The sequence below is a fragment of the Liolophura sinensis genome, chromosome 3 (genome assembly GCF_032854445.1).
Source record: "Liolophura sinensis isolate JHLJ2023 chromosome 3, CUHK_Ljap_v2, whole genome shotgun sequence".
In the NCBI taxonomy this organism is placed as follows: domain Eukaryota; kingdom Metazoa; phylum Mollusca; class Polyplacophora; order Chitonida; family Chitonidae; genus Liolophura; species Liolophura sinensis.
Window position 1 is genome coordinate 16,068,765 of NC_088297.1, and position 72,089 is coordinate 16,140,853.

The following is a 72,089-nucleotide window of genomic DNA, read 5'->3' on the forward strand; positions in this document are numbered from 1 at the left end:
GTTCCGGATTAATTCATACTTTAAGCCCTTTTTAAATTCTTTGTTAGTTTGTCTTACACGTTGTTTTGCGAATTGGTTCTTGCGATTATTGGCCTACAGTACCCTTTTTGGTTCACGGCTGGAATACGAATGTCTGTTTCGACGTATATATTCACTCTCTTAAATTCTACAGCTAGCATAATACTCTTCTTGGCAAATATGTACAGAGCGTTCAGGACCTCTGGCGAGCTAAGTCACGGATCTATCCAATTTCGCTTAACCCGATGCTTTAAGGGCTTTATAAGCATTCATGTTTATGATGCTTTTATGAACAGTTGCAATCACAGCGTGACTAAGATACCTATATTTGCATTCGATCTAGAAGTTATCCACGGACTATGAGTTTGAAACCTAAATGGGGGAGGCAGCACATTTTTAATCCCTTGGGGCGGCAGTAATGTGAAGCTGGACCTTGAACCATCGTTACGTTAAGAATGGATTGTAGCGTAAACTGTAGACGGTTACAATCTGTCATTTTCTACTGTAATGTCGTACTGTTTTTAGTGTGACGTCATCATGATGAAATGATAAAGGAATATTTGACGTCAATAAAATGATGACACGGTCTTGCTGTCGGTCGTTCGACAGGTCCCCATTAGATGTCAAGTCCAGAACATATGCTGTCTTTCCTGAATACCACGTAGAAGTGATGACTGCTTTTCATGTACACGTTACATTGTTATATAAAATACTTATTTATTTCTTTGGTAACTGGGAGCTATTTCACAAAGCGTACGTAATCTCATACCGACAGTACTGGGGCCAATTTCATAAAGCTGCGTACGCAAAATTTACACCGTAAATTTTGCGTACCGGTACGGAAAAATTTACACCAGCGTCCGTTTTCCTAAAAATTCTTACGTATCCATTATGCGTAAATTTCCGTGTAAAACTACGGCACCTTCTGGGCTACCGTAAAGCCTAATAAACGTGCGTTTTGGCGTAAATTCAACAAGGCGAATGTTCTCTTGGCCGGCCTCGCTGAAAGACGAACCATTCGAAGAGGGCGTGTTTTTCGTGATCGTACTCACCCTCTGGATGTTTTAAATGACGGCGATGTCGTCGCTCGGTATAGACTTGACAGGCGGTCAATTTTGCAAGTTGTGGACTTCTTAACACCGGCTTTGGAGAGACCTACTAACCGGAACGATGCAATTCATGTCGTCCTGCAAGTCCTCACAGCTCTGAGATACTATGCCTCAGGGTTTAGTGAGCGATCTTCATGGGATAAGTGTTCCAAGCACGTCCAGAATAGTCAGAAGTGTCACTACCGCCATCGTTAATTTAAATACATATCCCCTTTCAATTTCATTTCCCTCAAATCCGAGGGAAATTGCAGAGGCCCAGCAGGCCTTCTACGAGATTGCAAATTTCCCACACGTAGTCAGTTGCATAGATGGCACGCAAATTGCCATAAAGTCCCCAACAAAAGATGAACATGTGTTTATGTGTCGCAGGAACTACCATTCACTCAACGTGCAGGCCACAACAGATGCGAGACTTAGGTGGGTATTAGGTCATTCGCCGACATCAACGCCTTCTACAACTAGGTCAAAATTTCAAGGGGAATAACTTTAATGGCTATCCCAGAGCGAACACCTGCATAAATCACATAGTTATTAGACTATTGAGCCTTTTCTTGTACAAAGCAGTATTCAATCATTCGGGAGATATTAAGTTTTTAAATTTTAAAACCTTTAAATATTACAGCAAATGTTGTGTGACGTCATACTGTTCCAATTTGAAAAATTTTTGTGTGCAGCATCACTTTTTAAAAATATTAAGTGGATTGATTACAGAAAGCTGTCAAATACGTGCATGCTGAATTTCAACATTTTTAGTGATTTCCTGTGTTCTAAGTGATGGATGGTTTTAGGGCTACAATTAACTGTTTCAGACACTGTCCAGTTTTGATCAAATTAGTACAGATACATTTTGTAGCACCTCATAGCCTTTCAAGTTCGAAAACTAGTTTGGTTCGTGCATAAGTTTTGCATAGATTAATAGCATGCATGGGATAACAGTATTCTCAGAATCTCCAGATTAAAATTGATTGTGGCCCTGCATGCTTTCTTGTTACTTCCTGCAGATTCACCAGTGTAGTATCTAGGTATCCAGGGTCAGCACATGGCAGTTTCATACTGAAGCAAAGCGGCATTTGGAGGAAGTACCAGAATGGTGAATTTGATGGTACCATTATCCTTGGGGACAGTGGTTATCCTCTGAAACCATGGTTAATGGTACCCTTCATACAGACACATAATGATGCACAGGCCAAGTACAACAAGAGCCACAAAACTACAAGGTGCACAATTGAGAGGGCTTTTGGAGTAGCTGAGTCGAGGTTTAGGTACGAATAACGTCTGCTTTATCATGATTTTCACAGATTATATAAAGCTTCTGCCCATAACACATTTCTTACATATATAGATATAGGTCTACACAATGGACCGTCTTTAACACCATTAATCTTGATGTTGGTTCAGCCATGGTTCCACTGGTTTACACTGTGCACTCCCGTTTTCAGCATGCAAGAGTAAACCGGTCATAAGTGACACAAAGCACTTTAATCAAATAAATAAACCACCATTATAAAACTTCCTGCTATATATATATTGAAATTGGCCGTTCATTAGTTGCGAGAGTACTTTTCATTCCCTGACCGTTTCATTAAATTTTGAGAGGTACTCCATCTGTCTGTCATTCAGATGTATTCACCACAAATCTGGCGGGTTCCTGATGCATTCGCCAGAAGTGAGTGCACAGGTTGTTGTAGCTGTCTTTAAGCTACACAACCTGTGCATCAACAACCAGCTACCTAACCCCGAGATAGATCCGGACGATGCGGAAGAAGGGGATGATGATGATGACCATACCACAGGTGTTACCCTGCTTGCAGATGGGGCACGAGCCAGAGATGAACTTGTTAGGTTCTGATTTAGCTAGTAACCTGTACTACAAGTTGGAATTTTTGCTGTTTAGATAAATATAGTATTTCACTTAAAACTCCGCCCACAACAGAGCTGCAGCCTGACTGGAAAGCCATGTCGAAGTTACTATGCATGATGTCCTACATAGTTCGATTACACAAACACCTCGCTGACCAGTACTTATTCACAGCCTTATGCTGAGGGCCAAACGTACCAAGAAAGTGCCCTAACACCATTGTTAGTCTTATATATGAACTAGTACTGCGTGCAGTTTTAAGGCTTTCAAGCTGTTTCATACGCAATTTTCAGCTTTTGCATCAGTGTACAGCAGTTGCAGGGTACTGCAGAGTTTGTACCGATAGTCCAGAACAACTAATACTGTCTAATACACATATAATGCACATATAGCCTTTGCACTCACCAGTTTTCATCTTCTCACCTTCAAGTATGTATCATTTTGCACTTTAGCATTTTGTCACAATACTACACATCACAGAGAATAAAGAAGACATGTTACATAATCAGAACGTCAAACATTGTCAGGCAGCAGACTTTTAATATCCCTGTTAGCCATCAGTGTGCATGTAGCATGAAAGTGCACACATACAGTACATATATAGACGTCTTAGTACAAAAATAATATTTTATGACATTCGTTTGTCTCTAAAAATATAATTTTTTTTGGATAAAATTTTAAAAGAGAAGACCGAGGAAATACAATGTAAATTGTTGTAAAAAGAGTACGGTTTGAATCGGGTTTTAAAGTCTTGCTTTCTGATTTATCAAAATTATTTTCACAGTTACCTCCCCTTTCACATGAAGGTATTTATTATTTGCGATTAAGTGTGTTATGACCTTCCATTAAATTTTGTTACCTCTACGTAAATCTAACAAAAAAATTGTTCACCATTTTCAAATCTTCAAACCATAATCTTTTCACACAAACTTTCCAATACTTCCCCGCCCTTCTGCATTAAGTCATTTACAGTAACCTGCGGATGGTTGTAGGTTTTCCCCAGGCTATGCCTAGTTTCCTCCCACCATAATGCTGGCCGCTGTCGTATAAGTGAAACATTCTTGAGTACGGCTTAAAACACCGATCAAATAAATAAATGAGAGTAACATATCAGTTGGTGTGGATCTGTTGAAGCAAAATAGTGGTCAAATCTGGCCATTCGCTAATTCCACTCTGGGCAACAGCAAAGTTAAACCTGTGTTGCTCCAGAGTGAAACGTGCCTTCTCGATCTGAAGCCTTTCCCTCTCGACCGCCAGCCTTTGTTTCTCGAGTTCTTCCAGCCTGTCCATCTGTGTAGGTGGAACTTTTTTTGCTGTGGGAACATTCAGCTTGTTTCGCAGAACTATTAACATAACAAAAAATCATGCAAAATCTGTACAATGCTGCTTTAGCTACGAATCAGTAATGTTAGTATATGATACGCTGGTAAAAGTTACACTGGGAAACAAAAAGATTAATGTATGTCCCGTGATCTGCCATTCACTGATTAAGTAATCAGTCAAGGAACTACTAAAATCCAAGAAATGAAGCTTATCATAGATATTCCTGAGTATTAAAAACAGATAACATCTTAACCAAATAGGCAAAACCAAACAGTTCAAATGGAATCACTCTCCATGCACCTTTGTTTTCCAGACAACACTTCAAATGATCAGGACAGCACCAAACAGTGGACAGACAATTGACATTACCGTTTGCATTTTGGGGTTCCACATCCAAGTCTGCCAGGCTTTGGATAACATTTACATTGCTTGTCTTGTACTAGAATTTTTCTGGACCTTGTGAATAAGGCATCAAGGTCTCAACCCAAGAACTCACAGCATAGGGTGACAGGTGTTCTAAACGTATGCTCATTAAAAATCTAGTGACACAGTCATTCTTTTTTTGTTTTTTTGTCTGGTAGCATTTTGTTATGAAAATAACAGTATTACTATCACCTTCATGTGTGTATATGTGAGTTATTTTATAGAATCGTTGCAATAGTCATTACCTTGCACAGCAGATGGCGTTTCACTAGGCTGGATAGCATAATCTTCAAAGGCATGGGGGGAGGTTGATGGTTCTGTAGGCATATTTCAAAAACAGGAATCCGTTGCAAATCAAATGTGTCTAGTACAGGAGCTATGTTGATTAAGAGTAGAAAGTGGATTTCTCGCTTAATTGTGTACCTGACATCTCTTTATTTTATCGACTGTAATTGTTTGCCCAGCGAAACTGGTCATTAACTTTGTATAAACTGAGTAGAATAACAAAATCTGTAATGCAAATAAGCGGTCTGATGGAGGATTTGTAAACATATCAGTGTACTGTACATAACATTAGCACATTTTTGAACCAATATTGTGAATATACTTATATATAATGACAATGTACCTGGTTCAGATGGTGTTGTATGGGGGGCCTTCACCCATGGCAGGTTCATCTTCACAAGTCATCTACAAATAAACCTTTGGCAAGTCATTTGCATTTGTTCAACTAAACTTGTTTTAGTCCATTCATCAGCATTCTAATGGCAGACAGTTCATATGGAAAAGCATCTGAACACTGATTGTAACAAAGACTTCCCTATGTGTGAGTTAGAGAGACACTAACTTGACCAGCCCAAAACACTGTGATTGATACCTAACCACGCCACATGCTTATTTCATTTATTACTTCCATATTATTTCATGCCATACTCAGGAATTTTTTACTTATATGATGCCGATTAGTTTTATGGGTGAAGCAAACTGGAGTGTCTAGGTAAAGCACCCATCTTTGGCAAAATTTTCATTTTTTCCATAACTTTTCCATACTGAAACTTACAGTAAATTATTGGTATATCATAGTGATGGAAGACAAGTCAAGTGGCCTTCTGCGAAAAATTAAAGAGACGGTACAAGCAGCCACACTAGCGATATCAACCACTTAATATTTTTGCCAGGGCCACACTGACAGTAATGGACAATATTATACCGTTATCTAAACTACCTTGTAAAGTGTCAACTCCCTGAGACACCTCCTCTATTGCAGTGTCACCCAGTAAAGCTATTATCTGCAAATGAAACCAATAAAATTTCATTGTAACTTTCCTTTGAGACACATGGAAAATATATTTTAGGAGCTGTCAAATGTTTTTGTTTAAGCCTAAAACAGCTTGAATACATATATGCATTTTACTAACATGCATTTATCTGTACTAAATTGTTTAATATGTCATAATCATTAAAGGAGTATTAAGCTAAAATAGTGCTGAAGTCTGTAGGGGAGAAAAATATGCATACCCTGAAGGAAATCACCAGAAAGCCCTCACTGACAAGAGTAACAAGGCCTTTGCTGTGTAAAAACTTTTAGTTTGACACTATTATAGTGACAACAGGGATTTATTTATTACGAATCTCGGAGTTTGTGTGACACCTTTAATTCCGTATCAGATGACTCCTCCATGGGAGCCCCTCCTCCAGTCTTTCTGGCATCCGCCCTCCTCCTAGCCTCTTTGTGCTTAACCTGACTTGACAGGTCACTCCACTTTTTCTCAATTTCCTCCACTGTCCTCTCAACTTTCGCCACACTGTTCACTCTATGAAACAATAATATTGCACAATGCATTCTAAATAGAAACATAATATCCAGATTTGATTGTACTTGTCACCAAAACTAGGTAAATCAAAGAAAAGGACAAACTGAAATAGTATTCACAAATGTTCATTTATTTATTTATTTGATTGCTGTTTTAAACGGTACTCAAGGATATTACCCCCATACGATGGCAACCAGCGTTAAGGTGGGAGGAAGCCAGGCTTAGCCCAGGGGAAACCCATGACCATCCACAGGATGCTGACAGACCTTTGCAAGGACGGCCAGAGAGGAAGCCGTATTCACATATGTACTATGAAGATATAAGTATGTGAATTAAAATGAAAACACAGTTTCCAAAGGTGAATCCTGATTTATCAATTCACTTAACCAAAACATCGATATCAGAAGTTCTTAGTTTAGAAATAATAACAGATATGTATTGTAGATAGTTTTTACTTCTGCCAGGGCAGGAAATACCATGCCAGATGTAAAAACAACATTTTTAAAACAATCTTGTATCTCTTAGAATATTTTAATTTTAATGTTGTTTTCACATGACACTGTGTGGATGTGAGTAGCCTTCAGTTTAAAAGGCCACAAGAGGACAGACAATCCTTTTCAATTCCAAAGCACACTAAGAATGTGATATCATAATTATTTACTCCCTTTTTTCAGCCTATTTTTGCCCTCATAAATCCACTTTTAGGTCAAAATTAGGAATGGCAGCACCAAGGTACTGATATGTTTGAAGATTCTGAATGAACACAGATTAAGCTAGGGGAACTTCAAAACACTGAAACAGCCCATTGCAGCATTAATACTTGGGCTTAAGGTACCTTTGGTATATCTCATTCCAAGCCCTGTTCTTCTCAGATTTGGTCACATGTTTACCAAACTTTGCCTTAATAAGGTGGTCATGATCCTCAAGGGCCATGACCAAGGCCTTGGTCGCCCTGGACTCCCAATTAGGCTTCTTTGCCTCCTTTACAACATTCAATGCCATGATGACTGAAGTAACAAACGACAGCTGTCAATGTCAATTTCCCATAATTCATAGCAACCAGTTAATCAGCTGATTTATTATCATGTCACAAGGCAATGTAAAGCAATTTCTTGTGCCCCCCCCCCCCAAAAAAAATGAAACCACATCAACTAAACACTATGCGGTACACTGGTATTTGTAGAGTAGAATATTTGCATGGTTAACAAGCAGAGTGCAATCATAAAGATAAAATCTGATATGTCATTGCACGACTCCTTGAAAACCTTTTCGTTTTCCAACTGAAGTCTTGCGTAACCGGTGTACCCTGAGGAAATAAACATGTGTCAGTTCATAAAATACACGGATACAAGCAGTAACTTACCTCAACGATCTGTTTTACCTAATCCAGTTGTAAATAATACCTTATACTCCTCCATATCTGAGTATTTCTAACCTCTTGGTCATCAATTCGTGTTGTCAACTTCGGACCGCCATTTTCTTCCCGCCTGACGTCACACCCGAGTATGTTATCTATCGGCTGCACTACAAAAACTCACTGAATTTCCAACGCTATCACATTAAACTTCATCAAAACCAGCTGGGCAAAAGTAATTACAAAAGTAATGATTTGAAATGAATATCCCAACAGGTGACAATGAAAGTAAGCCGGCGTACCTCTGGCATACAAGCGCCTTGCGCATGCAGCGGCGGGATCTACCCGCCTGCATAAGCACTCACTCATTTCTGATTGTCGTAACACGTCTATCCATAACGACATCCAAAAATGGACCTGCTTTTACGGAGAAAAGTACGGAGAAATTTACGCTAATTTATACGGAGAGGTTTATGAAATTGTAAATCACTATGGTCACAATCGTAGCCTTAGCTAACAATCGGCGCCCCCTTGCACGAAGGGATTGTAAGCTACGATAGTTGTTATTTGCAATCGGAAATTACTATCGGGTGTAAATATACAGTTCTAAATATTTACAATCGCCTCAAATTTAACGTTAAGTACAAATACTTAGGTGCACTATTGATTAGTACTTCTCCACTCGGTGTACAAAGATGTGCAATGTAATTGTGTGAAAAAGATGCTAAGAGCATTTTTTGTTCATACCTGAAGGAACTGAAAAAAGTTATAATCAATCTTTATAATTAAGTTAAATCAAAAATGCAAAATATTTGATCTGATAACATGATGTACAAGCGACTAGGCCTATATCTGTCATAAGGGCGCGTTTGTTCGTCTAAAGTAGGTGATTTTACAACTTTATCAATGAAACCCACGAACAAATGGAAAGCAACAATGTTCTTTCATGACGTCACGAGTGGTCAGTCGTCAGCTGTCTCGTTATTGCTTGAACACAAAGGAAATTTAATTATTCTTCATGGAGTTTACCATAATGATAAAAGCTGTGCTGCCTTATCTGCAGTCAACTGAATGTCAGTGTTACAAAACTGCATGGTGTGATGAACGTTTTGTGAACATTGTAAATCTTTACAATCCCTGCAATAGGACTGAACCAAGTGACCTGAGCAAAGTACTTGTGTCTTCTGTAATATTATGCAGAGATTTTAACGCTTATAACGAACTATGGGGAAGTGACAACACAGATATTAATGATCGTACAGTTGCTGTGTTTATAGATGAAAATAAATAATAGATGAAAAAAGTTCTCCGAAATGATGGCTCCGGTACTAGGCTCGATATCCGTACTGGCAAAGTATCGGCACTTGATCTTACCATCTGTACTGCAGATCTATGTCCTGCCTTCACTTGGAACGTTGACAATGTCTCCCTTTGCCAGAGCGATCATTATCCGATAATGATTAACCTTGGTTTGTTACCGCATTGCAGCTCTGGAGTAGGTCTCCCTAAATGGAAATTGAAGAAGGCAGACTGGTACAAATATCGTAAGGAATGGGAGACGAGCTTTTCTGAATTTTTTTCAATTATATTGATACTTTTAATTCAAACGCTGATGCCATCAACTTTGCAGCTGAGAAATCTATTCCTCAGTCGAAGCCTAGTCTAGGAAAGACACCAGTCCCATGGTGGAATGAGGAATGCAGCTCAGCTATAAGGGACAGGAAACGGACAAAGAATAGGGCATGTCTTTCGCGTCTCTATGAAGATACCATTGAACATAAACGCTGCAAGGCTGTTGCACAGTGTGTTATTAAGCAAACACAGAAAGCCCATTGGCGTAAATATTTCTCAAATCTCACAAATCGCACTTCTCGTAAGACCGTGTGGTCCCAGGTGAAAGCAGTCAGCGGAAATCGTAAGCACTCAACTATTCCTATACTGAGTACTGATACGACATGCTCCGTTACAGATAAAGAAAAATGCAATGTTTTAGCAGATAACTTTGCATATGTATCAAGTTCAGATTACTACCATCCGGAATTTCTGGAACACAAGGAAAACATGGCAAAAACTCCAATTCTTTGGAGAATGTATTATTGGATGATTTGGCAATAAATGAAGAGTTTTCACTCCCTGAGTTAAAACAAGCTCTTTCAGCTAAGAAGGACTGTTCTCCCGGAGAAGGCAAGTTACTGAATGATTAAGAACTTGCCAGAAAAATGTTTAAACGTTTCGTTTAGTTCTGTACAATTCTGTGTGGGTTAAAATGTATCCCCCCCCACCCCCTTAGCATGTTAGAGGGCAACAGTAGTCTCATTTGCCAAACCTGGAAAAAACGCATCGCTTCCGTAATCATACCGACCAACTGCACTGACGTCTTTTCTTTGTAAAATCATGGAGACTACATATGGTGAATTCTAGGTTGGTTTGGTTTCTGACTAAAAACAACATTTATTTGCCCACCCAAAGCGGATTTTGAGCTAACAGAAACACCACCGATCATACTGTAACACTTGAGTCAACCATTCTTAGGTCTGTGGTCAACAAAGAGTCCCTCTTTACAGTTTTCTTTGACATCGAGAGAGCTTATGATATGCCATGGAAACACGCCCTGTAGATGAGGATGAAAGACCTTGGTATTGGTGGTAACTTATTTGGTTGGGTTCAAAGTTTTGTGTCTGACCGGCTAATTCAGGTACGTATTGGCAAAACCTATTCCCACCCTGTTCTTGTTGAAAACGGGGTGCGCCAGGGAAGCGTAATATCGCCAACTCTCTTCAACATTGCCATAAATGACCTCCCTGAAGGGTTGAATCCTAATTTAAGCCGTTCGCTATTAGCAGACGATAAAGTCATATGGTATGGTACAAGAAATCTTCTGCTTACTAGAAAGTACACACAAGAAGGTTTAGATGATATCTCAGCCTGGAGTAAAGCGTGGGGGTTCAAGTTTTCAACAGCGGAGTTACTACCTTCCATGTCGGTATATCTGAATGGTGGTGAGGTTAAGATTGTACAATTATTTCGTTATTTGCGTGTTTTGTTTGACTCTAAACTTACTTGGAATGCTCATGAAAATCCCATTATAGCAAAATGTCAGAAAGCTCTCAATCTGATGAGAGCTGTATCTGCGAAATGTTGGGGCGCTGACACTTATTGTCATTTGTTAATGTATCGAGCGCTTATTCGTCCACGGTTAGATTATGGATGTGAAGCCTACGATTCTGCCTGTGCTTCAGTTAAAGCTAAGCTTGACAGTATTAAATGTTCAGCGCTCCATATTGCAACAGGTACGCTTAAAACAACTCCCTTAAATATACTTCAACATATATGTAATGAATTGCCTCTTTTTTGTTCGAAGACAGTTTCTATCTCTGCCATTTGGAGTGAAGTTGATGGCTTCACATGGGAACTCAGCGACTGACATTTTCAGACCATCCTATTATTATATTCTGTTTGAAGGTACAAGCAGAAAAAGATAGCCCTTTGGCGTACGAGTGAAATGTTTGTGCGACACAATGCAGATCGCCGGCATTCAAATCTGGTACAATATTATCCCTGCGTTTCCTCCATGGAAGTTACGTCTACCGAACATTTCACAAGCGCTACACAGAGAAGTGAAAAAGTCAGATAACTCAGAGTTTATTTCCCTTTTCTCTAGGGTTTATATAGCCAGAACGTGGAGCCATTATCTACAGGTTTTTACAGATGCCTCAAAGTGCCCGGATACTGAAAAAACCGGCTGTGCATTTTGTGTCCCAGAAATTCACCATAGTAACGCGTTTAGACTTTCGGATGCAGTATCGTTATTTACTGCTGAATTGACTGGGATTCTGTGTGCGCTGCATTTTTTAGCCGATTTTAAGCCAGCAAAAGCCGTTATCTTAACGGATTCGATACTTGCTTTACAGAATTTTACGCCAAGGAAAGGGTCTCCAAAAATTTTTAATATACTTCATTTATGTACCTCTCTATTCTACCAAGGTGTGGAAATCTGTTTTCAGTGGGTCCCAGGTCAGTCTAGTATTGCAGGTAATGAATTGGGCGGTCAAGCTAGCGAAACAAGCGCTGTCTTATTTACATATTGTTCAACATGTGTCTGCGTCTGTTTCAGAAGCAATGTAATAAATTTAAGCGGAATTTTATTTCAATTTGACGGAAAGAACGAGACACCTCCACTAAAGGGAGATATTTTTATAATTTTAATAACAGTGTTTCTAATTCTCACCTTGTTAGTCTTTCTTCCATGCGAGCAGAAATCCTATGCAACAGATTGAGGACCGGGCACATTCAAACGAATTCTTATTTAAACAGATTTCATTTACATGATACGGGTGTTTGTGATCATTGCCAGGTTGAGGAAACAATTGGGCATATGTTGTTCCGATGCCCACAATGTACTCTCCAGAGACATCGCTATTATGCGGAACTACTCTGGGAATTACACCAATCATCAGTCACGATCGTTAAAAAAAATTAGCCAAAGTAAAGAATTCAAATTTTGTTCATTTCTCATTATAGTAAGATTTGTAGTATTTTTTTTATGAACTTCAGTTGAAAGCGTTTATGAGAGTCAAGCGCTGTACAGAAATCGTAAATGTCAGTTGGCAGATGCGTTTACTTTTTGTCACAGTTTTAGTTCTTTTTCAAACGGTCTCAAAAGTGGGAATTACATTTATAATAAAAACAGGAAATACCGTAGTAGATGTATGTCGTGTGTCGTTTTAGTCATTTGTGTCGATCTTAAGTTTGTAGGTCTAAATTTTTATCCATGTGGCGCGCGGCCTTATATTGAGTGCATTGGCTGTTCATAACCTCGCCTTTCTCTGATGGGCCATGTGTGTATTTATTTATTTTATTTTTTTTTTTTTCAGTGGTGTTTTACACCTTACTCAAGAATACCACAACGATTTATCTAAATAGGGCAGAGCGTGGAGAAAAACCACTACCATCCGCAGGTTGCTTGTAGACCTCTCCACGCACCTCCAGAGAGCAATCCTGCATAAGCTGGAGTTGATCGCATGGTGAGAGACATCTGGGTTTTTTTTCTGCGCCAGAATGCTACCTATTCGGCCACGGAGGACCCCGTAATGTGTACCTCTAGGTAAACATGGGCCACACAATACAGAACCAATCAAGGTCTTACATGTAATTAGCGACGTCATTCAGGAATTTGTCAGGCTAATGTGGAAATAAGCAAGCGTAATCGGCTTTTTATGATGAATCCCAAAATTTACAAAAAGAAAGTTAAAAACAACAAACTGAAAAAAAAATCTTATTCTTACAAAAAGTGCAAAATAGCAAATGACTAAATTAAATAAGACGTATGTATTGGTTTCATTGGCGACTTACTGGTTGCGTTTGTTTAACGGTGAACAAAATATTTAACAAATCTTAATGACAATACTTACCTTAATCGTCTATAACAACTGGACTTCACTGCAGCAGTGCAGTGTGGAGCTGGAAACCGGGATCCAAAGATTCTTACAGCGTCTGCTTATTTATTCTTGAACTGCAAAAAGGGCTCACCCGGTCAATACGACTAATGATTTCTCCGCCCAGCTAAATAAAAAGACAAATGTTGTTCTTTATAACGTATCGAGTGACCAATTGTACAGTGTTATGTTCTTTTGATGGAGTTTCATCCATCAGAAGGATGTGCGCATTAATCCGACGGGTCGCTGTGAGTTCAACGCCAGTTCATGCTGGTTTCCTCTCCAGTCATACGTCGGAAGGTCTGCTAGCAGTCCACGGATGGTCGTGGGTTTCGTCCCACCATAATGCTGGCCGCCGTCGTATAAGTGAAGTAGTCTTGAATACGACGTAAACCACCAATCAAATAAATAAATAAATACAATATGAGTATATTGATTTATTGATTTATTTGACGCCATACTCAAAAGTTTTTCACTTCTACGATGGTGATCAGTGATGATCGGCGGAAGATACTGGAGTTCCTGTTGAAAACCACCGACCTTTGCCAAGTCCCTGACGAGTTTTGTGACGTATAACCTATACACATTAGCAATGCATATTCATCGATATACTACGCCAACGGCCACACCAGCGTCGCGGACAACTTATTTTCAACGGAACCCTTAGATCTGAAATGTGTGTCATTCTTCCCAGCTTATCTTTCAGAAATACAAATCTGTATTTTTCCATTTATTAACCTGAAACTCGGTCTTTTCGTGTGTACTGTCCTTAACATGTCAAATCTGTACGCTACAAAAACTTGTTTCCTGTAATACTTCAGTAACTTTTACTTCATATCATCTACTTATTCGTGAATAATAAAGATAGTAATTTCACAATTAACACAAATGTACCTGTTACATCAGCAGCAGGCCAACTTCGCTAATGCCCATTTAACATTTCTAACGCTGTCCAAGTGGATGCATCGGTTACATTTGTGTTATTTGCGACATTATGGGCTTTATTCTGGCGTAATGATGTGATATGAATTCTCTAAAGTTAAACAGGTTCTGAAGGATCTCACTGTGCAAGAAACACTCGCTGACCTTCATAGTGAATTTGTCATCACTGTATCAGACAAGGCTCCTAATAATGTCATCTTTATTTGCAAGAATTATTATTATCAAATTCTTGTTCAAGAGCTATGTGCATAACTATAGTATAATATAATATAAACTTACGGCCCAAAGAAACTTTACAAAGAGTTCAAATCAATTTATTTTGCCAGAGCAAAAAACAGGATGACTGAAGTTTAATATATTGAAAAGACTAATGACTTTAGATATTGAAAGTCTTGAGTAAGAACGGACAAAGTAGCCCTCAAATCATTTTAGAAGTAAACAAACAGAGCAGGGGTAGAAAAATAGCCATTCCATCTTGGTTAACAATGGGAAGAGTATGCAAAAAGTTGATTATTTTTAAAATATCAAAAACCAATCAATATCGCTTGTGGCCACCCCTTTTTTCAATGCATGCAAAAACTCTCCAACGCATAAAAAACGTCAGTCGACTGATGAGATGACGTGGGATTCGTTGCCATTCATCTTGGAGAGCGAACGCCAGTTCTTGTCGGCTGGCTGCAAGGTATGGCCGTTATCTTACTCGACGACCCATGCTATCCCAAAGGTGTTCTGTGGGGACATATCTGGGGAACGTGCAGGCCACGGCAAGACGTTGACGTCGTTGGCTTCCAGGAAGTTCTGCACAACTCAAGCTGTATGGGGTCTGGCGTTGTCATGTTGGTACAGGACACCACGTGGTTGCTGTTGAAGGAATGGCACGACAACAGGACGTAGAATTTCATCCACGTAACGTCGAGGTGTTAAGTTCCCGTAGATGATGACCAGTGGCGTCCGTTCCTCTCCACAAATCCCACCCCACGCCATCACGCTGCCGTCACCAAACGGCACCACCTCCTGGATGCATGATGAAGCCGTTCGTTCGCCTCTTCGACGGTAAACTCGCTGTCTGCCATCGTCTCGGAACATGCAGAAGCGGCTTTCATCCGTGAAAATAACACGTAGCCAATCCCGTCGCTGCCAACGGTGTACAATTCCTACCCATCGCAACTTCAGCAACTGCCCTCTGAATGGTCGATAGGCCCTAATTTCGTGAGCCCTGGGTCTCCTGGACACGGTCTGCCGATTGACCCGGTCACCTAAGGTACTGATTGATGATGACGTCACTGTCAGGAAGCCGTTCTTCAGGATGTAAGGTGCGCAGGCACCCGTCTTCTCTGGGCGTACTTACCCTAGGCCAGCCTGTTCTTGGCCTGTCCGATGTCTGCCCTGTCTTTCTGTAACGTTGCATCAAGTTTGACACAGTTACACGAGAGCAGCCGAAGGTCCTTGCAATGTGGGTATGGGTGGCTCCCATGGATACCATGCCCAGGGCCCTCTGGCGTCGTTGCGGTGTCAATCGAGGCATTACTTTGGTGGTAAACGCCCTCGTGCATGTATCGCGCGTGTACTTTCTTCCGCGCGAGGTATGCGTTCGCTGATGGCCGGGGCAGATGTCCCATCGGGAGAATGTCCTGGCGCAGACTGGGCAATCGAAGTCACCCCTCTCCGAGGACTCTCCGGGTACTCGACGTTCATGCCGCAGTAAATCCGCCCCGCGAGAAAACTCTCCCTGGCACTGTGCTCATGTGTGGACCATGATTGTTGGACGAAAGATGGCATTTAAAAGCTCTCGAGCGGTTTTGAACACACCCAAGCAAGCTGCACTTGGATGGGTCCACTACAGTCCGTGTGATGGGGTTGCTTTCTCTTCCTTTGGTCGTCAGCAAACGGTGCGGTGCGGTGAGGTGAAGTATAGTAAAGTGTGGTGCGGTGCGATGCGGTGCCGTGTGGAGAAGTATAGTAAAGTGTGGTGTGGTGCGGTGCGGTGCGGTGCATTGTGGGATATCTGAAGTTTGCACGGCATGATTTTAACTCACAGCTGAAACAGTTTTATTGATGAATGCTGATTATAAGATATTGGTGGTGAGGATAAGCCTACGTTCGTCGCACAGGTTCTAAAGGTCAAGCTTGTCTAGTGGTGGCAGTGATGTGCCGTAAGGAATATTGCCTAAAATGCCTGGTGCCAGATATTTTGTTAGCAGACAGTGGCCATGCCTCAGGTTCTTATCACCACCCCCCCCCCCCCCCCCCACTCCCTTATGCAAAATGTTTTTACTGTTAAGATCGGGTTCAGTTTTATAGGTAGTGCAAACTATAGAGGCCGGGGTTATCTTTTGACATTTGGCAAATTAATGACTTCCCCACATGTAATAATAGCATATAGCAGATGGATAAACGACCAGTGAAGGCGACCCCAGCAATCATCATTAGCAGAGATGAGATCGATATATTTATATATGGATTGGATTAGAAACGGATTTAATCCGTACATCTTTTATTTTCTTATCTGAACGGTTTTCATTAAAACCAGTGGTTGTTTTGCTGGTGTTGACTTTTAACGGTCTTGCATTTTCCCGCTGTGATTCATGTTAGCTCACTCACACACTAAAGCTCCACCTGTGTTGAAATCTAACACAACAACTTTTGAGTAGCTATGTAGCGTATGTTTATGCTATGGGCCACATCGGTATAGGCCTATGTCTCAAATCGAGCGCTTCGTCGTAATTTGCTACCCTTTGAAATTACAGGATGTTAGTAGTGAATATCCTGCTCGCAATATTCATTACATCAGTCCTAAATATGTTGTTCAGATTTTCAGTGACAACGCAAGCAGACCCGCTAAAAAATGAAACAACACATGTCACTGAACCCACTATTTTCTAAAATCCAGTTCCTGGTGTACGCATTCTCAGCCGCAATCATACCAATCCCATTATTAACTGCGTTGACAGTCATGATTTTGTTCAAACTAAAGCAAGTCAGTAAAGCACGCAAAGTGAATTTAAGAACATCAACAAACGGCAAAACAGGCAAATAAAGCAGGACTACCAGCAACCTGCGGATTGTCGTGGGTTTCCTCCGGGCTCTGCCCGGTTTCCTCCTACCATAAGGCTGGCCGCCGTTGTTTAAATGAAATATTCTTGAGTACGGCGTAAAACACCAATCAAATAAATAAATAAGAAGAGCAAATTCTGCTCGCCAGTCTTTTGGTGTTTTTGATTTGTCACATTCTATAAGCATCCATAACGTTTATATGGCGGCTCTTCGTGGATGCGCTGTAATCGCTCAATTCCCATTTGAACTTAAAATGCGTGTTTCGTTAGCGATCAGCTTGCATGTTCTTTATCCTACCTTGAATTTTATCTTTTGTATTTGCTGCAGTAAAATAATGTGCAAAGCCATCAAGGACTTGTTTCACATTTAGACCCATCAAAAGCGATTCCAGGTTATATTTTATCATTTTTAGCTCGCATTTTTCAGTTCCAACGCTACTGATAGAAGTTGTTTGAACGAACGCTAGACAGCGCAAACAGTTCTATTAGGGCTTCTAGTCAACAAGCTTCCCACGAACAGCCAGAGTACGGGAATTTACAGATTATGTGTCCATGGCCGGAATAAAAATATAGATTTAAATTGTTTGCGGGCATGTGAAGTTATGACTTTAAATCTCAAATATTGCCAATTTTGTTATTTGTTGTATTGCAGTTCGGAACAGTGAAGATCTTGTCGTAACGAAGCATCTGTATTTACAATTGGTTGTGGCTGCGTATTTGCTGCAAGGCGGTCCCAATGCGAGCATATTAAACCTATTCCTCACTGGAAGGATTAACCTCACCCAAGTTACTATGACATGGTCATTTGCTTTTGTTTATGCTTAAGGAAATTCCATTCCCGTATAATGGACATTCCAAGGTCCCTGATCGCTCTTGTTACAAATTAACTATGACGCGCTTGAGATACGTCATGTTATGACGTGCCTTGACAGTGATGTATGATGGGCTGGATACGCGGTGTACTTCCTCCTGTGTTTTCTTTCTGATGGAACTAGTGAATAAATATACACGTGAAGATCTCACCACCAGAAATCGGTTGTGCTTCATTCCATCATTTGCTCACGTCACATTACATCAGTGAATGGCATTCTCCTGCTGTGGTGGCATAGTGGAAAGAGCGTTTGCTTCGTAAACGGTAGAACCGGGGTTCAATCCCGAATCTCGAGAAACATCGGTCATCTCGCTTGGCGTTCAACAAAACAGGAATAGGTCAAGTACTGTCAGTGTCAGCCCGATGTCAGTGTAATGCACACGAAAAACACTTATACTGAAATTTAACACAACGATCTGTGTTCTTTTCATTCAACAAAGAAATGTGTTACCCCCGAACAAACATTTGTTATATAATTGTGAAGTACACATGTGTGTGATACAAAATAATGAAACACAGACAAGACCATGTGTTAGTTCAGCACGAGATAGAGTTGTTCAAATCTGACACAAGACTTATATTCAAAATAACAGGTGTTGTGTTCATTCAACACAAGTGGTTTTTGTGTCCTCAAAGTTTTGTGCGCAAGTCAGGCCCGTGACCAATGAGGTCGCGTGTTCGAATCCAGCTCTCGCTGGTTCCGCTGTAAGTCGGGAATTTTCAGGTGCATGTTGAAGGGTGTCTGAAGTGGACATGACTTGTTTAATTTTTCTTAGCTCGGCTTTATACATTCAAGCATGAATAGTTGGATAAATATTGTAGGGACAAAATCATTACCGGCGTGTTAAGAAGGTATATGGAGATTTAAATCCTGGTTGTGAAATTTTAACTCCCACATTGGATATACATCATAATAATACACAAAGTGATATCCACGTTTAACTTTATACAAGACCACAAAAAAGAGTTCCGTCGACCATTTATTGCCATTTATTGATAACAACAGAAGCGCGAAAAATCTCTTGCCCGAAAGTGGGATTGAACCCATAGTGTGAATTTGCGATAGAAGGGCAACTAGTTTAAACCTTCGGCCACAGCGCACTCCTATAAATGCTCACAAGTTACTATCAAAACAAGTTCAGTCACATCCGAAAGTAGCAAATCTAGTGCGTTACGGAAAAGAACATGTTACGGTAATAGAAATTATTTTGGTACAACTACCTGTAAAAGGACCAACTGACATAATTGACCAGGGCTTTGCAAGGGATTAACAGATTCTCTGGATTTGTATAGAACACAAATTAAGAGATTTACGGATTATATTCACAAGAGTGAATAACACGCTCATGTTGAGTAATCCGTCCGATAGTGCCATTATGCTAATCTCGAACTCTTGCTGGCCAAAGATTTAATCTTCTTGTGGAGTCATAGGCTACCAAAATGCATAAGGCGCGCAGAATGTGTAGTGGGCAGAAGAGTGTGTGTTGGATTAGCTATAGTAACCACGGTCTTGTCAAGGAAACAGAACCGTTGTGCACACTGGGCGGCGAGACAGTCCTCATGTTTGCTCCCCACCGGAGCGAGTATCGTGTATCACACACCCCAGGGTAAGGCAAAATAAGGTAAGAAGTTTAAATCTTGTATACAATGTCGATATTTCATGCATTTGAATCACAAAACTAAGAAAGTATCGCCCCTGTGGTTTCCAAACATTCATTACACTCACAAAATTATTCTGTTAATTTTAACCGAAAGTCTGGGGACCGAGTGTTGCTAAAATATATTATTTTATTTCAGCTGATTGCCCTGTTAAATATAACACACATATTCTATTAATTCAACGTAAAATATATACATGCTGAACATGAAAGACTATTGTGTCGATAGAATACATTCAAGCATCACTCAGACAGCACACTTTCTGTTGAAATTAGCAGATTAATTCTTTAAGTATAGGGGTCCACGCCGTCCTGGTGGGACATCAATTGAAATTGTTAGGATTATTATTCTTTGCATTTTCAAAGTTCCTTTATGTTCAAAACTACTAGATATAGAAACCAAACATAGCAGTAACAATACTGAGCACATCTGAAAACTTTTGGCGGCCATTTTTAAATTTTATAGAAAAGTTTTCAAAAATATTCAGCCCTATCAGTCAAAACTTCTTGAGTATGCCGTTAACTAGCAATTGACTTTTACCAAAAAACATTCAGTTCAAATATTTATCCATTAACTTAACATAAATGTGCGTAATGTTGTAAAAATGTATCATGCGGAAGACACCAGATGTGACCGTCGCTGCATCTACAATGACTGTATATTACAAAAAAGGTCAGATCAATCATTTTGCTTTCCATAAAAAGTGTACATAAACAATAAGACGAAGTACTATTCCAATTAAGCCCCATGCAGGGCCTTCGTGTCCTAGTGGTTAGCGTGCTGGCGCAGGACTATGATCCAGCAGCCTCTCACCAATGTGATCTATGTGAGTTCAACTAATTTTGGCTTCCTATCCAATCGTACATAGGTAGGTCTGCCAAGAAATGGTCGTGGATTTCCTCCCACTAATATACATTTTCATATAAATTTAAAAAAATTGTGTTCGGCATAAAAAGCATTCACAACTGTTTAAGACAATGTGAGAAATCTTTGAAACATATTGTCCAAAAATCCACATGATAAAGTAATGACGTACGTCCCTTTTCGTTCTTTGAAAAGAAAAATTAAAAACAAACCGTTTCAATACCAGCAAAGTTATGACTCGTCATTATTTTGGGTACACGTTAGTTTTACTTCATGTGCACTCTAAATGCTGCTGTTCAGTTCAAAACCTATTGTGTATGTGTCAGTGTCTAAACTTTGTCTTATTGTCTCTTTTCAGAGTTCAAACAGGAGGCTTTATCGCGGATTGGTTGTTCCGCGACGTAGGATCGACCAATCATGATGGGGACCAGCAGGGTAGTCATCCTGATTCTGACTGGATGGCTGTCTTACCCTCTGTGCCAATCACAGCTTGTTAGATGTCCAGATGGTTGTCTCTGCACTACAGTTCCGAACAGCGCTACAGCCCTGGTGACTAACAGTTTTCTTCGTCTCCAAGTCTCGTGTGGCACGAATAATCCGAACCCGTCTATCCCAACCCTAAACGTCAAAACAGACTACCTGAGGGAGTTCGAGTTTACAGGGAGCGACCTACAGAAAATGCCGCCAAATTTGTGCACCTACAATTACATCCAGTATCTTGATCTCAGCAACAACAACATGTCGTACTCATCGACAGAAGTGTTCGGTTGTCTTCCCTATCTGGTTCGCCTCCAGATGTCGCATAATGCCTTCACAGAGCTTCACGGGGGAATTTTCGATGGACTGGCTGTCATGACAACCGTAGATTTTTCATCCAATCAGATTGAGTACATCCATCCGTTTGCGTTCCACGTGGGGCTTTCCCAGCTCGAGACCGTCGACCTTAGCAACAACAGACTGACGTCGTTCGAGCCCTGGCCATTTCTTCTGCCTAATCTTATCGTTTTTGATCTCACACGAAACGAAATCGACCATTTCAGCAACAACATGAGTTGGACAGTTCAACAGTCCCCTTCTTCGATTGCAGCATACATTGGTCTCCAGAGTAATCAATTTTCCACCCTGTCACTTTCTGACTTTGCGATCTTTGGATTTTCCAGTATTGCTGAACTTTGGTACATGAGGCCCGTTTTTGGCTATTTCGACCTCAGAAACAACCCGTTTGTCTGCGACTGTCACATCTACCAGTTTGTCTACTATATGTCTCACATATCCAAGACCTACCCTCTCAAGACAAGTTTTGATTATCAGTACTATGACGTTACATGTAAATCTCCGCCCCGTCTGCAGGGAAGCGTCATGCTTGACCTTAACTACACGGAATTCATTTGCACTGACGTTACGTTGTGTCCTCCTGGTTGTCAGTGTACGTTCACGCCGCACACGGACGTCAGTGACGTCGACTGCCGATCAGCGCGTCTCAAAGAAATGCCTAGAGATCTTCCACAAGGGAAACTCATACTCCATTTTCAAGACAATGACATTCTCGGGCTGTCACATCGGAACTACTTGTCTAGAATTACTCACCTTTCTCTCAGCAATAATAAACTGGGACACATCGAAGAGGCGGCTATACGTGATCTTGCCAATATTAAAGCTCTTCACCTGAACAACAACAACTTGACGACCGTGCCAAGAGTCCTGAAAGATGTCATTGGGCCCTCGGACTTAAGTCTGGGCGGAAATGCGATTGTTTGTGACTGCACGACAACGTGGCTTGCTGACTGGCTTCGAGATTCCTCCTTTGCTGGAATGGACAAGGAACTCTGCTCGAACTCCAGTGGTGTGTTTTTCTTGGACATTAGCGACCAAAGCCTCGGCTGCAATCCCGAAAGTAGTCCTCTGACCCTGTATATTACAATCGCCGTGATGTGCGCTGCCATCCTTCTCTTCGTTATCTTGCTGATCGTTCTGCGCAAGTACGTAAAACTCTTCTGTTTCCGGTATCTCAGCCTACATCCCTTTGACAGGATGGAAGACGAACGTCCCTCCGAAAGCAGGGAAAAGGATATCTATCTCTCTGTTTACTCTCAAAGAGACGACGTACGGCAATGGGTTAAAGGGGAGCTCACGAAGCGTTTGGAGACACATGCTTTGGACTTTAAGGTTTTCCTGCCGAATCGGGATGGAGGCAAGGCCACTTCCCGAGAGGTCATTGCCGACCGTTTACGAGACAGCAAGCGGCACCTGTTCGTGTTTACCTCGGATTTCGCTCAGGCCGACTGGCCTATGTTTGAGCTGAGAGAAGCGTGCCTTCAGGAGGAGGTCGGAGAGGGGAAGAGGATGGTCATCATTCTATACGACGAGGATGCTTTGGATCACCTTGACGACGATACGAAAAAGCTCGTCAACCATCAAGTGATACTACGGCCTTCCAACCGGTGGTTCTGGGTGGAGCTGTTCTACTGGATGCCCGTGAAACACCTTGGGCCGTTATGCTGTAGGTGCTCGTGTAGATGCTGCCGAAAACCGCCACCGCAGACAACCGTCGGGCAGTCAAAACTGAAACTGTCGCTTCATGGACCAGACATAGATCGGTCCAGTATGGCAACACCGGTGCACAGATTCAACGTGGACGAAGACCTAGCCTGGCAAGATCACGAGGAATCAGACTTTTCAGCTAACCGAGACATACGTCGAGCAAAATATCCCCGGTTATCCCCCCTGCCCTTAACGTCTTCAGCGTCACAAGAAGCCATAAGGAGTGACCTGGATGTGATCCATGAGGGAAGCGTGCCGCCGTCTTCAGGCAATCTTTGACTGCCTGGACACAATGTGTTACTCAAGAACACATGCAGTGTTACAAATTATACGCTCCCTGGAAATGCCCAGGAGTCAATCACACTAGAGTGGAGCACGCAGGGCAACACGCGGTTAAAGAAATAATGACAATTTAATAAGTACCTAAAAAAAACTTGAAAGCTGACTAAACAGTTTCGCGCAAGGATTCCACTGGTAAGGCTAAGTAAGTACCTAAAAAACTTGAAAGCTGATTTAACAGTTCCGCGCATGGACACCAGTGGTAAGGCTAACCCTAAGAAAGCCTACGTGCGTTGCAGTCTTCAAAGATCAAGCTTTTCTAGTTGTGGTAGTGATGTAAAGCGAGCTTAAGGAGCAATACATGCGCTGTAAGGAGTGTCCAATAGACATATTTATTCATTTGATTGGTGTTTAAGGCCGTACTCCTGAATATTTCCACTTATACACGGCGGCCAGCATTATGGTGGGAGGAAACCGGGCTCAACCCGGGGGAAACCCACGACCACCTGCAGGTTGCTGGCAGGCCTTCCCACGTACGGCCGGAGAGGAAGCCAGCATGAGCTGGACTTGAACTCCTAGCGACCGCATTGGTGAGAGGCTCCTGGTTATTACGCTGCACTAGAGCCCCCCCAGAATCCAACAGAAGCTGATAATTAGATTCCATATCAGAAATGACGTAATGATGGGTGGGTTGTTTGGGAAATCAGCGCTAACATGTGGTCAGCTTTTTTAAGCTATAAACAAAGTGCCAGTTCCAGTAGAATTTTCTCTTCACACTTAACACCGTGGCTTCAATTACAGAATCAACATAGGTAACAAAATGGGACTAGTGAACTTGAAAATGAATACTGTCGAAGCGTATTCACCGTCACTATAAAATACGTTTATTAAAGCATATAGCTCTTGGACATTTGTGGCAAATTACGTTTTCACAACAACCTACATGTTTATGGATACTAATACTATTTTCCATGCGTATTTTGATGGTAGGAGCTTTATTCATCTGAAAACTATCTAGGTACATTTCTTTTCGTTTGTGGGCAACAACATATACAGCAACATTCTGTTAGCATTCTGTAAAACCAGAGAGAAATCTATGATGACAGCACAACGTAGAGTAGTTTATAGAATAAACCGTCATTACACCTGGGCCTGACCAATCAACTGCAAGATCACAGGATTTAAATTTGTAACTGCGGATTATATAATGTGACACTCCAACGGGACTCCTCAAGGAAACGTTTGTTAAAATCCCAGCCTCACAGAAGACGTCGACTTCGCGAAATGAGTGGATATTAGTGTGCTAAATGTACAAATTTAAATGTACAAACTTAAGTGTACAAATTTAAATGTGTATATGTATATATATTGAAAAAAATCTGTAAATACCTGTATAGTTAAATAAAATATATTAACGTCCTTTCAGGTGACTTATGCATGGTTTCCTTGCGGTTCATTCTTTGAATGGTGTTCAACGCCCTACTCAAGAATTTTTCACTTTTATGAATATGATCAGGTTTACGGGTGTTGGAAATCGGAGTGAACGGAATATTCCACCGCCTTTCGTCTGGTACCGAAGAAATCTCCTGACTTTATAACGCAGTATAAGCTAATTTTTTTTTCATTGTGCAGGCTGAATTTGGTTGGGTACCATTCCAATTGGAGTATCTTTCCTGTGCAATAGCGATTCGGGTTCCAGACAGTTTGACTTGTAAAACACGTATAGACCAGAATACTTGAACAACGTTGCCAGTTTGCCTCGAAGTGTCATCGCGAAGGTAGAAATATTTATTTATTTGTTTATCATAGTGCTTTACGCCGTTTTCAAGAATATTTCTGTTAACGACGGCGGCCAGCATTATGGCAGAAGGAAGCCGAGCAAAGCTCGAGGGAAACCCACGACCGTCCGCGACTTGATGGCAGACAGTTCCACGCGCGACCGGTGAGGAAGCCAGGGTGAGCTGGATTTGAACTCACATCGACCGTATTGTAGAAAGGATACCGAGTCATTCTTCTGGGCTAGAACGCTGACCACTCGACCAAAGATGCCCTCAAAAGACTAACACTAAACAGTTTTGGCCAGAATGAATGTAAGTTCGAATTTTTCTGTTTGTTTTCAGTTGGTTGTGGCTTGTACACTATTTAAGATATTCTGATACCTGTTCATTTAACTGATTAATGCATTGTACAAGACGGCTGTCAGGTTTAATAGTCGGGGAAATCGAGTAATTCAAAGGAGATAACCGCGCTTGGCCAAGTGCCTGATGAACTAAGTCTCTCACAGACAGGGAAGAGCCGGGCACTTCCCCGGAAGATTCACAGAGACAACCGTTATGTGACTGCTTGTTTGATTGATTGATTAATGCCATACTCTCAGTCAAGAGATTTTCACTTACAAGATGGCAGTCAGATTTATGAGCGGAGAAAACACAAGGGCCGTTCCCAACTTGTTGCCACCAACGCCGCTACCAACAATGACCAGGGAGAAATCCACAAAACTTTAAAAGGTTGGCGTATCTTGAAACACTTAGACGATAGTAATATAAAATCACTTTGGTAAGTTTGAGATGTTCGGGACGTGCCGTGATCTATGATAACTCGGTACAAACTGCTTTGATCTCGACAAAAGTCAACAGCAGTCGTTCTGTGGCGGTTTTGAATCGTTACTCATTTCGATTTTGCTGGACAGCCCAGACCCGGATCTTAGACCTGCTGACCGTCGCTCGGACCGGCTTTTAGGCCTAGCCTTTCTGTGTCACTTAAATACGTCAGTCTGTTGTGAGTTTTTCTCGGTAAAAATGTATTTTCTGACTGAGAGATTGACTGGTGCTTAACACCTTGCTCAAGGTGGTAAGATAAACCGTATCGTCTGATTTCGATGCAAACCAGCCATTGATCTTCGCCAGGTAGCCTATCGACAAACCTACTAACTTTAAGTAGCCGCCCAAACAGTCAGATCTTATGTGACCTCGTGGGTCAAGGGCTTTACAGTCACAGAGAGAAAAAAAACTGTTTTCAGGCCAGCAACCCCAACACATCAATGTCTTTAAGACGGCCCGGAAGTTAGATCACATGAACATCCTAGCGTGGCGAAAACAAAATGGCCGGCCATGTTGAAGTATAGGGGAAAAGGCCATCTCTCCCACTCCGCCTGCGATCAGTTTGGCCTGGTTGTACGAAAAAACATCACGCACGCTCTACTGAAATACTCAAACTATCCGAAAAGCTGAAAATTATACAAATCCAACGAATACACTATCGCTGACAGCGATTCAGAAAGCGTCATTTACCTGTAACATAAGGCTGGGAGATAATTTTCCTCACCAACCCCGACTGTTACTATGGAGATCACGTGGTCTCAAACTTCCTTGCCGTCTTACAGAATCACATCTTTCCAAGGCCAAATTATATACAGGGCTCAAATAAATAAAAACACATTTTGAAGCTGACGATTAATGTAATAAAAACACCCCAAAACAATCACAAAGTCTTCAAGAAGTCATTAAAATGTGACACACTGGATTTCGCCACGTGAAAACAAAAATCACGGTCTTTCCCGCTGACCAGCGCTTTAAGAGCGACGTAGTTTGGCTGTTGCGGGTCGTACTGAGCACGTTGGAGATGCTGCAGGTATAGGTGGCGCTGCTTAATCACGTGGAGACGCGTTCGAAATACCTGCGGCCATGTGACCAAGGCTTTGTGCGTCAGTTTCATGTCATTGTACAGGTAATCAAACCTCTTCCCAATCTGGTGTCGATCTGAATTAAGGCAGAAAAAAATCTGATGAAAATATACAAAGACATCAATGCTGGGATTCAACGTGGAAGTAGAAGATTTTTCTCAAAAGTTTCAGTTATTTCAAGTCACACTTATTCCACTTATTATTTTTATAATTTGACTGGTGTTTTTATACAAAACATATGTTTAAAAATGTTATGAAGTGTTATGATGACAGAAAGTCATGTTGGTAAATGGAGGAAATCATGAAGATCAAAGGGGCCTCCGTGGCTCAGTTGGTTAGCGCGCTAGCGCAGCATAATGAGACAGGAGTCTCTCGCCAATGCGGTGGCTGTGAGGTCATGCTGGCTTCCTCTCCGGTCTTATGTGGGAAGGTCTGACAGCAACCTGAGGATGGTCGTGGATTTACCCCGGGCTCTGCCCAGTTTCCTCCCACCATCATGCTGACCGCCGTTCTGTAACTGAAATATTCTTAAATACGGCGTAAAACACCAATCAAATAAATCAATAAATCAAAGTGATCAAAGATCAAAGTGATTAGCCACATAATAGGGGAAACAACTGCACCTAGAATATTTATGTGATGCCCCCTCCTTTGTCAAGCGACATACACGTAGCTAAGCATTGTTTCCCATCACTGAGTTAACAACAAAACTTGCCTGTTGTGAGAATATACGACTGCGCATGCTTACCTGAGAGTAATACCCTGGGGGACGACAAGAAAATCTGCTTCACTTCTGCCTCGGAGAAACCCAGAAAAGTCCGCATGTAAAACTTCACGCTCTGAAAACAGAGCTTCAACTATTAGATAACTTCTCCAATATAATCTAGTTTCTCTAATATATTATTTATCATTTTTCATTAATGATCATTTATTATAATTATCACTGCAGTTTGACATACCATAGATAAATAAAGTAGGCAATGTATAATCAGTCTCATATTGGCACTTCTGATTTTGGGGTAATTCTGTACTTTAAAAGTGTCTTTTTTCCCTGCCAGCCTGCTACTTTTGGTATACAGGTACATGCTTGGTATCAATATGATGGAGCTTGTCTAAGCTTTGGGCAGGTATGAGTTTAAGTACCTGTTAAGAGGACACAAGGAGATAGATGCTAATGAGGCTGCAAGCAATGTCCCCTTGGTGTCCCCAACACTCCCAGCTGCCAGCATAGAAAAGTCCAGATTTTGACAGTCAACCTATGTCAAAATTTTAATGGCTGCTTTCTCACAGACTGGGCCAGGTATGTACCGAAGCATATTGGCCACGGAATGTTTGAGACTGAGTTTAAGCACTAAACGTTAACACTGTCGCTTACAGAAAATTAAATCTGAAATTATATTCAAACTCAAGGAAATGGGAAATGGTATGGTCCTTGATCAGATAAAGTCTGCTTGATAGGAGCTAACTAAGCAGAGTCTCTGTGGTTAATATTAAAGTAGAGAATTGTGTATCAGAGATGCATAAGGTCACCTCATACCAATGTCTCTCAACTCTGCACATACCTTGACTTTGGATGGATCCCAGGTTAACAGTTTAGGGAGTCTGGTAACAACATGTCTCACTTCATCACCTAAAAACCAAGTCAGATAGCCCATAGTGAAGGAAAACCAAGACTTTATTTATTTATTTGATTGGTGTGTTATGCTGTAGGCCTAGTCAAGTATATTTCACTTATACGATGGCAGCCCGCATAATGGTGAAAGGAAACCCAGTAGAGCTCGAAAGAAACAGATGACCATCTGCTGGTTGCTGCCAGGCCTTTCCATGTACAGCCAGAGAAGAAGCCAGCATGATCTGGACTTGAACTCACAGTGACAGCATTGATGAGAGGCTCCTGGATCACTGCACTAGGCTGGCGACGAAAGAAAACCAAGAAATCTATCATACCATTCAAGTATATCCAAATAGCAAGGTTTTCGTTATATTTTTGAGCAGAAAGCTACTTCCGAAAAGTGGCCAGCCACCTGGCAGAAAATTTAGCGAAGTATAAAAATAGGAGCACAAAATAAGTAAATAGGGAAAATAAGTAAATAGGGGAAATAAGCAGACGGCTACCTGCTCAAAATATTGAAAAGTAGCAGGCTGCTGGTAGCTGGTAACTACCTTATTATAAACCCCTGACATAGGTATATATTTATTTATTTTGGAAAAAAAACTGTATTTACTGTATAAAAATGCTTGAATTCTGAGGGTGTCATTTATTGATTAAGTTGATGATGTTGGATGCCAGTTGTGGGAAACTGGATTTTTGGCCTTCTAACAGAGAGTGTGTACTTTACAATTTTTGAGCCCTTTGAGTGCATGTACATGTAATGTGCCTCCTTGTTGCAGGACATATTTCAACTGCTCTTTTATCTAGTGCTGCTTCACTGAGACGACTTACCGAAGGCAAGTAATACGCCCTGCCCTAAGCATTATACTGATATGGGTCAACCAGTCGTTGCACTATCCCCTTCATGCTGAACGCCAAGCGAGGAAGCTACAACTTCCTCTTTTAAGGTTTCAGGTGTGACGCGACCCATGTTTTAATAATAGAAGAAATTAACTTCACACTCATGCAGAAAAAGAGCTATTCCAACACAGAACTTTTGTATTTGAGATCAAGAAGAAACATTTGTGACAACACTGACATCTTACATGTAACTGGCCCCATTGGTTCATCATAGAATTCAAACATTACAAGACAGCATTAACTGATGCTGAAGCAATTGCGGTCTTCCAGCAACCTGAGGATGGTCGTGGATTTCCCCTGGTTTCTTCCCAACATAATGCTGGTCGCTGTTGTATAAATGAAATATTCTTGAGTACGGCGTAAAACACCAAACAAATAAATAAATAAATAAATCAAACAATCGCGAAAAAGAAGATAGGAATGGCACTCCGCTTTTTAATGGCATTTCCAATGAGGCTGACTGGATTTTGGTATGTCTGAGAGTATTCTGTCACTTTGTGTTATAACTTATGAATTCTATTACACATGACATAATGGCAACGCATTAAAAAAAAAACACGTGTCAAATCCAAAAGGGGATATTTTTGTTACACATACATGCAGCAGATAGCAGACTATTTACCTTCTCAGAGAATGTGTACATTATAGTATGTACTGGGGAGGACCCAAATGCACTCACAGTGTCTCAACCGCAATAACCATAATGCAATGATCAATGGCCATGTTCTGGACAAGGGAAGACAATGCATTCTAACACAAAGCATTTGCTTTTCTTAAAAGTTCAGTTTTTGTTTCTCTATATGCAAGTTAAATTATTTCTTAACATATAAAAGTACAATAGGCTTCCCAACCTTCCTCTTGGCACATAAAACTGGCTTAAAGGATTAGTCTCCAGTTTTAGTCAGTGGTGCACTTCATGTGCTTATCTTAGAATATTTATTTTCCTCTCCGGCCGTATGTGGGAATTTCTGCCAGCAGCTTGCGGATGGTCGTGGGTTCACCCAGGCTCTGCCCGATTTCCTCCAACCATAATGCTGGCCGCTGTCATATAAGAGAAATATCCTTGAGTACGGCGTAAAACACCAATGAAATAAATAAATAATATTTATTTACTATTTTTTCCCTCTGTTCGCTTCACAGTATATATATCATTCTATTCCCCCAAGGTATTCTAAATTCATACCTATATGAGAAGACAACCGCATGTTATTGTCTGCATTACTAATAGCCTACGCCTATATAGTAGTGTACCGCGGTCCAAATGGCAGGGCACAAAGCTGGTCCTGGATCAGTCATTACCAGGAAGTTCATTAATGAAATCGCTTCCCAATATCTCTGACCTGTAATATCATAACCACGTCTCTCTAAAATGGGTGGAATTCATTTATTTATTTATCTCATTGGCGTCTCTCTAAAATGGGTGGAATTCATTTATTTATTTATCTCATTGCTGCATTCAAAAATATTTCACTTACGTGATGGCAGTCAGCATTATGATATGAAGAAACCAGGCAGGGCCAGGACCAAACCCACGACCATCCGCAGGTTGCTGGCAGACCATCCCACATACGACTGGGGAGAAAGCTAGCCTTAGCTGGAAATGAACTCAGAAAGATCGCATTGGCAAGAGGCTCCCTAGTCTTTGTGCCGCACTACCACACTAACCCTTACTTTTTACTTACCAGTTAGTTTAAATTTCCTTTGATACACTCCTAAAGTTGCATCAATGTCTTCGATGGACTCGGAAAACATTTTTGGACATTTGGTCACGATTCGCACCACTGAGTCCTCCAGAAAATTCTTCGATCTCAGATAATTGACATGGTTTTGTAAATCTTCCACACAGTTCTTCAGAATCATTGGATTGCGGGTAAGAATTTCTCCAAGGTCAGAGCTAGGTATTCCGATGTCATGAAGATAAAGGAGCACTGGTTGAACATCCCTCTCAAAATCCAAATGTATTAACAAATTTGACCCACTGTGATCTTGCTCGACCACTGACAAGTCTACACCGAGTTTCACCAGATTTGACAACACCTCTGACTTATTCACTAAAGCAGCCAAATTATAAACAGGCTTGACAATGCGCTTGGATGGAAGAGAGTCAGTATCGATTAACTCCCCTTCCTCTGGAAGAGTTATCCCCCCTCTATGGTTAGCTGCAGACCCCTGGGTTTTCGTTTCAAGAGATTTCTGGAACAGTTCCACTTGAGATTTAAATTCTTTTTCAGTCTCATCATTCTCTGATTTTTGATCATGTTGCATTTTCAAATATGAAGCATCACTTCCCAATTTTGGACTGCCCACTTCCATCTCTTTTCCACCTTCTTCTTCATGCTTTTTAACAGCATGGTTCACTGTGCCGTCAGTTGACAGCAACCTTAAAAATTGACCAGAAACAGATGTCCGCAAAGCAACATGGCACGTTTCACCTCTGAGATCAAACACACTCACAGACGTACTAACCAGTGGAAGTCGACTGCTGTCATGGTAACTAGATTGAAACTTCACGAATTTGGGAATCTGTCTCAGGTTTCCAGCGGTCAATCGGCGACACCCTCCGATAAACATATTTTACCTGTAATGAAATTAGATTTATTTGTTTAATGACACATTAATTGCCAATACAAAATTGTGCGCGGCAATTGGAAGAGCGATTTGGTCAGCTAGATGTAAGTGATTTGCATATTCAGGCCGCTATATGTTCTCCAACATTTAGACAATGTCATGCGTCTCTGACTGTAGCTCTAGCAGCCACCATCAGTCAACGTATGCTTGCACTAGGGTATGTTAAGAAATGGAGAAATCATTCATCTTTCATCAAGTACCTGCAAAAGTCCTTTACCTAGAAGTATGCGACTTCCCCATAGCTAGTCTCCACAGCACTTTACACTTTTCTTCCATCTCTAACACATTACGTGACGTATCTGCTCTGCCATGCATTTTTCTTTCGCTCTATGACGCAACAAACATTTCTGAAACGGCTGATGCAGGATGGCGTTCACAAGCGGTTGTGTTGAAATAGACTTTAAAAAAGTAAGACAACGGAAAGTTTAATAAAAGGACAAGAATGTCTTTGATGGGAATTGTTTTGCAGTTGCTTGGAAATATAAAAATTATCAATGCGTTCTTCACAGAACAGCAACACTGATCAGCGAAATTGCAGTTTTCAAATGCGAAGTTTCAGTTTCAAGGTGTGGCCAGTTCTTGTAGCAGCCATTTACAATTAGATTTCCCATGATTCAGTTCACAATATTGGCAGGTGGCGCAAGCTTCTGCAGATGAAACAGCTGCATATTTCCAGATAATGGGACTACTGAAAGCTGGCTTACTCTATGCTGCAATCTGTTCCTCATCAATTCATGAATGGTGGGGTCTCTGACAAGACGTTGAGCAACAATAAATATGGGTGTCACAATATTTCTCAACCAACACTCACTGTACCTGCACTTATTATACAGAGCCTCACTGTTTAAAACTGGTTCAAGACTTTTGCCAGATTTAACCTCTAGCCAAGTCTTCAATTTTATACTTATCATAAAAAAAATGGTGTACCAGTGTATTAAACATGCACTAAAAGTTTTGCTGTTAAACTGTGACTTTGGAGAACCGCATTGGCTGCTGAGTTTCGCTAACCTTTTTAATATAAAATAAGACTCAACACCAGTATTACTTGTCATTGACAAATAGATGTACCAGGTCACTGCTTGTTGTAACGCATTTCCGAAGCTTTATGGCAAGAAACAAGTTTCTTGGCTTCCAACCCCGTCAATTTCATCTGAGAACTGGGTGAAGCTGACCTGCTCGGTACGTTAGTACATTGTTAAATTTAAAGGACAAGACCAAAAATTTTTGACTTGGTTTCAGTTGTCTTTAGACGTTACTTCATAAAGACAAGACCCAGGCACACTTAAATCAGATTTAATTTATGAGATTAATTAAATAATTTCTAAAACGAAAGTAACGCACATGGTGCAAGTAGGGAGAGCAATAACACCACAAAGCTAATGTCCGCATACACTGTGTGGCGATAAAGCGGAGGTGTGCAGCTGGTATGTGCAAAGATATATACACACCCATCATATCAAAGACATTTAATTGGTGAGTGTGTGCTTGGGGTTTAACGTTGTACTTAAAAATTTTTCAGTCATATGATGACAAAGGAATCCTTAGGGTGCATGTAATGTGCCTCCTTGCTGCAGGACGGATTTCCACCGCTCTTTTATCTACTGCTGCTTCACTGAAACACCTTACCAAAGGCAAGTAAGTTGCCCTGCCAGAGCCATTATGCTGATACTAGTCAACCAGTCGTTGCACTATCCCCATCATGCTGAACGCCAAGCGAGGAAATTACAACTTCCTCTTTTAAGATCTTAGGTGTAACTCGACCCAGGACTGACCCTGGATCTACCGCTCCCAAAGCAGACACTCTACCAACTGTGCTATTGGGCTGGTCAAAGACATTTAAGCAACACTTATTCCATCACGTGGACAAGTTGATTGTTGTTACACAGACCTACACCAGGACACAAATCCCATCTTCCTCAGACATGACAGACTCCGTAGCTCACCTGCACTATATAGGCCTTATGTGGACTGGCCGTGTTTTGCCTTCCACATTTTAGCCAGCAATCATTACCCTTGGCATCAGAGTTTTACTAGACATTCAGGTTATTTATTTATTTATTTATTTGATTGGTGTTTTACGCCGTACCCAAGAATATTTCACTTATACGACGGCAGCCAGCATTATGGTGGGTGGAAACCGGGCAGAGCCCGGGGGGAAGCCCACGACCATCCGCAGGTTGCTGGCAGACCTTCCCACGTACGGCCGAGAGGAAGCCAGCATGAGCTGGATTTGAACTCACAGGGACCGCATTGGTGAGAGAATCCTGGGTCATTACGCTGCGCTAGCGCGCTAACCAACTGAGCCATTCAGGTTAAACATACTCAGACTGACATCACTGAACTCCATCACTGTCTCTTTACATTTATATAAACCTCACAGTGTACAGCACAGCGAGGCCCTATTTCATCAGGTCTACTTTCTAGAAGGCCTGACCTGATCGACTTGTATGGATCTGATTTTTTGTCAGCTATATTTTCATGTACATGTGTATCAAGCTTAATATACAGGTTTATAAACAACAATCAACTACATATGTACACCACATGATGTACGTGAGTGATGTGAAAAAGCCTCTGATATAAGAGGCAAAATGCTACAGCACACATCTGCCTCATCGCCACATAGCGTAGCCTACATGCTAACATAGTACTATGTTGTTGTTGCACTGCCTACATGCACCACGTGCGTCATTTCCATTTTATATATTAGTTCAATAATCGGTTATATTAAAACCGATTCAAGTATGCGAGGGTTTCATGTTTACGAAAGAGGATCCAGAAACAAGTGAAACGAAGTCAAAAAATCGTTGGTCTTGTCCCTTAAATCAGGTGTCAGCTTCACTCGGTTAGCTAGCTATTACATGAGACACTTGACTGATAACTGCACCCAAACATCTAAAATTACCCAAGTTTTATCCCAATTACTCGCCCCGGCTCATCAACGCAAGTACATAGTTAAAACCAACACTCCAACAGCATCATTCGCTGACCCAAATACAGAACTATGAATATGACATGTACAACAACAACAAGACACTGACAGTCATAATATCGCCTTAAACTTACACAAAGAGGTGAAAATCTGGAACAAACAAGGGAATAAGCATAGAGATGAATAACGAGTCTGTCACTTCCTCAGTGTGCCATTTCACTTCTAATTGCGAACTCGACAGTGCGACGTTTATCATCTGTTTCCCACGAGGTGAATGTGCGCCAGAAAACATGACCCTGTCAGGAGATTGTCGTGTTAAAAAGTTATACCCTGAAAGGAGTTGATCGTGTTAGCGGCCTGCTGTCGGGTCCCTCTCGTCAGTTTTAGGGATGTACTACTGCAATATTGTAGAGGGGAAAAATATACTTACAGTGGGAACATTTTCAGATTTAGCAGATACTGTTGAAGTTCGTCATCCCACAAACTCATTGCTCCGTGATATGATGCCAATCGCCACAGATATTACAACCGACAGCAAGAGTTGTGTCCCTTTCTCGTCATGTCCCTTAGTTCAGATGTATAGACGATACAGTGTTTACATTAAGAGCTCAACGTGGCCGAGTGGTTATGGTGCTGGCGCAGAATAAAGGCACAGGAGACTAATGCTATCGCTGTGAGTTCAAGTCCAGTTCGTGCTGGCTTCCTCTATGGTCGTCTGTTGGAACAGACGGCTTTGTACTGGGCAGTAATTGTCTCATCTACACTCAAAAGATTAATCTGTTAAATTTAGCAGAAAGTCTGTTATCTCGGTGATGCTAAAATGTATTCTGGTATTGCACGTGTGTTATATTCTGTTAAATATAACACACATATTCTGTTAATGCCACATAATCATTCTATAAGACCAACAGGATATTATGTTGAGTGTGACACAATATTGTGTTTCGATAACACAATAGGCCTACATTCTAGCATCACTCAGACAACAGACATTCTTTTCAATTTAACAGACTTTTTATTTGAGTGTAATTGTTGTTGACAAAGCCACGGATTGATCTGGTTAGTATGATCAACAGTTAGAATTGGTCATAAACGCCGAGTAATGCGTGTAGCTGCGCTCATCACTGCAGGGGATTTCGTGTTGTATTATTCGGTGTACATATTCCGTGTTAAAAGATAGAGTGTGGAAAATTTAATCGACATACTGGTCGGCCAACTCATAAACAGATATCACGTGCGCCGGTCTTAACAAAGCCACGTATAAGTTGTGTAACGAGATGGTGCATATGTTTAATTCATGAGTGTTCAAAGCAATACTAGTTCAATTGTATATATAGTCCTATAGTAGTCACCACTGAGTCAATGCCATACACATAGCACTATAGTTAACACAGGGTTGAATTAACAATATGAGAAAGGTGTAACTACTGGGTGAATGTTGAATACATGACGCCATAGTTAACACAGGATTGAACTCGCAATTTGAGAATAGCGTAACCACTGAGTCAGTGCCAAATACATAGCACTATAGTTAACACAGGGTTGAATTCACAATTTGAGAAAGGTGTAACCACTGCGTCTATGCTGAATACATAACACTATAGTTAACACAGGGTTGAATTCAAAATATGAGAAAGGTGTAACTACTGAGCCAATGCCGAATACATAACACTATAGTTAATACAGGGCTGAATTCACAATTTGAGAAAGGTGTAACCACTGAGGAAAGTTGAATACATGACGCCATAGTTAACACAAGGTTGAATTTAGATTTTGAGTAGTGTAACTAGTGAGTAAATGTGGAAAATCGTTTAAGTAGAGCTGAAATGTGTTCACATTTTTTCTTTTTCTACTAAAAGTATACACAAATAATAACAGGAATATATTTGTGCAAAACTTGCAATATGCATGATGTTTCGAAAAAACGTGCGTTCACCAGTACGATCGGGTTTACATGCATGCAATATGATCAATATTATCAGCAAATATAAACACTCTCAAAGATCTCTTAGGGCACAACCGATCTACCAAGGAGTAGATTCGAACTCGCAAGAGTATAAGTTCAAGGAGTGATTGGTTGATTGGTATTTTACGTTGTAGTCAAGAATATTTGACTTATACGACGGCGGCCAGCTTATGGTTGGAAGAAACCGGACAGAGCCCGAGGGACACCCACGACCATCCGTAAGTTGCTGAAAAAACCTTCCCACGTAGGCCCTACGGCCGGAGAGGGAGCCAGTTTGAGTTGGACTTGAACTCACAGCGAACGCGTTGGTGAGAGGCTCATGAGTCATTGTGTCGCGCTGCCAAGCTAACTTGTCGACCACGGAGGTCCCCGACTTAGGAATATATAGTTTCTCTCTACTTAAAGGCTTTAATTCTGCAGAACTTCTCTTCCATTCGATCAAACCAAATGTCTTACTAAATTCAGTAGGGGTGGGGGGGTGGGGGGGGGGGGTCCCACTTAGCGACTCTATATGAGTGGTCAAGATGAAAGCACTTATAAGACATCACCGTACAGTCCGATATTTTAAAACGTTTTACTCTGATAAAATTGGAACAAAAGATGATCTGTGTTGCAGGACAGTCTTTAATTCGTTTTCATGTGATGGTTACTTCATTTGTAATGTTTTTTTACCCTTAATCCAAATGCTGCGTGACAAATGTACACGTATCAGATTCAGGATATCCGTATTAAAAGCGAATAAACGAATCATAATTAAGTAACTGAATGATTGATTGAGTGGTTCATAGATGATTGACTAACACTATACACAACAACTCCTCACTTACCTTCAGACGGAGCAACCTGCTGGTGATTGTGGGTTTCCCCCAGGCTCTGTCCGGTCTCCTCCCACCATAATTCGGAGATCTGGAGGAAAACACTGCTGTTCGCCAGAACACTGACTCAAGGCCTCAGCCGAGTGTTCGAACATGCCACTTCACTGGTCATAGACTTCGTCGGTGGTAATAAGTGTCGTCGGTGGTAATAATTGTCGTCGGAGTTAATAAGTGTCGTCGGTGGTAATAAGTGTCCTTGGAGATAATCAGCGTTATTATTGGTAATAAGTGGTTGACACATCTCCTTAATTCTAGGAGAATTATATTACACTGAATTCGCTTTGTGGGTAAAATACGCCCGTTTGAATGGAATGCAAAGTGCGGTTATTGTAGTTTCAAAAGCAAACAAAAGCATTAACGAACCAAAAAAAAAAAAAGACTCAGACAGCCGACCAGACAGAGACGAGAACAAAACCGATTTTTGTTGCTCATGGTAGCTTTAGGGCACCATACTTATACCACTAGCCGTGAGTGGGAAGGTCTGGCACCAACCTGCGGATGGTCGTGGGTTTCCACCTGGCTCTGCCCAACTTCCTCCCACCATAATGCTGGCCGCCGTCGTATAAGTGAAATATTCTTGAGTACGGCCTAAAACACCAATCAAACAAATAAATACTGGTAAATTATACCACTAGCGCTTTTTTCCCTTAATCAGGAAACCCAGAAATAAGTCGTTATGACTTGTGTGTGGATAACAATGTTACTGGTTTACTGGCGTTTGTGGGAGCGGGATATAGCTCAGTTAAAGATTGACCAAAGATTGCTTTCGTGCAAAAAAAGACAAGCCTACATGAATGCTTTTAACGAAACCTATACCGATCTATCAGCAAATTGCACATTACGGAATAAAGTATAAACTTTAACATCGAAAACTTTCAGCAAAAGAAGGTTTGTACCCTCTGTAAAATTGTTTTATTTAAGAAGTCAATCACAACGGTGGCTATCAAGACTACGCTCTATATATTTATTTATTTGGGGTTTACGCCGTCCTCAAGAAAATTTCACTTATGGCGACGCCGACCAGCATTTTCGTGACGCTCTATATAGGAAGGAGACAATGGGTGACCTTCCCCGCATGACTTGAAGTAAAGGTGTGTCGTATTTATTTATTTGATTGGTGTTTTACGCCGTACTCAAGAGTATTCTCACTCCCATTAGGCGGAGGCGGAACTAGGCGGAGCCCTGAGGAAAACCACAACCGCCCGCAGTCTGATGCCAGACTTTCTCACGCACGTATGACAGGAGAGCAAGCCTGCATGATCTGGACTTGAACTCACTGCTATTGCCTTCTTCTTATTGTTCTCTTTCACAAAAAATCCAAAAATATGGAAGATCACATTTCAACTGACTTTTGGCACTCTTTCATCTGAACTTTAAATAATTTTTACGTTTTCTCCACCTTTAAGCAGTGACCGGGTCACCATCAGGCTGAAATATTTATAGTTTATATTCATTTTTTTTATTGGATCGCGCATGCTCAGGGAACTTATCATGATATTTTGGCGCCGGACTTAATCAATAACTGGTTTATCAATTCATGCTGAATGCCGAGCGAGTATTGACTACTTATTTATTTATCTATTTGATTAGTGTTTTGCGACGTAGTCAAGAATATTTCACTTATACCACAGCGGTCAGCACTATGGTGGAAGGATACTGAAAAGAGCCCAGGGGAAATGCAGGACCATCCGCAGGTGGTTGCAAGACCTTCCCACATACGGCGGGAGGGGAACTGACGGCAACCGCATTGGTGGGAAGCTGCAGGGCCATTGCCCCGCACTGGCGTGCTAACCCTCTCGGCCACGTAGGCCCCAGGATTGACTATTGTCTGATTGACTATATTAGCGTAATATACATATATTATTGTCAATTTTGAAGACCTAAGGATGACCCAACTTCGTTTAAACCCCGGTTTCTTTCACTAAGCAATCGTCTACAGGTTGAATTGATGATTGAGCCGATTTTTGGTTTTTAAGAAGAAAACTATAATACGAAAAGCAAAATCGCATGCAGCTTTAGCAATCGTTAGATTTCGAATCTCATCAAAAGACGTTAAAGGACGAGGATACATATAATCATTAAATAAATTAATTGAGTAATAATTATAAGGCTATGATAACATTGTTTTTATGTTATCCTGTGTATAGCTAAAATTATGTCCTTAAATCCATAAGCGTGATCGTTAAAAAACTACAATAAACACTTCTGGTGTAACAGATTGTCTTAATGTTACAAGAAAAAATGTCGATATATCTATCGGTGTACTCATTTTCGAGGTCAGCTTGTTCGGTCGTATTACCCCAACTTGAATGCATCAAGACCTCCCTTTTCTTTTTCAAAGAACCAGAAATACGCAACCGCGTATGCAGAGACCTATAGCTATTCAAAAAAGAAGACATGTCCCACAATTGAGGTCAGAGTCCAGGCAAAGTACACAATGGTCATTGAGAATCAAGTACCAAACAGGAACGGGTTCTTGAAACAGCTGATTTCTTTAACAAAGATATGGGCGTCGTAACTGACACAGATTCTTCAGGGCTAAACTGGCTTCAGCCGGGGGCTGCTGGGGGCTGCCGGGGGTAATGAAAAGAAAGTTTCGCATTACTGACCCAGAGGACTATTTTAAGGTGCAAGCCGGTGTAACGGTCGCACTAGGAGTCCGAGGGTCACGTAACCTAGAGTTCTTTTGAGCATATGATTTTTCTTACCATACTCAGTCATTTTTTGTTAAGCTTAACTAAAAAGATCGTATCAAGAACGACTGAAACGGTATTCTGCATTGCCAACACGAACCTTCCTATACAACACGTCAATGAAATTCAATCTAGTATATATAATGATTTAACATTTTGTTACTGAAGGAAGAGTATAGTTCAATAGATGAGAATCTAAGGAGACTTGAAAAACTGCTTCTTTCACTACAGCTCCGCAGCACTCAAGAAAAAAATAGAAACAAATTATCTCGGAAATCGAGCGAAAGAAAAAGGGAAGAAAACCTAAAACATAATATATCGGTGGGATGTAATTAAAATATAATTAACATTTTGACTCCGTTCTTACATGAATAAGTTATGATAACTGAAAACAAGCCATCAAAATGTTATAAAAACTGTCCATAAACCACATTACTAGATATCGTTCTCAGGCTTTTTCGATTTTCTACGCTTGCGCGAACTGTGATATTTAAGTGGCATGGATAAGCCGCTTCGGTATTCATTCTGTAATTATACCTATAAACTTAATTATAGGCCTATAAACTTGCACTTTGTGGACAAATGTTTGTGCATATATCTATATGTTTCAGTTTATTTGTAAGTAAACAAGCAATTCTTTTACATATATTTGTATAATCTTTTGTTGTATAGACTATTTCTTTCGCCCATATTCAGCTCTCTGTAAAATCAGGCATACTCGCTACCATATTTGTCTTTTTGTCAGCGACTCGTAACAACACAAGCTCTACACATGGATGTGTTGGGAGTCTATAATATTGCAAGGAAAGTAAATTTAGAACGTAAGCTCGGTTTAGACGGCAACAACCAGTTGCCTCGGGTGACGTAATAAGTAATAAAAAAACAGTGGGATACTGGATATTGGGTAGAGTTCAACATGTTTTGATGTAGGGCGACAGTTACCGAAACTGCTATCGATTTAACTGACCGGCCCGGATAGCACAGTTGGTAGAGCGTCCGCTTCGGGACCGGTAAATCCAGGATCAATCCTTGATCGAGTCACACCTAAGACTTTAAAAGAGGAAGTTGTAACTTCCTCGCTTGGCGTTCAGCATGAAGGGGATAGTGCAACGACTGGTTGACCCGTATCAGTATAATGGCTCGGGCGGGGCGGCTTACTTGCCTTCGGTAAGTCGTCTCAGTGAAGCAGCACTAAATAAAAGAGCGGTGGAAATCCGTCCTGCAACAAGGAGGCACATTATACGTACATGCACCCTAATGATTCCTTCGTCGTCATATGACTGAAAAATTGTTGAGTACGACGTTAAACCCCAAGCACTCACTCACTCGATTTAACTGTAAACCCTGTTACTGACACTACCGTTGCTCTTTCCCCTTCATGCTGAACGCCAATCGAGGAAGGTACTTCCTCTTTTAAAGTCTTAGGTGTCTCGACCCAGGATTGATCCTTGATCTACCGCTCCCGAAGCGGACTCTCTACCAACTGTGCTATCTGAACCTGTCGTTTAGTACGAAATAGCCTTAATAAATGAATGAGCAGAGCCAAGGGGAAACTCATAACCATCCGCAGGTTGTTGGAAGACCTTAATACGTACGACCAGCATGAGCATCATCGTTTTCATCATCCAGTTCAACGACAACTCGATTCAGTACTAGTCGATATTTGGTTGGCCACACCAGCAAAAAAACGTTTCACAGTTATACAAATAATACTCCAATCACAAAACACATAACAGATATTCCCATCACGAAAACGCATTAAACTCATTCATAATTACAGCATGATTTCTAACCAAGCCGAAAAACATGCTCGTGTCGCGTTTTGATACTATATGTATATCGTCCAGGACGGTCTTATTAAAACTGGAACTAAAGTACATAAAGTTTCAAATGGCTACTACTTCACCGACTGACCCAGTTATTAGCCTAGTTTTTCACGTTGTCCCCACTGCTTCAGTCCAACTCCACTGACTATATGTGCTTCAGTTGTATTTCTGAATAAGTCTGATCTCAATGATATCGATTGATATATACGGCCCTATAAATGCGCTATCAAAGGAAATAACCAAATATTTTCACATTTGAATTGGGAAAGATCACAAGGTATCTTAATTTACTTTTTCTTCGTAGCTAACAAGATGCGCGTGAAATCATAATTTTTTTTGTTATGTATGTTTCAGGGAGCACCGTTGATTACGCATGATAATCAAAATATTTATTTCAGTTGTGCTTTGATTGTAATTGTTCATATATCCATGCCCAGTGGCGATGCAATCGGCCAAACAAGTATTTCACAGTTCAAAGCCCAATATATACTGTCCCTTAGGTGTATGTTACTATGTGACGGTAGGGACCAGTTTAACACAAACCGTTGTCGTAATTACTGGGCTGCGCATGTTTCTGGCAGCGCTGCTCCCTATAATTTCATGTGAACCTACCGCACTCTTCCAAAAATGTATTATCAAATCCATTAATCCATATTTCACTTATACGACGGCGGCCAGCATTATGGTGGGTGGAAACCGGGCACAGCCCGGGGGGAAACCCACGACCATCCGCAGGTTGCTGGCAGACCTTCCCACTTAAGAGATGCTGGACGCTCTGTCCATGTTTACTTACAAGAGAATTACACTCATTGTAAAAACTCGTATATAGCTTTTTCCTGAAAATATTGACAGATTGTCAGACATCTGGAAATGAAGACTCGCTAAAGGGAGTTTCCAGATGTGGATTCAAACCAGAATCAGACCAGTATTGAACGGATAGTAATTGTATCCATTGCACACTAATATGTACTTAATAAAACGAAAATTAAACACAATTAACGGTCATAATAAAACGAAAATTAAGTACAATTAACGGTCATAATAAAACGAAAATTAAGTACAGTTAACGGTCATGATAAAAAGAAAATTAAGTATACAATTATCGGTCATAATTTTTCACGAAGTTCACGAATAGGTACTATATGAAGGCAAGGGCAACATTAAAAATAACCCGTTGTGGTAATCGCTACGCTGTCCAAGGCCATGATGTGCATAGAGTTTGATCCAAATTCATTCGTAGGTATTTCCATGAAGTTACGTAAACACAGACAGAAAGAAAGCCGAACAGGTAGGCAGGCAGACAAAACAGAAACATAAATAATAAATAAAACGGGAAAAAACACAACCACCTTTGACGGTTTTGTGAGTAAGGCGATAAATATCAGCAAGATAGATCGATAAATAATAGACTCAATACAATTATAAACACATAAAGCAATATTATATTGTTTTCTCTGAGTATTAAATCAACAATTAGGTTGAGTATTCAGTATGAATTTACACCATGTTTTCATATGGCACGCCTTTTTCACTTTTTTTTATTCAGTAAAATACGTCTGTGTGTTGCACTGGCCCAGTCCTTTAGTACTAAATCAGTTGTCTATGCTCGGTACTGGGCTTAGTCACCTATGCTGAACTGAGAGGCGTGTACCACAATAGTTGACCTGGATCTCGTTTCCACGAACCCTTGAAACACAAACCTAAGACGCCTTTATTAAATTGGATCAACCCTCTCTCTCCTCTTTGGTCTGTCTATCCACTAAAGTGCGTACAAGTAGGTAGATTGTACTACCATCCTCGAGGGGACGAGCTTTATGCATGTGTCTTGGTGAAACTGGAATAGATTATGTGTAACTCAATTCCTTGAGCTAAAAAGACATGCGCGTGTGGCGAGGTACATGTGAACGGCTCTGCATACGGCACGGGGTAGAAACAAGATCTATTGAAAACCTAACTCAGGTTTTTCTGTTTTCTTTTTAATAACTCGGACACTTGACCATGAAAGGATAGCTCAGGGCTTTTCCTAATCCATTTGGATTTATTTCCTTTCGTTCTGTGGGCTATTTTCAACCCGTTAAACCTCACCGGTTCAATGCCACCAAATTTTGTGCGTGGGTTATATTGTATTTTAAGAAATTCTTGAAATGAATTTGCTATCTTTAAAACTAGTAGAAAATTTAAATACTAAACAAATTATCATTGAAAACAGTATGCATTTCCCTGCAGGTGGATGCCCTAAAAAATTCTAATATGTACCTCAAACTGATAAATTATAAATAAAGTCAGCGCCAAAATCCGTTGTGGGCGACACTATTTTGCCTAAGAACCAGTCCTGAAGGCTTCTGTGTTAGGACGAGAATTGCCGTCGGAAATCGTCGAAGTTCAGTTCGTACATTTACGGTAGAACTCTTACTCCCAGAAGGTAGCGAACAGTACAGTACTCGGAGTGTTGTCCGAGTTTACACGAACAAGCGGGCAGTTTAGCGATTCTCACTGGCTGACTGGCTGAGATGCACCCCCCTCCCCCCAAGAGCATAAATTACAGGGTGTTAAAGATGGAGGACGAGATGGACTCAGTGATTTATGCCAGCTTTGCCGTTTTTCTCACGTGTATGGTGAGGAAAAATCGCAAAATTATGCAACAGGCGCCACCAAATAGAAAAAATGTGCCCTTTTCAACCTAAAGTATCATGTTTTTAGTTTTCCTCTGCTTTAAGCTCCTGTGTATGTTGAGATTTTTTTCGGCCCTTGCACTTACTGCGGAAATGATGGATTAAGATTTGCTACCACATTTATGGATATGATTGGCGAATAATGAACAAACGGCGAAGGGTTAATTCCGAAAATAATTGAAATCAAAAATATTTTTTTAGCTGCAATGGTAGCTAAAACGTTGTATTTTAAAAACCCAGGCGTACTCATTACTTATCAGCTGGTTGTACGATCATTTGAGAATGTCTTAATATTGCGCTGATCAGATTTGCCTCGTGGCTATGATAAAATTTGATCTAATTTCCACAAAGTACCAAGGCTTAGGTGATCTAAAGCATAATCTTGAGACAGACATACGGACAATGGTAAAGCACGTGTGACATAGCTGGTTTAATACTGACAGCAGTATCTTTTCTTATCAATCGATGAAATGCGGTTTTCTGACTGGTAGGGCAGGGATGGAGGGTTGGGGATGGGGGTTTATAAACATGAAGTGTCTGTTCGAACAGAGTATGATTAATCTAATATAAGAGGGCACTCTTCATAATTATTGCAACGTGGATTATCTCACAATATAATATTACATCATCTGAGATACAAAAATGTAATTCTATAATATTTTCATGAATTATTTCTTTTCAGAACTGTCCACGACCTAATTTCTGTGGTACATTTTATATTTAAATAAACTTGGTTACATGTATAACAAATGTTGGTATTCCATTTTATATTCAATTAAACTTAGCTTCTGACTTACATTTCACGTTACATTAAACTTAGTTATTCCAAATTTCTGTCGCACATTTCCGTCTCGCCGTTATGGGTACACCCGACCCGATATGCTTGACTGACCGATCTTAATTCGTAATAAGTTAATCATGCGTAAAAATGCCACAGTCCCATGCAACGACCGCACCGACCACCAGTGCATTATTATCTACTCGACTGTATTTAACCACGTGAAGACTACAGGCTACAGGCCTACCTAGGATAATATTAGGTGGATGAGCTATCATTGATACGCTATAAATGTATACAGGGATTATCATATCTATTTTTGTGAAATAAACTGATTCAAATTAAACTCTATATACAAATAAGGGCGGACGTGAAGGGCGGACGTGTGGGAGCATAAATGTAGGGCACTGTTATAGCTGTGGGTCGATTGTCACTATACCTGAAAGCCGGGAGGGGGTCGTGACCACGTGGTCTTTCAGTCGTTAGGTCATCCAAACCCCTAACAGGGAAGATCGGATGCCTAATTTCTCCAGAGCCCTTACTGCAGATTTAAGCAGATATGCTTAAATTATTTGATGTGTTAAACTAGCATTTTATAGATGCTCCACGACCATGAGAGGGCATAATAGTTTACGCCGTTTTGTAGGGGTAAAAAGGTGAGGTATGGGGACTAAAGTTTGCTTAAACCATGCATGGTGTCAGGGGATATATAAGTTGCTACGTGTTAAGTATTTGCACGAACAGTCAGAATAAACCTTAACATAGATAAAAGTGAATTCAAGGTTAGATGTGACCATTTGCAAATTATCGCACTGTCTTCGCTGCTCTGGTTCTACTCATTGTGCGGTCATCTTTTACACTGTGGTGTATTTCAAGTGCGTACAAACGAGCGTTATGTGGTGATGGAATCTGGCCTTGTTCTACTCTCCCTGCTGTCGTCTTTTACACTGTGGTGTATTTCAAGTGCGAGCAAACGAGCGTTATGTGGTGATGGAATCTGGTCTGGTTCTACTCTCCCTGCGGTCGTCTTTACACTGTGGTGTATTTCAAGAGGGAAAAACGAGCGTTATGTGGTGATGGAATATGGTCTGGTTCTACTGTCCCACACCAATCTGTTGCAAGACTGAAACCACAGCAGCGACGACGGTCAGCAGCTGACAAATGGTCACACATAACCCGTGAAATACAGCCTCTTACCAATTTATCTCAGTTAGGGTTTTGTTCTAACTGTTCATGAACGTGCATAAATAGTAGCAATTTACACGCTTCCTACCATCGTGGGTTAAGCAGAATTAGGTTAAAAAAAACAATGCAGTGATGTTAGAGGCAGTTTATTAGACGTTACTTGCCTAAAATTACTCAAAATGTTGAGTTTTCATCCCGTTTTAACATACAATCACATTAAAACAAAAGCCCAACTGATATTTTCAGCACATGTTTTGCACTAACAACTTGTAAACTTAAAACAATTGCCTGCTTCTCTTCACGCGATTCCGTCCTAAATGTCTCACATTACATACATTTTCTTAGATATGTGGTGCTTTGTGTTTAACGTTGCCTCGCAAATTGCCCTTGTGGATATTGACCAAGAAGGTTCATTATGAAACATTAGTATCCGCCACAAACAGCTGTCCTTCCTCAGATGCTTGACAAACATCTTGATTCCATTTCACAGAAAAGCCAACAAAAGTTGGATTTGAACCTACAATCTCGTGGTTCGATGGCTGAACATCTTGGTATATTTTCAGACAGCGTCAATCGTTTCATGTAAATATTTATTAAATATGACGACAACACATACAGTACACATGAGTAGTTCTACAACAGTGAATTGTATTTAGCATCGTTGCATTTCATTTCTCTGATTCTACTTAAGCCATTGTGCTATTTTTAAACATTTACATGAACAGTTAGAATAAAACCCTAACTGATGTTAACCGACAAGAATCCAGATTTCACCGGTTACGTGTGACCATTTGCAAACGTCCACACTGTCGTCGATTGTCATCTAGTGCATGTTGACAAGAGCTTTTAATTTATTTACTTATCATGTTTTTTTCTTTATTTAATTTCTTTTTTTTATTAATTATTTAGTAATTCATTTATTTTTTCAAGGTTTAACGTCGATTTCAGCTTTATATATTGGGTCACAACGATGTTTATTTGCGACAAGGCAGAGTTAACTCGGAGGGACGCCGTGTTCCAGAATATGGCGTAGACATTGACCTGATCTATAGATGAAAGCCATTGGTCACATTTTGCTCCCATTCATTTCTGTTGTTATATTAACCCTCTGTTTCCGACTCAACCTGAGCTATAGTTTATTTAGGTCTTCCTCTGATCACCATTGTAATACTAAATCCAAAGCCAGTTGCGAAAAAATATGCATATATTTTAGTACCACCAAACTTGAAGTTAAGGTTGAGGAGTGGCCTTACTAAAACATTAGGCCGAGGTTCAGGCACCCTCCAAGACCTAGGAAGCTCCGAAAAACCATATTGCTTTAGATGGGATTCGTGTCCGTTAATTCTGAAGACTTCACACTGCGAGTTTGGGGGTCAAGCATATCAAGCACCAAAGCTTGGACAATGAAAATCTCGTGTCGACTGACCTCCCCCCCCCCCCCCCCCACTCCTCACACACACACATTTGTCTTCAGGACACTATTATGTAAGCTCCAGAGGATTGTAGAAGATTCTACAATTATTTGGCTAAGGAGATACCCAGTAACCGTAGAGATTATATTCATAGAGATAATAGATATCACACTGTCGCTCTGCTTCAAGATTGTGTCTAACTGCACTTAACCCGGTCTTGGGGCTGTACAGTTGTCGTGTTTAATTAGATCACGCCGTGGGATATATGAACAGTTGCAATGAAAGCGCAAATGAGATACATATTTTGTTATCGAGAAGTCACATTTTAGCATGTTACACGATTTGAATACTGATTTCACTCAGTCACCTAGAACATGCCTTGCGTCTTTCCTACATCATTAAGAATTGTTCACAGCTTCTCTTTGTATGATTCAGTCCTACTTTTGTACTTCAAATACTTTCTTTTTTGGTAAAATTTGTGTTAAACATCGTTTTGGGAATGGGTCTCGCGATTACTGACCCGGAACGTCCTTATTGGTTACGTCTGGTATACAAATGTCTGTTTGGACGCATAGATTGGTAATTTTGATCAACTCATGGGGTGAATATTTACCTGTCCTAACTGGACTTGGATACAAGCCGGATTGATAACGGTCCTGTTGTAACGCGTAAGAACCACATTACAGTTTGCCCACATGCAAAGCTTGGAATAAACAGAGGCCTAAATAACTTAGGAGAGAACTGCTTTAAGAGATTGAGCTATTTACTTAAATCGTACTTCAAACTTGAAAAAGTACGTGGGCATTTGTTACTTGAATCGTACGTGGGCATTTGTTACTTGAATCGTACGTGGGCATTTTGGTATTTGAATCGTAGGTGGCCATTTGGTATTTGAATCGTACATGGGTAGGTCATTCACTAATCTGCGGTTGATCATGGGTTCCCCAGGCTCTGCCCTGTTTTCTCCCATCATAATACTAGCAGCCCGTCGTATAAATATTCTTGACTACGGCGCAAAACACCAATAAAATAAATAAGTAAATATTTATTTATTTATATTATGGAGCCATTCTCCATATTTTTAAAAGTGTAAAAAATGCATTCTTAAAAGAGCTCAATATTAGACGTTGAATGGCTAATTAAGTAGTTAAATACATGTGTTGTATCCGCCGAACAGCAAAAATCTGGTCAGCGATTTCATAGATGAGAGTTACCAAGTACACAACACACTCACAAGCGTGATCGGACAAATACAATACAAGGACAACCTTGATGTGGTAGGCAGTCAACACGTGAACATGGGGTGCTACGATCAAGGTCATTTGCTGTCAATTTAACATCGACAAAGTATTTCAGGTTTTGATAAAATAAACAATTGTCATCAGGAAGTAAGTAGGTGACCTGGGTTAAGGATGACGTTGGAAGAATTTTGCAAGTTACATATAATATATAATGTTAGCTGTATATTACTTATAATCAATGATGTATTTATTTGATTGGTGCTTTACGCTGTACTCAAGAATATTTCACTCATACGACGGCTGTCAGGATAATGGTTGGAGGAAACGGGAAGCGGACAGGGTTAAACCCATAACCATTCACAGATTGTTGCAAGACCTTTCCACGTACGGCGGGAGAGGAAAACCATATAATCAGTGAGGAATATGAAACAAAAAACTACAGCACTGGGAGCAAAACCAGTGTCCGTTCAGGCACAGAATAATTTCGGAATCAAATGTCTATTATTTTTTCTTCGGCATTCAAAAGAAAGAAGAAACGCAAAACCCAAATATCAATGTAAATTTGATGTTATTCAAGGACGTGTAGATCAGCGGAAAACAAAGATACATGAATGAAATTTTGTGGAGCAATGCATTGCTATGTTGTCCATATTTCAGGAGAATAACACAGTCAGTCATTACAGCTGTCCACCAGGTGGTGTTGAAGTCAGTACCTCGTATGACCACCTCCAGCTGCCACCACTGCCCGACATCTCCTGGGTACAGATCGAATCAGTAGTTGGATGTTTTGTTGTGGAATCCTTCTCCATTCCTCTTGCAGCATGTGGAACAACTGTTGACGATTCTGTGGTGGAATACGACGTCGACGCACCCGTCTATCGATCCGATCCCAAAGGTGTTCGATTGGGTTTTAGATCCGGGGATTTGGAGGGCCAGGGAAGGGTATTGATGTTGTTATTGGCCAGGTAGTCCACGGTGGCACGTGCTGTGTGGGGCCTGGCGTTGTCCTGTTGGAAGAGCTGCCGTTGAAGATCAACAAGGCAAAGGACGTGTGGGCGGAGAATCTGGTCGATGTATCGACTGGCCGTCAGATTGCCTTGGACAAGCACAAGCTCCGATCTGCGGGTGTAGGAGATCGCTCCCCACACCATAACACTCCCTTCACCGAATCTCCACCCTGTCTGATGCACTGAGGAGCAAAACGTTCATGACGTCGTCTGTAGACACGGTCTCTACCATCACATCCTTCCTCTCCGGCCGTAAGTGGGAAGGTCTGTCAGCAACCTGTGGATGGTCGTGGGTTTCCCCCGGGCTGTGCCCGGTTCCCACCCACCATAAATGATGGCCGCCGTCGTATAAGTGAAATATTCTTGAGAACGGCGTAAAACACTAATCAAATCAAATCACCATCACGTCGCTGAGGAGATAACGAGATTCATCGCTAAACCATATGCGCCTCCAGTTTGCCAGGTTCCATGGCAGCACCGTGGTACACCATCTCACTCGTCGACGTAGTCGTGTTAAGGAGGGGGTAACTTTGGGACGTTTGGCACGTATTCCTACTTCCTCGGAAACAGTTCCTGATTGTCTGATTGGACACTCTTCGGGCTCCAAACTGTTCTTGTGCTGTGTCCCGGGCGGTACGATGGCGGTCACGTAGGTGGGTTACCCGGATGTACCGATCTTGGGCAGGTGTGGTGGACTCTAGGTCTTCCTGATCTTGGACGGTCATTTGTCAAATTTTGTTTGACGAAATCGATCCCACAACCGAGTTAGTTGTGCTGGGATGAACGTTGAAAATCCTTGCCACCTCACTCTTTGATTCGCCAGCTTGCAATCGTCCAATTGCCTGATTTCGGTCGGCAGCGTTGAGACGTCCCATTTTCGTGTACAGTACTTGCAAAGATATTGGATAAAATTGTGAGATTCGTTTGGGTCTTTTATAGTCACATGCTGTACTCATGTTTTGCACGTGATAAACAATCATTGTGCCTGAACTTCGTGCTGCACGACATCAACGCACAGCATAACAATCCTAATTGATAAAACCGTTCAAAATCATTTTTGGTTGCGTTTGGCCAAGGATGATCTTCTGAAACATTCCAGTAACAATGTGCAACCCTACAAAACTGTTTGAGTTAACATATGTGTACAAAATTGTAAGTATCATTTTTGAATTTCATTTTGCGTTTCTATTTTTGACGAGTGTAGGTATTCTTGTTGAAAAAATTTTATGTTTTTAATTTATGACAACTTACAAACTAACATGGTGCGCGATTAAGATACGGATTAAATTTACCCCCTCTTGAATATTCATTGAATCTTTCCTGCAGCATTGAATCTTTCCGGCAGCATTAAATCTTTCCTGCAGCATTGAATTTTTCCAGCAGCATTGAAAACAGTTGACTGTTTCTCTTTACTCCGTCCTAAGTTTTTATTGTATACTTCTATAGTTCTTTGGTTGTCTGTGTTCAACATTCTTTTATATATTGCTCTTGTGATTATTGACCTTTAACGTAAATTTGATTGACGACTGGTATACGGATATAACATATTAAGATTTCTTTTAAATAATAGTGCTTCCGCCATGGAGCTAGGGGGCGTGTATGTTGCTACCTTTTAAGCATGGCTGCACTGTTCTGGCTTTACTCTCTATGCTGTATGTTTTTTTATTTTAGGGGTATAGGACACCAGACTGTGAAGAGTTATACCATGCCTTGGGGGGTTGGGGGGACTAACTGACCAAAGAAACAGAGATTCTGACCAGTGGACAGTGCAATGTAAATGTCGGAATGTAAGTTATCACCATAAAATTCACGCAAGACTACATAAACTGTTTTACGGCCGCTATTGGCACCTTATGGCCACTAAGTCATCTAGGATTGTGGTAGTAGGGGAATTTTGTGGATGCTCTGCTTAAGTTTGGGACTGAACCAACACATGGAACATCTCTGAGAGAGATTCCATTTGTAGTCTTGCATGTCGTAGTTGTATTTTGACGTTCAGGAACGTGCAACTAGTAAGTAAGAACACCTAGGACTCTTGGAATAAATGGATCTCATATGAACTGGTCAATGAACATTTTATTAATCTCAGAAAGATATATAGACGACTCATCAAGCTAATAATTCATCAACTTCATCATTGATGTATGAAACATATGAAATGTATGTAATATATTTGTAACATATATGTAATTTATGAAAGTACAGTTTTAAGCATTTTACAGCGCTCTTGTTCAAAGTACAAAAGTTTTCTTGCTGATGTTGACAGGTAGAGAATGATTTGAACATGCCGTGTAAGCCGATGAGTGTGCGTTTTTTCTGTCTTTCAAGGCCCGATGGACGTTACTATAAGTATGTGAATACATTGTTTTTCCAGAATAAATTTGCTTACAAGGTTTTCACGAGCAAAGTCTTACTATTACTGATCTTATATTTCAGAACTTGTGTCCAAATATTTGTGTACTTTATTACGAGAATAAATGTCAACAAATCTAAGAGTGAGGATGACGCACTTTGCACACATACATGATCCAAGTGAAAATATTCTTCTTGAACTTAAAGTGAAAGAGTGAGTGAGTGCAAGGGGTTTAACGTCGTACTTAACACTTTTTCAATCATATGACGACGAAGGAATTCTTAGAGTGCATGTAATGTGCCCCCTTGTTGCAGGACGGATTTCCACCGTTCTTTTAAAACATATAGCCTTAAAGCCGTCTGTAAAAAGCGTGTGAAAAGCTCATTTACAGCAAATAAATGTATTAGTTATGCATCAGTTTTGCAAAGGGATTTAAATGCAATGAAATATTTGAATTCTGAGATGGGTTTTATGCACTATTTAGCTAATGTTTAGGTACTTTAACGAAAGTACGTCGCAAGAAGTCTTCCACTCTAAACACAGATTTTAATGTTGGGAAAAGCTCCTATTAACCTACGCGTAAAATAATACTCTCGCCTGAATATACAGGGAGAAAGTCGATGTGACGTCGGAGTATCTTGCCACTCACATTATGGTCTATAGATATATAGACCATAAACCAACCAATAAGGACGTTCCAGGTCCATAATCTCAAGGCCCATTCCCAAAACGACGTATAACACAAACGACCAAAGAACTAAGAACGAGTATAAAGTGTGAAAATAGGACGGAATCATGCAAAAAGAAGTAGTCAACAGTTGTCAATGATGTAGGAAAGACGCAAGGTACTAGTATATTCTTGGCGAGTGAGTGAAATCAGTATTCTAATCGTGTGCTTTAGAATTCGAAAGCTCACTTTGCAATTCGAACATTTAACTGCATTTATTTAATTGAGTGAAAAAAATATCTGAAAGAAAACAAGTAAACATATGGCCTTTCTTCTAATGCTCATGCCATTGTTATTCCGTATTTTTCGTTAATAAAAGCTGTAAACCACCAAGAGCTGTGTTCATTTCAATGTGCCCTCACCAGATGAGTGAGTCTGGAAATGTAAACAATCATATATAGACTTGGCGTGACAGAAAAATAAGTTGCAGCAGAAAATGCATTTCTGTTTTTTTTTCGGGGGGGGGGGGGGGGGGGGAGGGGTTATACAAGTAGGGCGTAATCGTTGAGGTATGAACACTTTAAAGTTGTTCGCCGGAAACCACTAGCCTTTCGTCAATATATAATGACATATGTCAAACGTTGAAGAGATCTCCAGTGACTCGCCAACACTGAAAAAATACACCCCGTCGCAAAAACAATGAGGTTTATGAAGAATAACAGTGTAAAATTTGTTTTAGCTCTTTCTTGAAAAAAATATCCATATGTGTTCAGAAAATGCACGATTTCTGTGGCATTATACGTTTGGTGCAGTTCTTAACAAACGCCAGAAGCAGCTTTGACCTTGAATATTTATATGGTCACAGAGTGCAGGATCTCTGACGACGCAGCCGTTCAAGTTTTCGTGTAAGTCATCAAAAAAAAGGACACTACAGAGTTAATATTAAAAATATAGTAGTGTTTCTCACAGGAAATGGAAATCGTTCATTATAAAAATACTTAAGTCATAGCCATTTTAATTTTTTCACCGCACCATTTAACCTCCTTTATCAATCAAACTACTTTGACGCCATCGTATAATTCAAAAAATCTTTTGTCTATGGCATTAAACAACAATGGGGTAAAAATCAGACCACTGTCTCGGTGTCCCGTGTTTTAGATTATTTTTCAACCGGATGCTTTAATTGCAAGGTGTCATAGGCTTTATGGACCACACTGGCAATGTATGCCGACTGTCATACCCGTGACATCAACACAGCTTTTGAAAGACGCCGGGTTATTGTTCGGGTTAATTGACGATTAGATCCCATAGAGTCGATAGTCGTAGCTAACAACAAGGAAAAGTGTCACCTTTGCCAGGGCTGACAGATTATAAAAATTAAGAAAAACATATAGCCTTCTAGCCAATGAGAGTTCCGACAATGTTTACATCACCGGCCTGGTTTGGTGCACTGCGCGCCTGCCTTGCCTGTTGACATGGAAAGTGCATTAGAGAGTCAGCATCGGTGGAGATTTTCTTTTCACTTAGTTGAAAATTTCAGACCGTGAAAGAAATTTGTCAGCTTTGCTTTGAAACGTTTCGCTAGGCTTATACACTATATGCGAGCGTGACTGACATCAAGTAATTAACAGAAATAAATATACCTTAAAACACTCGAATACTCGAATAAGCGTTTAATACGCATTGAAGCCTTAAACTTACCCACAAATAAATATTGTTCGTATTCAATCGCGTGCATCACGAAATCACAGATATGCCTACGTGTAATACACGTTTACCCCAATCTCCTTGATGGAAATCCTGTAAGAGATTCCGTCACAATCGGAAGTATAACACTCAAGAAATTCAATTCCCAAAAGATCTTCCAGTAGAAATCCAAGAAGAATTTATTTATTTATTTATTGGTGTTTCACGCCGTATACACTCAACAATATTTCAGTTATACGACAGCGGCAAGCGGAAACGTAGATTTGTTTTTATTTAGACGTGCACAACAACAGATTACCGTCGAAACAAGAATTCTTCTGTTCAGGCCAGATGTGTAGAATGTCACTACTATTAGTAAATGAATAAACAAACCTAGAGTAAAAAAGAGTAAAAGAGTAAAACCAGAGCAGTGACGACGGTGTGATACATGTAGCTGGCAAATGGTCACACGCAGCCTATAAAATACAGGCTCTTATCAATTTTCCGCAGTTAGGCTTTTATTCTAACTGTTAATGTAAATGTTCAAATAGTAACAAATTATCCGTCCACTAACACAATGGCTTAAGCAGAATTAATTTAAAAAAATAAAAAACGCTTACCGCCGTCGAACCCTGGTTTATGCATGAATGCAATATATACATATACATAAACAAGAGCCATCACGCGCCCAAATCAACCAGAACTTTTAATAAAATTACCCCATGAAGGCGACATATTTGTATCGAAGAAAATAACATTCAACTTTTCACAAGTCGTCTAAATCAATTTGAACTTTGAAGTATACTGTGAACTTCTTTTGCTGGCATTTAGAATCAGTGAACATATATCAGAAAATATATGTTATGGATTGCATAATGTAGTTAAGAAAAGGAGACGTTTTGGTGTTGGTATACTTACACTAATGTCAGTTGAGTGTTAGGAGAAAGTTGTTGCTATGGCAGCGTTCAAAATCTGGTGGAAATTGAAGTCATAATTGATAATGAATACTTACACTGATTGTTGAGTTAATACGTTATTTATTGCTGAGAGAAAATTTCTTCGTACGGTTATATTTTTGTTGAGTATAGATTTTTTAAAGGGAATTGTTTTCCTCTAACGTATTAAACACAAGTACACTGCTCATGCTGCCAGGTATGTATTTAAATAAGAAAGGTTACGAGCACAAATCGTCTAGTGAGCCCATTTCATCAAAAATGGAAATGGCAAAGTCTGGCCACAAAGGAAACAAAACGAAGTTGAGACAGAAGACTAAGTCATCGAAGCACCAGAATATGGCGCCGCAGAGGATGAGGTTTCTACATTCTTATATCTGATTTGTTCTTCGTCTATTCATGTATTATCATCGCTAAGCACAAAGTACATTCCTGAATAATTTTGAGCACTGAAATGTATCAAGAAGAATCAAGGAGGCTACGTGGCGCAAGAACCCAGGATCCTTTCACCAATGCAGTTGTTGTGAGTTTAAGTCCAGCTCATACTGGCTTCCTCTCTGGCCTTACGTGGGAAGGCCTGGCAGTAACCTTCGAATAGTCGTGGGTATCCCAGTTTTCTACATGGTTTTCTCCAACCATAATGCGGGCCGTCTTTGTATAAGTGAAACATTTTTGAGTAGGGCGTAAAGCACCAATCAAATAAATAAATAAATAAATAAATAAATAAATAAATAAATATAAGAACCAATATTTGTTATATAGTAAATATGCAAATATAAAATTGTCGGACATTTTATAAGAAGACAACACGCATGGTAAACAAAATACCACTGAAAAATGTATAAATAAAGAGCTGATTTTACGGACCACGATATCCGTAATCCTAGTATTTCAACAACAAAGCTCAGATGTTCGAAGGCGTATTAACAGATAAGCCCGGCATTAACTCAGTCTGCACTAAAGTGCCACTAGTTTTGAATTGGGCCAAGAATGTATTATGATTTAAGCCTGGCTCAGTTTTTAATACACTTACGAACAACCGACCCCAGCTCTCTTGTATCAGCTTGAAAATGCATGGTGTAACTACGTATATACCAACACCGAAACGTTTTATTTTCTCAGCTTTAGAAGTATATATGTAGGTATCCGGAACGGAAGTGGCCCTAAAAGCCTTATTTCAACATCTGCCGTCCTGAAAGCAGATTTCGTGTACCGGTAGCTTGACAACAGGGTAATAAAATATAAATACTGACAGCATACAGAGAACAACCAGAACAGCAACGACAATGCGATAGCTCACAAATGGTCAGACGTAACCAGTAAAACACGGCCTCAATACAGCCAGCATTGTGGTGGGAGGAAAGAGGGCAAAGCTTACGGAAAACTCACGACTATACGCAGTTTTATTCTAACTGTGCACAAAAATGCTTGAACACTAGCAAATTAGAATGAATGAATTCAAAATGCTGTGTTATCAACATATTTAACATATATAATCACATTTTACACACTGTCTCCATTGTTTGCCACAAATGAATCATCAAACCTATACACAGGTTTGCCAGCGGACCACAGGTGTTCACGTGACGTGTGCCCGATGTTCAGGTAATGCACATAAGGTGTTCAAGTGACGTGTACCTGATGTTCAAGTATTGCATACCGGGTGCTCAAGTGACGTAATAATTTCACTTTCAATTGATTCCCTTTAAAAACTGACAGCTTCACTCACCAAGATTTAAAATCGGATCTCTGTCTCTGAAGACCCGCTCTCTACCATCTAAGCTCTTGGGTAGCTCTCCCTTGCCGCTGGTAGTATAATCACTAGAAAGTTGATCGCGCTATAGCTTTGTGTGGAATCCGGATAACCCTATCATCGCACTAAAAATGCAACCATTGTGTTACCGCCTTTGGTTTCTATGTCCATATGCAAGAAAATTATATTTAACTTTCAGCTTTAACACAGCAAAATGTTTACGAGGTTTTTATAAAATATCCCTTTCTTAATATCAGAGTGAAGATGACTTGCAAATGCTTATTTGCTTTAATGGTGACCTTGTCCCTTTTTTGAGTAATATTTTCACCTTGTCTAAACCAGTAATGAAACAGTACAGAGCGTATGAGCATACAGGGGAAGACCTGCGCCTTTTTGAGGCAGCTCGTCCATCGAAAAGAGACAAAGTACTGAATCAAAAAGGAGACAACCGGTACATAGCAGTGCCACCTGTGAGAAATCTGTGCACAGCGCGCATGCGGCATTCCCTCCAATGAACAAACGGTGTGTCGAGAGACCCCGCGCTCACTTTCACACCACGGCGACAGTCTGCGTCCCATACCTGAATTCTTATCTCACGTGATTATGCAGGTAACGTGCGAAAAGCTCAATTGCCGAAGTATTTAAGAAAGCTGATACGGCGGGTGTTGAACTTCACTCGCTGTCTAGCTGTCGTCAACTGTACACAGGCTCTCCAGAGCTCAGGTAAGCTCTTCACTTTGACGTCTGCTGATTGCAGGTGATATCGGTCTTATGTAGACCCATTTTAGTAAATGTGATAACATTTAGTAATACGCATACGTATGTCGATCGGTCTTCAGAAGTTCTCATATGTAGGCCGCAGCGTGCACTGTACGATCAAATACCTATTTATTTATTAAGTCCATTGTCATATGCTGCCTAAGCCTCTTATTTGTACGTGGGTCCAGTAGCATTAATAATAATGATGTCGAAGCATCACCGCGTAATTGTAAAAGGCTTCATGGGTGGGGTATTCCGCAATGCAACGGTATCAAGACTCACTCGATAATGAACCCGGCATGAGGATCGAAAGCTTGTGAAACATTTTACATTTACGTCGTGATGCCTCGACTTCGTTATTATTACTAATCCATTCCTCCATTCCTGTGTCATGCCATGCTCAAGAATTGCTCACCTGTATGGTGGTTGTCCGTTTCACGGGTGGAGAATACCGGAATGTCAGTGGTAAATCACGGAGCGGAATGGACCCATGTTACTGACAAACTTTCTCACATGTGGCGTACAGATATGCACACCATACAAATGAAAAAAAAAAAACCCAGTTGTCCTTAACCAACGTAGATTAATGCGTAAACGGTTCTACTATCGTCGTTGATCATTTATTGTCACCGAAGCCCCACAATCAGCGAGGGTTGCATGAAGTATCCACAAATTTCTGGTTTTGAACCTGTACCTTGTTCTCAAGAACGTTAGCATATCCTTAATTACGCGAATCATTGTACCCGCTTATTGTGGACGGAATTGGATTGTTTTAATGTGATTGTATGTTAAATACGAGGACAAAACAGCATTTTTAAGTAATTCTTGGCCAGTGACGCCGAATAAATTGTTATTAACATCACTGCATTTTTTTACCTAATTCTGCTTAAGCCATTGTGCTATTTTTTATGCATTTACATGAACAATTATAATAAAACACTAACTGAGGTAAACTGGCGAGGCCGTAATTCACTGGTTACGTGTCGTCGCTCTTCTGGTTTTACTCTCTATTCTGTACGTCTTTAATTATAACGCATAGGCTCACTTTAGTGACGACTTTGCTGTGTAAATTTCTTCGAAACTGACAGACTGGCAGCGAAAAAAGATTCTACACACTAAATCCCTGAAAAGGATACTTATTTCATGTGTCTATTAACTATACTAACTCCCTTTGTCTGAAAAGAATGAACTTGCTAATGCGCTGAATTGATATATGACGTCAGTAACCTTTATATTCGACAAGGTGTCGGTCGAACCTAATACGAGGGTTACTGACACTATATATTTCCGTATCCTCTCACTGAGTTCGCGTGTAACCAATATCATCCATTTGCAAAACGTTCCAATTTATGAACAGTTCATATCTGACTTGGCAATCGGTGGCTTGCTGTGAACCTATGATTCGATTCGTATTTGTCTATAGATTCCTTCTGTCATCAGGCTTTTTCATTTTCTAATATTTCTGATACCTACGCAATAACCTACGCATAACTTATATATCTTCTCTATCCCCTTTATGGTTGGCTTGGACTGTTCTTACTTCTTTCCTTTCATGCGTTAGTTTCAAATAACTTAAATGTTAAACTCCAGATGCGGGTTCAAAACCAACCTTGCACAGGGAAATTGTAGATGTATCCCAGTTGGTTAGCACGCTAGCGCAGCGTATTGACCCAGGAGTCTCTCACCAATGCGGTCGCTATGAGTTCAAGTCCAGCTCATGCTGTCTTCCTCTCCGGTCGTACGCGGGAAGGTCTGTCACCAACCTGCGTATGGTCGTGGATTTCCCCCGGTTTCCACCCACTATAATGCTGGCCGCCGTCGTATAAGTGAAATATTCTTGAGTACGGCGTGAAACACCAATCAAATAAATAAATAAATAAATTTTTCCAGGGCATTCCGGCTTCCTCCACCCATGATACTGGCAGCCATTGTATAAGTGAAAAAAAATCTGCATTAAACAACAATGAAATGATACATAATTTTTGTAGAAATGTAGACAGAGTTTCGTGTACATATAAGTTTCATAGTCAATAATAAAAAAATACCACCCATTTATCATAGTAACCTTAGTTCTAAGCTGGACAGCCTAGCAACACAACAACATCAAAATAAAAACTTGAACAATGCAATGTAAGTGATGTAATGGTTCTGGATTGCTTGTGTCTTTCTGACAACGGGCATATCTTTTCTACTTTTTTATTTCCCGCAACGGAGTTAGTTTTAAATTATGCGCATCTTTGATTAACATTGAAACTACTGCTAATAAAGATTATTCTTGTGTAAAATACAAATCAAAAAAATAAATGAATAAATAAAAGGACAGGTCCTTAGGGACTTATACCTGATTCTTGTCATCCTTCGTGAATTATGAAGAAAACAATGTGAGGATTTTTTTTTTTTTTGTAATAGCCATCTGCATTATCAACAGTAACGTATTTATGCAAACAAAGAGTACTTATATTTGAAATCATTTTCATTTTCTTTTCTTTTTTCCAGGTGTTATAAATCCAAGACGTGCTACGAGTAGCATCATTCTCGTTATCACCATGTCCATATCTGTCTGCATACTCCTGTGGACTGCCGGGCTTCTTTGTTTGGTTCTTCTCAAACGGTATGTCAATTTTACCTCCGATAAACTCAAAAGCGAATCCCTGAGGAACCAATGCACTGGCTATCGCATTAATCCGGACCCTTTTCTTTACTGTTACAGTAGGTTAAAATGAGAAAAAAAATGTCATTCTTTCGTTTAGTTAACCAGACTGATTACCTATACGTGCATAGTCGATGTTGATGAAAATGTATTTTGGTAAAGGTGTTATTTTCCATGTAATACAGATAACTGTAAACGCAGCTATGTTTGCAAGGTTAAGCAAACACAATGGGAAGGTTTCTCTCTCCAAGGAAGGTTCATGCTTCATTCCGGACACCTTGGTTTATTTTGACCGCTGCCGTATATTGATGTATGTGACACCTATTGAATACCACACTCAACACGAAACCAAATACAATAAGTAATAGTTCTGCGGTGCTTAGTCTCTAGTCTGTGAGGTCGCAAGTTCGAATCCACTTTGCGCTGCTTCATCTCAGGTTTTAAGGGTATACATGAATGAAGGGGCGCTGAATGAATAATACTGCCACACAGACAGGTTGTTGATACTATAAACTTCGGCACTGCTATTTTGCACCCAATTCAAATATTTCTCAATTAATTTTATCTGTTTGTGATAGAACTCCAACGTTTTCAGAGTGGTCTTACCGACCCCCTGTGGGCTAATATGTTGACAAAAATATCTTGACTGCAATTGCAGGAAAAAACATCTAAAAAGTGGTGGTCATCTTAGATCGTATCATTTGTTGTCTGGGGGAAAGTACAATTTGTCTGTAGTGCCACGCGAAAGTTACTGGACATATATTTTTGAGATTGAAGTTGACGAATATACCACATGACTGGTACGCTCATGAAACATGTAACGTTAGACGGTTTGCCAAGAACGTGATTAGGTTTGATGTTATTCTCCGCTTCCCTACACCTAAAACTATAACTTTGAACTTTCTATACATGAAATATTTTTCAGCACACGGTAAAACTCGAATAAAATAATTAACACATATGTGTATATGGGTGTTGTGTAAGTCTACACACGGTTACTCTTAAACACTGTTAGATGAGTCATATATAGGTTAAATCTCAACTATTCAGAAAGGTATAAGTGGGAAAATCAACTGTGTGTGAAGTGGAAATTCTGATCTACGATACATCTGAGAAGACAATTATAATGTTCGATAATTAATTGTCTCACAAAATCGTATACCAGCTGTTTATATTTTTATGTTCTCAGATTTGGTTAAATCCATTTGATCTGCTCGGTTGTGGCCTAATGTATAAAAAAATTACATAACAAATAAAAGATAGGTTTGATTTGAGAAATCTACTAAATCTGGCGTGGTGACAACGCAGATAAATTAGAAATCAGTAGTACTATATTCATTTACGGATGCGCGGTGACCTCAGATAATTTGAAGTCCTTACACAGAGATTGTAGCAGGCTGGACAGTGTTTAAGCTCGGCGCAGACGAGAGCTACATATGTGCTTAGGTTAAATTCATTCGTGACACTTGCCTTAAGCACATAACTCTAGTCTGCGGGTAACTTTTCTTTAAGTTTTTGCCTTTCCTAAGGCTATGCCAAATATCTAACGTGTTAGATAATTTCTGTCATTCGTGAACGATGGCTTGTCGTGTGCGCCGAATGAAACTATCTCCTTTCAAGTAGTCGTGAATGCGCAGGCGCGTCGTGGTCTTTACATGCTACGCTGATCTAGTACAAAACTGCTTCTTAAAAAGAAATGTACAATACATCTATTAGATGTCATCTAATTTGCTTCTTAAAACACAATCCAGCCTTTGTGTCTCCGCTCTGATGGCCAGTTCAGTGACTGTATATACCTATTTATGCATTTCCGCATAATGCCGCATGTCGGCCGTCATATCCGTGAAACAAATGTGGTACGTTGTATATCCCAATCAAAAAGATAAATAAATATAATTCTGGACATTTGTGGATTGTGATACCGTGTACCAACCTTAAATGACAAATCTGCATGAAATAACAAATATTGTCATTTCATTTATTTATTTGATTGGTGTTTTACGCCGTACTCAAGAATATTTCACTTATACGACGGCGGCCAGCATTATGGTGACTGGAAACCGGGCAGAGCCAGGGAGAAACCCACGACCATCCACAGGTTGCTGGCAGACCTTCCCACCGGAGAGGAAGCCATCATAAGCTGGACTTGAACTCACAGCGACCCCATTGGTGAGAGGCTCCTGGGTCATTACACTACGCTTGCGCCTAACTGAGCCTTTGTCATTTGAGGTAGTGGCCCAAAATCTATATTACCCAATTTGACTGACTCAATGACTGTTTGGGGTGATTTAACAATCATTAAGTCCGTCGAAAATTGGCTGGATGTACTGATTCTCATTCAGATCGTGAAATGGTGAGGCTGTTCGAATCGATCGGGTATTTCCGAATGTCTCGGTAATTATATGCCGTAGTGGTAGCCAATAAAACAGAGATGACTTAGAACACATTTCCCGGATCGAAATGCTGAAGCTCTTGCAGGTGTCTGTCTCATTACACATTGGACCAAAATGAGGTAAATTACGCAATACCGGTACAGCAATTATATATTATAGTAACACTATATTTTGTAGTATATTTTACAACAAGTATTGCGTATAACATCTAACACATCTTATGTTCAATTCTTTCAGCACAAAACCTTGTGTTAATTCAACACAAGAGAGAGTTGTTCAAATATGACACAATACTTTATTGGAATGAACACGAGTTTTTGTTCATATGACATTTTAAATGGACATTGTGTTACACCTGTTTTCTTTGTATCCCGCAGGTGGCTCAACCAGAAGTACTGGCAGAAGGTGGGCGTTGGCGGGCCAGATCCCAATATATTTTTCGGCAATCTAAACGAATTGAGAACGAAAGTTAGTACTGAGATATAAGTTATTAATATAATGCTTTAACGGTTCGTGTGGAACTTGTGACAAGAATCGGTCGATGATTCCTTCTTGTCACCAAAGGGCGTCGGTTTACCGCGTTCCTAAAGCTTTTCTCGTAGTCATAATCGTTTATAGTATATGTCAACACAAACTGAGGTTCTGCCGGTGAGCTAAGCATGCCAGAGGCATTATTTTCATGTTACTTTATGTTAAAAATGACAACAACATAGCATTTTAAGTGATTGTACACTAATATGTTCAATATTGATATTAGTCTGGTTAAAAAATGGCGTTAAACTACGTGTATGCTGCTATCATTTAAGTATTTAACTAATAAAACTCCAACTGATCGTATTTGACCCGTACCTTGCCGTCGCTGCTCTGGTCTGCAACCCCTGGAGTGGTCATTTGTAGACAATATAAACCTAGTTGACAGAGGTTTCACGTCACAGCAGCTGATAAAGGAAGACAGAAGAGATACTTTGCTAACATTTCAAAGAAGTCTTTTCTATCGCAGGTTAATAGTATAAATAATAAGCGAAATGACCAAATCACAGTGTAGGTCGTTAGCCGTTAAAATTATATCCATAGAATGTTTAGTATTTACTTATCATTCACCCAAGCCAATCTTCCTTATTCTTGTGACAGCTTCTTTTCTACATACACATGATGGATAGAGCAAAGTTACTGCCGTGCCATCTTGTATATATGGAAGTGAAAGCAGAATAAAACACGATGAGTTGACATAAATTCACCAGCCAGTATTACGTGGTCTAAACTTGTACCGCCAGCAAGGATTCTATTTGCCTCACATTTTGCTCACGTTTCACTGCCAATGTAGATCAAACTGATGAAACATTTGAACTGACCTTGTATATCTGTAGTAAATATGTCATCGTATAACAACACGATTACGAAAGTATGGCGCATAACAACAGCTATTTATGAACATCCCAGGCTAAGCAGTTCTTGATTAATTAGGTCACTGGTTCGAATCCAGCGCTGTCAGGTTCGGGTGCTGGTTCCTGTAAGGATTTTTTTTTTTGTCAAACAAGTGAAACAGTGCGACCGCTTAGTAAGCTTTTCTTAAACCTGGTCCCAGTGGGAAATGGCCATAATTGCTCAAGTGCAAGTTAGTGGTACGTTCCCCTATTACAGAAATGAACAGGACAAAAATTGAAAACCTAATTACCACATTTACAAACACATTTGCTCCATTGCTCCATGAAGAGATGTAGACATTTAGATATAGTTCAGAAAGAAAACTTTTTCTCTTCCCCCCCCCCCCCCCCCCCACGCTATGCGGTACCACTGTCATACTGTCGATGTGACCTGAAGTCATTATATTTCCAATATACTTTTGTGTTGATATTTGTAATATTTCCTTAAAATCTCACACAACCTTTTGTTAAGGCAGAGTTACTGATACATGTCTTCAAACCTCTCTTTCAGACGAATTATGAAGTTATCCAAGGATGGACGAAGAAGTATGGCAAAACATACGGGTATGTTTAAACTTTCTCTTATACTGAAGGGAAATGAACCGAAAACTACACTTTCGCATCATTCAAAATCAACGAGTGAGTGTGTAAGCGCTTGGGGTTTAAGATCGTACTTAACAATTTCAGTCATATGACAGAATCAGCGAGGGTTAATGTGTCCCTTTATACATGTGTTTGTGATGACATATTACAGCATCACTGCAAATTTTAAAAATTCGTTTTAATCGGTTCCGCCAGTGTGAATAATGACCGCGAGTCATTGTTACGTCAAGAATGGAATGTAGCGCCTACACCGTTACAATGTATCAGTTTCAGTTGTAACGTCGCACTGTCTTTAATGTGACGTCATCAGGATGAGCTGGGAAAGGAACATTTGACGCCAATAAAATGACGTCTTGCTGCCAGACGTTTGACAGGTCCCCGTTAAATACACCCATTTGACCAATCATAATGAACATTGTTGCAAGAAGCTCAACGGGATGTCCCACAAATTAGTTACAACTATTCAACCTGTGTGACGTAATCACATGTGGAATTCTAGACAAGTGACCTCTCACAAATCGCTATTAACCTGACTTTTTGTTTTACCTAATTCTTCTTAAGCCATGGTGCTAGAGGGCGTGCAGTTTGCTACTATTAAAACATTTACGTGAACAGTTAGAAAAAAAACCCTGAATGAGGTGAATTGACCAGAGGCCCTATTTCACCGATTAAATCAATCAATCAATCAATCAATCGATAATCAAACATGTAGAGAAATTTATATTGTCGCTTTCCAGGTATTATTGCGGAGAAATACCCGTGTTGGTGACGTCAGACGTAAAACTGATCAAAGAAGCCTTCGTTGAGAAGCACCAACATTTCCATGGACGTCAGGTATTCCTAATCTGTTTTTGATTGATTATTTGTTATTATTTTAATATAGATCGTTGATAGACTATGGATTATTAGTTAATTATCGATTAGTAATAGATTATCAATTACTTGTTGGATTAGTTGAATATCGATTATTGATAAATTAACGACTAGTATTTGAATATGGATCACTGATTGTCAATACCGACTAGAGCAGCATACTTGGGACCATTGTCTTGACAAATACTACTTTACATGATACATGTAACAAAACTGAACATGTGCCTGTCGTCTAGCTCCCTTTCCTAACCAGTCCGACATATTATTGTGTAGAAAACCTCAATGGCTCACCAAGGGCCTCCATGGCCTATGATTTTGCGTGTCAGTGCAACACAATGATCCAGAGGCTCTCATAAATTCGTTCGCTGTGAGTTCACATCATTCTGACTTCCTCTCTGGTTGTAGGTGGGCAGGTTTGTCGGGCTCTGCGAGGTGACATCTCACTATAATGCTGATCACCTTCGTATAGGTGAACTATTCTTCAGTTCGACGTAAAACACGTCAAGTCAAATCAGTGGCTCAGTGGTCAACATCGTCGGTATCGCCGTGGACAGAACCCTGTATTGAAATGATGGTTTCTTATCAGAATGAACTGTGAAATTGTGTTATAGACATGTTCGCTAAGCTTGCCCTTTTCCTCATACGATGGGATTTCACTTAATTTCCCAAAAATATGTCTCAATTTATACTATACTTTTTTGTACACAAGGCTGGGCATTTATGTAAATCATGTATAGGAATGCTGATTTTTTTTTTCTTTTACAGCCATTACCCTTGCCAAACTCATCTGACGACTCCATCCTAGCCTTCACTTCCGGTCGCACCTGGAAGAGGCAGCGGGCGGTCGTCAGCCCCTTTTTCAGCTCCCTGATGCTTAAAGAGGTATGTGAAAATAACTATCATTGAAGCTTCCGTTCCAAATTACTATGCTGTTTAAGAAAGGGTAATTCATTTTATGCCAAACACAAACAAGTTCTAATCATACAGAGTATTTATCCCTATAGTATTTTTGAATGAATTTCTGGTTTTGGACTGGTAACCTGGAGATTCCTGCGGTTTCAATGTTCCTAGGGCCTTTGTTAAAGCAATCGATCGGCGACGAGCGTGGAACATTTTACAAAGTCTTACATGCTATAAAAATGGTTTGTCTAGCGGCATTATGACGTACAAGCTGCGTCATATATTTTAAAATATATTGTTATTGTATTGCTAAAAAAACCGTACTTTATGGGGTAAAGGCTGTATGAAATGTGTGTTTTTGTATTCTTGTGACGTTGATCAGAAATACGCCATATTCCATATTATTGACATGTCCCCAAGGTTATTTTATATCTATGACATCTGCACCATTATTTCCATAGATATCAAGTGTTATATTTGTAAGCCCCTGTCCTGCCCTCAAAAGTTTACTGATTTTTATGATCGAGACTTAAAAAAATAACTTCAATTCATTTTTTAGATAACTTGTTTTTACCCGTAACCGTATCACGTGTCATACACACCAGCGATCACGTGCTCAACTCATACCTACTTTGATCTTTTTTCAGGTCACCCCTCGCATCGAGAAGACAGTCAATCATCTACTACGGTTGCTCTCCACTCAGTCCAATAAGGGTGGCTCTACCGAAATGCTCAGGTAGTGTTCTTCACGTGATCGTATGTAACCTGCTGTCCTATTGGCCTAAATGTTTAGATAAGCTTGAACCAATCAGATCAGATTAGATATCCCAGTTGCTTTCAGATAACATACCACAATGCAATAGCAGCATACCTCTACGAAGGTCAACACAAACTGGGGTACAAATTCGTTGTTGCCTGAATTGTACTAAGCGCTATTCTCCTCTTCACCCGTGATGACATGAAACAAATATATAGGTGTGATGTTAAAACCTTGATGACAGGTATTACCAGATAACAGATAACATCCACGTGATTCGTATTAGACCCGCTGCTATTGTGAAATTAGTGACCTTATTGACTCAGGTACTAGGGTTTCAACCGCTAGATCAACCGATGCACGTTTCCATTTCATCCTGGAACAGAATTGTTTCAAGATTCCCTAACGTCCAATGGCCCAGTGGCCTTGGTACAAAGAAGCGCTTTTCCGCGTGGTGTTGCATGAAGTTAGCTAGATACCTGTTGAGGATAGGACGTACATGCACGTCATACACGTGGTAAGGTTTGTCAGTATCCTGCCAAAGGCTGGTGGTTTACCACTCCAGACAATCCAGTTTCCTTCAACAGTAATACAACGGCCTCCATCGAATAAGAGAAAAAATTTTGAGTATGGCCTGTAACAACAATCAAATAAATCAATCCATAAGGGATCACGAATTAACTGTTAACTGCTTCGAAATTAGTTCTTGATGGTTTTGGTTGTGGCTGCAGTCACGTCCACGGCTTCGGACATTATACATATTGCCAACTCGTAATAACACTAGCCCCCCAAACACGAGGAAATTTGGTTCGAGTGGGACTTTTTGTTTGGAGCTATACGAGTGATCTGACAATATGCGGTATAATTTTCGCACAACTCTATCATTTTTCCTCAACTCATACACTAACCGTCATCATGTAGGTGATATATTCTTGAAAATAGCATAAAGTAGCCATTAAACAAAGAATGATAGTAGGCCTATTAGTTTGTAGTAATTGTGGATTTCTTTATTTACATTTTCTTTGAAAATTGAAAAGATTATATTGATATACAGAATAAAACAACACCCTCGAAAAATAACAATGGCCGGGTAGTACTTCAGTAGTAAAATTGGTTACTGTGTTTGCAAAACTAACCCATGATCCTTTTCCATCATGAGAAACCACGGATGCACACAATAATTAGTGGTTCATTCGACCTTACAGTGTTTTTCAGGCATTTTCTCTGGAGGCCATCGCTCGCTGTGCGTTCAGCATGGAGTCCGAATCTCAGAAGAACAAAAATGATCTCTTCCTATCAGTTGTTAGAAATTTCTTCAAAATAGGAAATTTTGCGCGAAGAAGCTTTGTGCTAATGGTAGCAGGTGAGTTCCCAATTTCATAAACTTTGTGATCTCCATTTGCATTATATTTATGTACGTGGGAAGGTCTGTCAGCAACCTGCGGATGGTCGTGGGTTTCCCCCGGGCTGTGCCCGGTTCACACCCACGATAATGCTGGCCGCCGTCGTATAAGTGAAATATTCTTGAGTACGGCGTAAAACACCAATCAAATAAATAAATAAATAAATATATTTATGTATGCAGTAGACGTTATTAATGAGACTTAAAGTAGATGTTGTATGCTAACTGCATATACTAAGAACACTGGCCAACACGGGCATGTAGTATTGATCTCGTAAGCCTGTCGACCTTCATGTAAGTGAAATAGTTTTCGCAGCAAGACGTATAACATTGATCACATAAATAAATTCACTGATTCATTCACCCTCTTTCTTTCAGCTGCCTTTCCGTCTTGCCGCAGACTGTGGAATATTCCTATTACTCTAGTCAAATGCCTGCGGCTGTTCACGGATCCCCAGGACGCTCTCATGAAAGTCCTGCTTCCTGTCATCAACGAAAGGAGGACTCACAAGAAGGTCGGTACAAAACATTATAATGCTAAACTATATGAACGAGATTCGCAGTCAAATAGGGCACCCTTTCCCGTTCGGTGGCCGAGCAAGCCCAATTCATCTGTGTTATCTTGTTATTCACTAAGTCGTGCGTTATTAGTTTGCCCACAAATACGGAATAAACGTACGCGAGACGGTCTTGCAGCAACCTGGGGATGGTCGTGGGTCTTCCCAGGGTTCTACCAGGTTCCCTCCCGCCATAATGCTGGCCGCCGTCGTATAAGTGAAATTGAGTACGGCGTGAAACACCGATCAAATATATCAAATATATAAATAAAGAATCAACTTTATCTGGAACAAGGAGACGATGTCCTAATATCTCAATTCAAATCATCAAATTGTGTTCAAAGCCAATTTCGAAATTTATCTATGTATGTACGTCCTTGTGTATAGTGTTGTTTCGATTGTTGTCTATTCACTCTAGTACCATCAATTTATCCTATTGACTTCTTGTGTATACCGTTATTTTGGTTGCTGCCTGTTCACTTTAATACCATTGCTTGTTTTGACATTGATATCTCCTCAAACATATAAAAGAGCGATCCTAACAGTTCGACCTATCAGTTTTATTTCAGTAGAGAAAAACATGTTTGACAAATGGATAGGATCTATATCAAACCGATCAAACATCCCTGTAACGTCACTTGACAGTACTGTGTCATTATTTGCAGGGTAAGAAAGATCTACTGCAGATCCTCGTGGAATCGGAAGTTTCCGACACAGATCGGATAACTCCGCATAGCACTGATAACGAATCGTTGGATACACTTAAAGTTCGAGTTGAACGGAAGCTTAATAAAGAGGTAAGCTTATTTAACTTATGAATTTCTGCTTATGTGTGGGTTTTTGTCACTGGTCTGTGTTTGTTACTGACAGTTGGCATTTTGTTTGTATGTCAAAATGGAATATCAACCTATTTATGTGACCAGTTCTTGGATTTTGCGCTGATAAGTTCAAACTCAGTCAAAAGACTAAAGCAATTTGTTTTTTGTCTTTTTGGATGACTTTGGAATAGTTTTTCAAGTTATTTGCTGTTGAAATAAAACGAAAACAATAGTTCATCTCTTGAATGTACTTTACAGCTTAGTGTTTAAATCAAAATTATCTGAGTGTTAAGTTTAAAGTCAGAAAATTACTGAGATAAATGTTCGATAAAATTTGTAAAGTCCCAGGATTGCCATATCTGCAATAGGGTTCGATTAGTTGTGCAACATTATTCAGTATGGTTGTCGAATTTTCCTCGGTGTTTCATAACAACAAGATGAGTAAGTGGTACATATATAATCAAGGCTTAATGAATTATCTAGTGATGTTTATTATCATGAATAAAGCGATATTGCATAAAAACATTGTAAACCATCCCAATGTATTTGCTGATGCAGGTGGCGAAACTAATTGCAATCGAAAAAAAAG

At 40.3% G+C, this 72,089-nt stretch overlaps 5 protein-coding genes across 5 annotated transcripts in view; 3 read left to right on the forward strand and 2 right to left on the reverse strand.

Annotated features, from left to right (window-relative positions):
• The first annotated feature begins 1,233 nt into the window (after nt 1-1,233).
• LOC135463419 (putative nuclease HARBI1) lies at nt 1,234-2,976 on the forward strand. The gene is made up of 3 exons (XM_064740678.1): nt 1,234-1,544; nt 2,129-2,389; nt 2,748-2,976. The coding sequence occupies exons 1-3, from the start codon at nt 1,234-1,236 to the stop codon at nt 2,974-2,976; spliced, it is 801 nt and encodes a 266-aa protein (XP_064596748.1).
• A 3,373-nt stretch (nt 2,977-6,349) lies between these two features.
• Nucleotides 6,350-8,172, reverse strand: LOC135464169 (nuclear apoptosis-inducing factor 1-like). Its single transcript, XM_064741669.1, has 2 exons — nt 7,381-8,172; nt 6,350-6,545 (listed from the first exon to the last, which is right to left on the reverse strand). The coding sequence occupies exons 1-2, from the start codon at nt 7,545-7,547 to the stop codon at nt 6,356-6,358; spliced, it is 357 nt and encodes a 118-aa protein (XP_064597739.1). The 5' UTR covers nt 7,548-8,172; the 3' UTR covers nt 6,350-6,355.
• A 12,971-nt stretch (nt 8,173-21,143) lies between these two features.
• On the forward strand, nt 21,144-23,543 carry LOC135463420 (protein toll-like). The gene has a single exon (XM_064740679.1). It carries the CDS (start codon nt 21,144-21,146, stop codon nt 23,541-23,543), a length of 2,400 nt encoding a protein of 799 aa, XP_064596749.1.
• Nucleotides 23,544-24,451: 908 nt separating this feature from the next.
• On the reverse strand, nt 24,452-32,309 carry LOC135463854 (transcription termination factor 3, mitochondrial-like). Its single transcript, XM_064741309.1, has 4 exons — nt 31,420-32,309; nt 28,788-28,855; nt 27,974-28,064; nt 24,452-27,301 (listed from the first exon to the last, which is right to left on the reverse strand). The coding sequence occupies exons 1-4, from the start codon at nt 32,306-32,308 to the stop codon at nt 27,024-27,026; spliced, it is 1,326 nt and encodes a 441-aa protein (XP_064597379.1). The 5' UTR covers nt 32,309; the 3' UTR covers nt 24,452-27,023.
• A 31,971-nt stretch (nt 32,310-64,280) lies between these two features.
• Nucleotides 64,281-72,089, forward strand: part of LOC135463421 (putative cytochrome P450 CYP13A10) — a 10,336-nt gene continuing 2,527 nt past the window's right edge. The window contains exons 1-9 of the mRNA XM_064740681.1: nt 64,281-64,285; nt 64,544-64,634; nt 66,102-66,154; nt 66,931-67,027; nt 67,832-67,948; nt 68,614-68,702; nt 69,929-70,086; nt 70,504-70,640; nt 71,348-71,479. Coding sequence (XP_064596751.1) covers nt 64,281-64,285; nt 64,544-64,634; nt 66,102-66,154; nt 66,931-67,027; nt 67,832-67,948; nt 68,614-68,702; nt 69,929-70,086; nt 70,504-70,640; nt 71,348-71,479 — 879 coding nt within the window. The remainder of the gene's footprint in view (nt 64,286-64,543; nt 64,635-66,101; nt 66,155-66,930; nt 67,028-67,831; nt 67,949-68,613; nt 68,703-69,928; nt 70,087-70,503; nt 70,641-71,347; nt 71,480-72,089) is intronic.

Coding starts and splice junctions, on each gene's coding strand:
- LOC135463419 (XM_064740678.1), top strand. CDS start 1,234: ATGCCTCAGGGTTTAGTGAGCGATCTTCATGGGATAAGTGTTCCAAGC. Junction 1,545..2,128: donor ACAACAGATGCGAGACTTAG/GTGGGTATTAGG, acceptor TACTTCCTGCAG/ATTCACCAGTGTAGTATCTA. Junction 2,390..2,747: donor GTAGCTGAGTCGAGGTTTAG/GTACGAATAACG, acceptor TCTGTCATTCAG/ATGTATTCACCACAAATCTG.
- LOC135464169 (XM_064741669.1), bottom strand. CDS start 7,547: ATGGCATTGAATGTTGTAAAGGAGGCAAAGAAGCCTAATTGGGAGTCC. Junction 6,546..7,380: donor TGGAATGAGATATACCAAAG/GTACCTTAAGCC, acceptor ATTGTTTCATAG/AGTGAACAGTGTGGCGAAAG.
- LOC135463420 (XM_064740679.1), top strand. CDS start 21,144: ATGGGGACCAGCAGGGTAGTCATCCTGATTCTGACTGGATGGCTGTCT.
- LOC135463854 (XM_064741309.1), bottom strand. CDS start 32,308: ATGTTTATCGGAGGGTGTCGCCGATTGACCGCTGGAAACCTGAGACAG. Junction 28,856..31,419: donor AAGGAAATTTAAACTAACTG/GTAAGTAAAAAG, acceptor CTTGGTTTTTAG/GTGATGAAGTGAGACATGTT. Junction 28,065..28,787: donor GGGATCCATCCAAAGTCAAG/GTATGTGCAGAG, acceptor CTCTGTTTTCAG/AGCGTGAAGTTTTACATGCG.